Source organism: Patiria miniata, unplaced genomic scaffold (genome assembly GCF_015706575.1).
Source record: "Patiria miniata isolate m_02_andy unplaced genomic scaffold, ASM1570657v1 HiC_scaffold_25, whole genome shotgun sequence".
NCBI lineage: Eukaryota > Metazoa > Echinodermata > Asteroidea > Valvatida > Asterinidae > Patiria > Patiria miniata.
This window is the reverse complement of record NW_024037064.1, coordinates 5,437,293-5,498,240: the sequence shown is the minus strand read 5'-3', so window position 1 is coordinate 5,498,240 and position 60,948 is coordinate 5,437,293. Positions and strand designations below refer to the sequence as shown.

General features: G+C 39.9%; 1 protein-coding gene across 1 annotated transcript; it reads right to left on the bottom strand.

Moving 5' to 3' along the window:
• Window positions 1–541: 541 nt before the first annotated feature.
• Window positions 542–11,023, bottom strand: LOC119733438. The gene is made up of 10 exons (XM_038207006.1): window positions 10,810–11,023; window positions 8,705–8,814; window positions 5,815–6,021; window positions 5,499–5,641; window positions 5,049–5,133; window positions 4,065–4,197; window positions 3,453–3,655; window positions 2,927–3,092; window positions 2,232–2,353; window positions 542–1,335 (listed from the first exon to the last, which is right to left on the bottom strand). The coding sequence occupies exons 1-10, from the start codon at window positions 10,934–10,936 to the stop codon at window positions 1,021–1,023; spliced, it is 1,611 nt and encodes a 536-aa protein (XP_038062934.1). The 5' UTR covers window positions 10,937–11,023; the 3' UTR covers window positions 542–1,020.
• Window positions 11,024–60,948: the final 49,925 nt, after the last annotated feature.

Sequence of the window (60,948 nt, the reverse complement as noted above, 5' to 3'; positions counted from 1 at the left end):
CTTCAAACATGTCAGTGTAACAATATTTTTTCTATTATATTAACCCCTCAAATAGTTTATTTCTGAAGCCGCTTTTGCTGTAATTTTCAGAACTAAACTATTTGTAATAGATCAAATATTGTTACACTTACATGTTTGAAGTTTTATGTTCGAAAATGCTGGAAAGACCAAGAAAAACAAAAATGTTCAAGTAGTCTAGTTCCCGGACTTCACTAAAGATGAAATGGATCAGGTTATAGATGCCGGAAAATTGTAAATTAAGGGAACCAGTCTAGCTGGCCTGCACCCGTTCATGAACATATAACCAATAGCAAACAAAATTTGGACTGAAAAAAAAAGGGTAAATTTGGAGCAGAAGTTGAAAAAATAGTTAGTTTTTTCCAACGGTGGTCGGCCGACCACCGTTGGAAATGTAACGAAAATACCATTTGTTTATTGACTTCACACCAGGTGCCATGATTTTACAGGATGCTTTAGACTGTCATTTACCAACATCCTAGTAAGGTATTTTGTAAAAACTTGGTACTTTTTTTCCCCGATGTTTGCAAATGTTGTATATTCTCTTAAATACAAAATGAGGAAACAATTTCGAGATTACTTCACCTTATATTTGGTTGCTTAACATTCCACACTCCTTTTAGCGTTAATGAAAATACTAAGGTTAATGCAGGCACTTATTTTTTTTACTGGGATTTCTGGCTTGCCAGGTTAGACTACACCATGATAATCAAATGTCAAACCTGTAGCTGATTGATATGTTGTTACCAGAAAAGGGCACAAATGGTTGCTACATAAGTTTATATGTACGTAGCTGATATTAAGAACTTGCACACCACAGGGTGTGAGTGACCACTGATAAAAATAGCTGAAAACAGCTGAAAAAGGTCTAAAAAGGCTGAACTTTGAAAATCTATATTTTTGTACACAGCAAGTGCGAGAAAAAGCTGAAATCAGCTTTAAAGCTGAGATTTCACACCCCTATGACACCAAATGCAGATTACTTGGATTACAATGCTTAAATCACTTGGACACCAAATACGCACGGAAATCCCTCAAGATTGGGGGAACTATCCCTGGTAGTTCGTACACGACATTTTGGAGGAACTCCCAGACTGTCTTGACTTGTGGCTGGTAATTGATGTCAAGCACGTAATGTGCCTTAAATGCTGCATCAACAGTCTTTATCAGACTTGGGTAAGGGATGGCCCGTCTCTCAACCACCAAGAAGACTTGAGATGGACTCAAGCGCTCAGTTGTGTAGAGTGCAAGGATGAACGGTTGTGGCCTCTTTTCGGCATTGATGCTGTCCAGGTAGTTGTCCACGTTGATTATGGCCTGACAAAAATTAAAAGAAACGGTATATGTCACTCACTGGTAATTTTTTATTTTAAAGTGTACAGCAGTTAGTTTTTGCCAAGTAACCTGAAATGGCAAGTACTTTTGCTGGAGTCTGGTGTTCTCTTCAATATGTTCCCAAAAAAGTGTCCATTTGACTATTTTGAAAAAATAACTACAAACCATGAGGTGAATTGTGAAAATTACGCACAATTGAACAATTTCATGGGGGGAGGGGGCGGATTCAACCCCCCCCCCCCCTTTAGGGTTAATCAGTTTCAGTGCTGTGTTACGTAAGCTGCGTAAAATCCTTCATGTTGAGAAAAAGGTTGATGTGGTTTGGGATTGGAATTATTTGCCCTTGAGCATTTAACTGCATGCCTTGCCACGATTGACTGAGAGAGAGGCAAGTTTGACCTAGCCCTTTTCACTACATGAAGGATTTTACACAGCTTTATAACACATACTGTATAAGGCAAGGAATGCCAGTGTCCAAAAAAAAGAAAAAAGAAAAAAGAAAACCCAAAAGTTCATTGACCTCATGGTTTTGTAGTTATTTTAAAGAAAAGTTAGATGAACACTTTTTGGGGACATAGTGTATATAATATACTTCATGCAAAATTCAAAACAAATTGATTTGAGATCGTTAGTAAAGCGAGAAACCATCTTTCCCACTGATAAGCTGAAGATCTGCAAATGGTATTTTTATGCACCTTTGTATGATTTGCCAATAGAAATAGATCAGCTTATCAGCAAAGGAAGAAATTAAACTATGTCCTTCACTGAATTGCCCTATGCTATAATTAATTATGGTGAACAGTTTCAGCTTATTTATACAGGAAAAACCTTGGCACTCAATCCCTTTATATGTGATCTTAGAACAAAATACAACATACCGGTTTTAAGTCAATAAATGCATCAATGCTGTCAAACAGGCTGCATCGGCCTCCTCGCTTGCCTTTACTGCGGCCCCCCAGAATGACTGGTAGAAGGAACAGGGCCAGGTTTTTCTTCTCCGCTGAAAAAGAAATTAACAATACATAAGCAATAACAAAACCCTGCAAATAGAAATTTCCTCAAAACTTGCCAATATGTTTTGCAAAGCTGTAACCAATATATTCGCATGAAGCGAGCCAACATGTACAAATAAATGATTAAAATCATGTGGGGCTACAATCCAGCAGAGAATAGTTTAAACATTGTAAAGCAAGTTTGAAATTTTAGAGGAACCCCCTTTTCTCCCATTTTCGAGGGCTATGAGGTGTGGTGGTGTTTCGAAGCAGCAAATGCTGAAAGATTTGGGGTTGGGGTCCCAAAATTCTTGAGATTTCAAGAGGAGCTTGTCTGGCAAATTTCCAGGTTTGAGTTTGAGCTGGTCAGCTTTAATGTCAGCTCCAGCAGTTTTTTTAATTTGTGTGCAATTGAAACACAACATTGTCAGTGAAACTGCTCCAAAGTGCAAATTTGTTGAGTGGAGCTGACCAACTTCTGTGCCAGCTTCTCTCATTTGAATGATCCTTCATAGGCTAACCATAGAGGAAGGAATGCAAACTGAAAACTTTATCAAAAGGTTAGCATATGACAAGTTTACCTGTAGAGAGTGTACCATCTACTTTGTCCTGCATGTGGAGAACTTGCTTCCAAGTTGGAGTCATGAAGTTGGCATATGCTATCACAGAGTCACACAAGCCTTCCCACTTGAAGAAGAGGTTATCTGCAATACCTGGATGATGCACCAAATCAAAGTCCTGTGCAATCTTTAAACAAATAAAAAATACAAACAAAACACATTTATCTACAAGGCAAAATACAGCTATTCACACTTTAAAAAAATGATGAACTGTTTGAGGACTCCAACTCAAGATCCATCCCATGTTTTGTGGGAATACAATTTTCACACAAAACTATTGATTTCTGATGTTGAAGATAATTAATTTAAGGAGGGGTGTTTAGGAACCTATTCTGGAAAGTCCACACAGTACAACACTGAAATGTTATTGTCAATAAGCTAACTTGATCCAATGCTGTCACGATATTGACTGCAACACCTCTTGCAATGAATGATACGTTCCATCCTCTTGTCGCATATTGCTGTTTGGAACCTATAATTTTCTTACCATGTCTTTGTCGAGAATACGTGGAAATTCCTCCAAGATGCCAGCCAGAGATTGCTTCTTCTGCCCAATGAAATTCTTGCGTTGCCTTGCTGTCAGTGCCATGTATTCTTGAACTTTGCTTGCTGGCTCCATGTTGTCCTTCAGCCAAGCTACCATCCTGGCTTCTTCTTCAGGAGAACTAGTTGTCCCTTCACGAGGTGGCTCTACATATAATAGCAGTATTTAAAAAAAGTTTTGACAACATGTGTCAAATTTAGCCCTGTGCAGCCAAGTACGAAAGTAGGGTCAAGCTGAACCAAGTCAGCTTGGCAGGCCCAACCAAATCCACAAACTAGAAAGTACATGTATAACCAACAAAACAAAGTTAACACTTGACTGAAGGAAACCTTGAAAGTGTAACCTTTGGGAACGATGTTTGTTGAATAAAAAATATTTTTGTTGAAACAAAATGTACAAAATAATGCAGCACAGTGCAAATTATCATTTTAATTGCGAGCATTCAGCTCCAGACAAATAAAAAAAAATTACCTGGAAAGATTTACAAAATTGGGAACAATTGAAGGATACAACATAAAAATCTTGGATGCAACAATATGTTGCTTAAACACATACCTTCAGCAGGAGCATCCAATTTCCCCTTGTTCCTGTCCTCCTTATCGAGCATCGTCTTTCTGATGTACCTTAGTCGTTCCTCCAAGTACCCTGTAGCTGGACGTTTGTTTGCACCTTTCATATACCATGCTTCCTACATAAAAGAAATGGAGAAGCCCTTTCATTTAGTTGTACAAAAATATACTCTTTTCAGTTTGTAATACATCTATTTCATGTTGCCATGCAAGTATCAGTCAGTCTCACAAGAAAAAAAAAGGTAATTGGCAAAAAAAAAGAGTCTCCGGTTTCTGTTATGCACGCGCGTCCCCGTAGCCATGCGCGTCAGCAGAATTATAAATTTTTTTTTTTCATTGTAAGATGATGTCTCAAACCGCCAAACTCATTGGTTTGACTGGAATCCTGCTGCTGCACAATTCTGGCGTGTTTTTAGATGGGGCTACAATCTAGTATAAGCTTGATAAGCTGTATAGGCTTTATAAAAGCTATACATTTTGCACTAAATTTAGTCGGACACCATTTGCAGTCATCAGCTGAAATTTGAAGAAAAAATGTAAAAAAAAAAGCAAGCTCCATACCAGAAACCTTTTTTTGGCCTCAAGTGGGTAGGACAAATGTTGTATATCTGAACTCTTACATTTCACTCTTGTAGCATAAACTGATGGAACTTGTATTTGATGCAAAAGTTTTGATTCTTTAAAAGTTACCGTACTTTGAAATTCTCATTTTTTAACTATTGTTTGTTTTCTACTTTTTGTCTTATTCAAGACAGGCTATATAAGGATTAACTTATATCTCTAAAGTATACAACTGATTTTTCAAAGGTTTTTTCAGATGTAAGTTTAAAGTGATAAACATTTTTCAGTAGGAAGATAAACCAGTCAATTTTTCTTTGTATAAAAATGTGTTTTAGAGTTAAACGATTGAAACAACACAGCAAAGAAAGAAAACAAGCACAATTCCTGTTTAATTTGCAAACATACTTACATAGCCTTTGCCCTCTGGATCTTTGAGGTATGGAAACTCCTCAATGATACTCTCAGCAAGACACTGCTTCTCGTATGAACTTGGCCTTTATAACACACACACAAAAGAGTTACACTGTTGAATTCAGCGGAGTTAGTTTTCAATTCGGTGGAGCAGTGATGGGTGCACACAAGTATTGACATAATGTGCACATACACGCAGTTGCTCTAATTTGTCGGGTCAGTGTGTGACATTGCGTAGCTGCAATCAATAGAATGAGAACATGTCCCGGACGCTCATGGCGTCTGCCTGCAATTCAAAACATGAAACGGCAACTTTGCTTCACATACACACAGTTTTTGTGCTAGTGAGATTATGTCTTTCTAAAATTCTCATTATTTCTTATATTACAAGAACGCTCAATTTTTCAATTTTTTTTTATTTTTGGGGGGTGCTTGTACATGTACTTACTTCAAACCATGGTTTTCAATGAGGAATCCAACCAACAAGGATGTCATTGTGCATCTGGCCTTCTTTGTGAGCACTTTATCAGCTTGAAGTTGTGCAACAATAGCTGTGCCAACCTTGGTTGTCTGAAGAATAGTCCGTGCATTCTGCAATTTGAAGAAAGTAAAGTAGTATACATGAGGATGGGGATAATCAAGACAGGTGCAAACATCTATCCACACAAAAAAAGTAACATGACAGTGGGTGCACTGGATGTGAAAAAGTGCTACTGTATTTTTTTCTTTTACCTTACAAAGTAAACAAAATGTCATATACTTACAAACAGTGACATCTTTCGTTTCTTTTGGTGAGAGGGTGTGCCACTTGAGGATGAGGATGCCCCAGACACTGAAGCTGATGCATTGCTTTGTTGGGAGGAAATATCGGACAACTCATGCTCATCCGTCAGGTCATCAGAGGAGTCATCATCACTGTACTGTAGTGGAGGCTTCTGCGCTCTTATTGCAGCATGCTGTTGCTTTGGAAACTGGAAATTTCATACAAATATGACATAAAAAATAATTCAAAAAAATAAGTAACCCTGCAAATAAGCTGAAGGGAAATGTACCAGTAAAGGGCAGAACAACAGATTGAGCAAATATTTCTATAACTCACCTAAAATGTGTTATATAAGGTTGAATCGGATCACAATGTACAGCGAGTCATCTTTTTCATCATGGCTCCGTGTAACATGATGTGGGCGGTAGTCAAAAAGATCCTGTGGTCGTTTCACCATGATGCCTCCATCCATCCGTTGAACACCAAAAGCATGAAAGTGTCTGTTGAAAGCCTTTACAAGCCATGGCCTTAGAGTGACAAACAGGCCTCTCTCGTTTACAAGGATATGCTGCACTTCAGCAAACTGGGGTCCATCTTCTGTCCATGCTGTGAGGACCATGCTGTTCGGTTTTAGCTGGTAACCATACACTTCTGCCATACTTGCAACTGTGATAACTGTATCCTGTGTAACCTTCAGAGAAGCACAGATGACACTCGCCTCTTCCAACGATTTCACAGATACAAGAACCTGATGCTGTATATCAACATTACATTTGAAGGTGTGGTTGGGATCAGAGAGCATGCAACTTTGTTGCTGCTGGTGCCTAGTAGCTACCGACTTCGCAATGTTTCGGTAGTTGTTACATGCAGCAGCCCACTTCTTAAATGGCTTGTGTTTGGCCTCATATCTCATACTCGAGTATTGCTGTAATGGGCCAAGTAGCCGAATTGCTCTGGGATAGTGCAACAGATGATGCTGCTTGGGTGTCAAATGACGATCTGAATAAACTTGAAGAAAAAGACTGTGGTGGTCACGTATCATATGTTTCAGAGAGTATGTTGCTCCTATGCTGATTGAGTCAGACATAACTGTTTTGTAAATGTCCAGTAGCAACAGATAAACCTCCCATACGTCTGATCCCTCTGGCACAAGATCACCAATTATAAGTGGGAGATAAATCGCAAGGCACATGGTCTGAGCCGCTTTCTGTCCACTTGGCCCCCCCGGATTGTTAAAGGCTGATGGCCCAATTGCACTTGGTTTGTTTTTTTGGTCCACTTTCCCATAGCTAAATGCACTAATCCTGCCATTAAGCTCTTCAAGTGTGAAAACAGTTTCTTCAACCAAAGATTTGAGAGTTAGTTTAATCTCCAAAGGTAGAACACCCTCTAGCATGTCATGCATAACATCAGGAGCAACATTTTGTGTTACATGGTAGCCTAACAAGTTATTCATGGCAGAGCGTCGCTTAATACCCGTTTTACTGACATCTTCCAGTGCTGCATCCTCTTCATAACTGTGCTCAGTCCTAAGAAGATCTGGATCTTCCACAAGCTGATATCTCGCAGTCTCCCTGTGTACTCTGCAAAACCTGCATGGATGGTTAGCTACAAAGCTCAGAACATATCCCAAGGTTTCATGTTGGCCTAAGTTGTCTCCAATAACCTGGAACAGATATGGCTTCACTCTAACTGACAGTTCATCATTTGAAACTTCAATGCCTTCTTTTTGAAGTCTGTTAAGATCTTTCACTACCGTGGATAACACACAGTCAATACCATACTCCGACAAAACAGTGCACTTGGCACACGCGACCAACATAATATTGCTCAGATTTGCTTGGCATATTGGGGGTAAGCTGAGGATGCTGGAATAAAAACAGGTAAGCTTATGTATTCCTTTATGCGATCCTAGAGGGTTGGCTGTCTCAAAAGCATCATTATAAAGGAGAATTGGCAACATTATGCTGCCTGTTTCTTCCCCTTTTAGTTTTTCAGCGACAAATTCTCCATCACGGAATGACTTCAGAACATTTGGATCTTCTGATTTTTCTTCATTTAAAATTGCTTTGAGAACTCCAGGCTGCTGCAAAAAAGTTCTCAAGTTGGAATCTATCGGTACATACTGATAGGTGTCTCGATTCTCAACTTGCATAATTTCTCCTGTGGTAGAGTTTGTTCGAGATTTAAATGTCCTGCCAATAAGCTTTTCCACTGGAGTTATCAGATGACCTTCCTTTTGCAAGTAAGAATTACGCTGATATTGTGTCCGAAGGCCATTGAAAGATGACTTAATAGCTTCAAATGTTTGCTTCATGTTCTCAAAACAAGCATTGCGATCATCAACTGTTATGCTGTTGACTAATGTAGTTGCATCTCTTTCAAAATTGTTTAGAATAGTGTGGACTAATTCTTCAACTTCAGAAATTACATTTTGAGTGAATGAAGATGGGACAGCAGATGACATCATTGTCTTAATAAACAATTCGATATGTTTTCTTGGATCGTCTTGGATCAGTCCCTCATCTAAAGACAAATCGCCATTTTCTGAATCTTCATGCTCACTACTTGTGCCAAATTCTTCATCCTCACTACTTGTGCCAAATTCTCCATCCTCAAAGTCTGCTGCTTCATCATTCGATTGTAATTCAATATTTTCAGAGCAGTGTTGAGAAATCAGATGTCTTTTAAATGAGGAGCAGTAAGAAAATGTCTCTAAACAGCCATTTTGATGGCAAATTATCCTTGTTGCAGATCCCGATGTGATGTGGTGGACATATTTAAGATGATGAAATAACTGTTGCATTTCTCCCCCAACAGAAGTTAGACATCTAAAACAAGTAAATTCCATTTTTACCAGTTTGTTTCATTCAATCAAGTTGTTAACTCACATCTCTCCTCCAACCCTGAAGAAATTTGAGCCTCAAGCCAATCTTGGGTATCAGCTCAACAAGTGAAGTTTCATCTAGCAGCTTCAAAGCAGCGGTGTCGATTTCATGTTCTACATTTGAAGACAAACAAGATAAACTTCCTTAAGAAAAAGCACTTCATTTTTTTAAAAATTATCACTTTAGATTTTTTTTAACAATCTAGTTTGTCAACTTGTAATAGTTTGGGGAGATAATGTTGACAATAAACCCTCAACCCATTTTTTTAAACCTAAACTACTACTACTAATACTACCACTAGACAAGGGTCCAGCTATGGTATATTCCTTGTTGATGAAAATATTTTTTTCTCAGGGACTTCATGTTAAACACACACGGTAAAAATTGCATTCAAACTCTGATGCGTATTGACATAATCACATACATGTAGCATGCAGCAGTGTTCAGTGGCAAAGAGGTGAATCTGTCCCCATCCCAACCCCCCCCCAAAGTTAATTTCTATGTGAAGCTACTGCATTGTTCAGTAATATTATAGCCGTGACGTAGCTGTAAGCTCACATGTCAAGAACAAAATAATAATACTCCTTGATTGAATTGTAGGGCTATAGGAATCATCAGAAGATCTAATCACAGGGGCAATAATACATGTAGGGTGTACAAGTATATGTACAACATGGAATATATCTGCCGTAAAATGGAAGAGGCCCTTTTTATTTAATAATTCTGGGTAGATAACCACAAAACCTTCTTAAGTGATTTAGCATTAGTAGGCCCCAACTAAATTCATAAAAAAAAATTACAATATTGATGCAGCCTCAAAAAGGGATATTTTTCGGGTTGAAAATCCGTGAAATTCAACCACTATTGAACAGACATCATACAGAACTCATTCAAAAGTGCTTATGACTTTTATCTAGGCTACCAACGCATGGTAGGCATATGGTAGTAATATGGACATACATCCCGTAGTCACGTACACATACAAACAGTAACACGTAGACGTACGTGAAGCAGGGGCCGGGACACGACCGCGCGCGATCTACATACGGAGTTTGTATCTGTCAAACACAAACTCCGCATGTAGATCGCACGCGGTCGTGTCCCGGCCGCGCCCCTGCTTCACGTACATGCAGCCTACGTTAATTGTTTGTATGTGGTACGTGTGTACGTCCATACTACCATATACAATGCGTTGGTAGATTAAAAGCCATAAACGTTTTTGAATGATCGCTGTATGATATCTGTTCAATAGTGGTTGAATTTCACGGATTTTCGACCCCAAAAAAACCATGAAAAATTAGCTCAAGCCCTACATGACAACCCAATGATAAAATTCAGGGCTGGGTAACTCCAGCTAGCCTAGGCATATCAAGTATCATTGAAGCCCCATTTAGCTACTTCGTCTTTTATAATTATATGTAGAATTGAGGCGATTTCAAAGGTATTTTTGTGTTAACTTTGCATTGTCACTTTGACAATGTCACTTTGTCACTTTGACAATGCAAAGTGGGACGCTTGTTGTATTGTACGACAGACCAACATCCCAATGTCAAGTTCTAGCGCCCCAGTTACTAGTGGGACTCAAGGGCGGATCCAGAACAAAATTTTAGGAGGGGCCAAAAAAAATTTTGGTCCCCCAAAAATTGGGTTAAAAAAATTACGGCGTGGGGTTCGGGGCCCGCTTAAGGGCCCCGAAAAATTTTGGATTCTAGATGCTCTGTGGTGCGATCTGAGGCAATTTCTGACCACTTTAACCAATGTTTTTTTGAGGAAAAGATGGTGATGTACTCATTGCCTGCCTTTATTGCAATGTCACATAAAAAAAAAAATTGGTTTCGTTTTGGGGGGGGGGGGGCCATGGCCCCCTTTGGCCCCCCCCCCCTGGATCCGCCCTTGGTGGGACTAGCCTAGGCCCTACTTCGTACTCGATCTGGGGTACTACAGTCCGAAAGACAAATGCGAGAAAGGAGTTCTAACGACCCTCTGGGTCTAGCCTAGGCCTAGGCCTACTGCTAGGCCCAGGCCAAGGTCTAGGCTATAGGCCTAGCCTGCAATGCAGATAGGCCTAGGGCTAGGCCCTAAATGCTGGATGTCAATACTCAGCCTACCTTTGAAATTTGCACTTAATTCGGGAACACCCCAACGTTGTAGGTATTCGTCCACACTGTCATCATGGTCTGCAACGACTTCCGGTAAATCTTCGTCGATGTCTCCAGCTCCAGGCCCCCTTGACATTTTGGAAACGGTGCCGGACGGGAAGAGTATTATACTTATAGGAATAAAACTGGCAAACTGCGGCGGGCGGGCAGGACAGGCAATGGGCGATCCGGCCGACCGTGTGTGTACGTACGTACGTGTACGTGTACGTACGTATAGGGCCTACGTGACGCCTCGACGAAGATCAATGCCGATTTTGCGCGCGCGCGGTAAACGGAGTTGGCACGTACCCAACATTTTGGTGCAATACATTTCTGGGAGTGGAGACATCAGGATCGAGTGTGTGAAGCCTGGGTATTAGGAATACTAAATGTGCTCGTTTTAATAACTTCTGAGTACACATTTGTTCCCATTAAATAAATACATTTCCGTTCAAAACTCAACAATTCCCAAACCATAAATAATTATAAAAATTATTAGCAATTTTACTTAGTGCATGGTGAAACACCCCTATCACTGTGTTTGATGGTATGAGCCTAGCCCACTGTACGGTTACCTTATATGGAGATAAAAGCGCAACGGTACACGTGATGATTTCATGATTTTTGTGGTAGGTCCTATTCTTCTTTGAGGTTTTTTTTAAAACCCCACTTAGAGACAAGTCATATATTTATTGAAATACACCTCCAAAATTTCCTATTTCTTTCTCAGAAAATACTGTGTAAAATATTTCGGAATTTTCAAAGTATGGCAATCTTGCTAATAACTTGGAGTTAAGAAGGTTATTTAACCAAAAGGTTTTTTTTTTCACCTCATTTGTTTTATGTTGGTCCTTCTCAGGAGTAGATTATTGGGGAATTAACATTTCCCAATATCTATGCACTGAAAAAAACGTTGGTAAACATTATTGTTTGGTAAAACTATATTCAAACAATAATTGGTCTATAGTTTAATACGATACGTTGGGTATTTTTTTGTTCAAATTTTTCAAACGCCGTAAAACAAAAATAATTGAGCAGCAGGAAATTCCAACTAATTGGTGACTTTATAATTTGTATTGGTTAAAGTGGATTACCTATAAGTGATTGGTAAGTTATACCATGTTGTTGGGTAATTTTGCGGGGTTAATAAATTGCCTACTTTTTATGGGTAATCTGTACTTTGTCGTTGGATGATTTTATAATTTTCATTGGGTAAAATGCATTACCAATGAGTAATGGGCAGTTTATGCCCAGCCGTCGGGTGATTCTAATCGAAAATACAGGGGAAAGTGGTTTGCCCAATAGTATGGGGTAATCTGTACCACGTTGTTGGATGAAAGTGTATTTTACCCAATGGTGATGGTCAATCTGTACCATTTTGGTTGGGCAAAAAATAACGAACAAATGTGTGAAGATGATAAAGAACTAAAATACTGGGAAAAAAGTAACCAATTACTGGTTAACCAAAACTTTGGTTAATCTAGTCACATTTGTTGGTTTTTTAAATATATTTGAACGCAATAAATTAGTGCGACAAATTTGGGATTGCCCATATTTAGGGTGAAAAGTGACCAACACTGTTTGGTAATTAAATACTACCAATAAAAAGACAAAAGTCACACATTTGTTGGATGTTTTGGATGCCCATTTTTAGGTAAATCGTGTTGGTCAATTTCGACCCAAAATGTCCAACATTTTGTACTAAAACAGACCAAATGTTGGTGAAATCACTTTGCCCAACATTTTTTTGCCCAACGTTTTTACAGTGAATGGTACATCGATGTAAGTCTCGAACGATGCCTTATCGATCGAAAGTTGTCATTGGCCACTTTTTTTCTTTGTGAAAAGTACGGTGGTTTTTTTCAACCAATCATAACAAGTTTTACATGTAAAGAAAGAGGAGGAGCTAAGCTATTCGATTCCGTTTACCCCCACACAATTCGATACTCTAGTCAGGAGTTACAGTCAAAAGAGTCGACGCGAGGGCGCTCAATCGGTGCGTTTACACAGGAAAATGATGAAAAGTTCACATTTTCAAAGCCGAAAGTACGGTGATTTTTTTCAAGATAAAAAAAAAATAACATATACCATGAGAAAGCGAAAGAGTTAAATTGTACAGAACCGTTTACCCCCATTGAAAAAGACCGCATGGTTATCAAACTATGACTCGAAACATCGAAAAAAATGCGCCTTTTTACCGGGATTCTCGCCCGGAAACGGGCCAGCACAGAGGTTTGAGCTTAAGTGAACACAACAAATTCATATGTCAATGCATCAGATAATTCAGGAGTTGGCGTGTCCATTAGGTTTGTGTCGATGTCGTTTCTGTACAATATGGGCAAAGTGTGCTATAGACCTGATTGCAGATACGCGCGTTTTCCCGGTGTTGACAAATATTTACGGAGAGAACAACAATTTGTGTCTAAATATTCTGTGTGTTTGTTCTATTTGTCATGACCAATCTGATGGCTGAAATTGAATTCAATGCATCAGATAATTCAGGAGTTAGCGTTACGGTCCATTATGGTCGTTTCTGTACAATGGCAAGGACTAAATCCCGGTGGTTGTGAAGCGCGGACTCCTTTGGAATAAAATTTTAGTCGGCAAAATTATAAGTGTAAATGTCCTTTATATTAATTCGGATTGGTTTTTGGCGCTGACACCACTCTACTGCTCTAAGTGTATTAAATATAGTGTCTGATGTTTCCTGTTGAGATTTAATGCCCTTGTGACACAAGTCTATTAAAATTTGAGGGAAGCTGTCTATGGTTAAAATAAATAGTGTGTTCATGAGAAACCGTCCAATAATACAAATATATGACCGAAACAATAGCGTTGAATATATATGCGAGAAATACAATCCAATTCAGTTTTCATGGAACATAAGCAACACAATCCTCTTAAATTTGAAAACTAAGAAATTACCCGTTTTACTTTATTGAAAGTCGTTTGTTTCACTTCTAAAAAGTAAGGGCATAGGCCTAGCTTACCCCATATATTTGCACATTTTTTTGTCAACTAAAAATTTCTGTTGAAAAAGGGCGCGCCTGACAAAATAGTAGTCCTCTCGCACGAAGACAAATTCATTATAATTATGTGCCAAACAGTTTACTTTAATTTTCTTTCAACCCGCCCCCCCCCCCCCGAGAAGGGCGCCCTCGGAACGTAAGATTTCTACGTCCAACTAGAGAGGGCGCTTGTCAACTTGGTCGATTAGTAAACAAAAGTGCGGAAAGTTGAAACTCCTGAAGTTCAATTCAGAAAGAAAGGGAACGTTTGGGGAAGGAACGTTGCAAAGCCTGATGCCACATTTTCTTCATATATCATCTCAATAAAGGTCAGTCATTGCAAAAATGTTAAAAAGACATGAATCTGGGACTGAGAATCATTTCCAATTTGGTTAGAAAATACTTTGAAAATCTTCTTGACTTTCCATAGACTTAAAATTGTACACAAACGTTGAATAGGCCTACTGCATTCTTGGCGATCGTGTAGTGTAGGTCCCGGTTCCTATAACTGAAAGGGAAAAAAATCCACTTTTAAATTATTGGACGTACCAAACTAGTTTTGGCGACATTTTCAATAAACAAGTATGTCATAGATAGAGGGCAGGGTTTTGATTTTTTGAGGGAAATTCGGGGGTAAAAATGATGATGACAGCGCGGCGCGACAACACGCGACCCAAAAATAAAGATGGCGATCACCGCTCGATGAACCGTGAGCGGGCACGCACGACATACTCCTAGAACTATGAGGCTCCACGTAGTGTAGCCCCACTAGTGTGGCCGTCGGTATGCTGCGCTGAACCTCTGGCCACACACCGTGGTACCGCGCGCTACTGAGGATGAAGTTTTCATAAAATCTGCGGTCTGTTTCTTACATTCTCAGTTTCTTACTTTCTTATGGTTGTATTCTATGATGTCTTACCGTCTTATGCGACGGTTGTTTCCTGTGCCGTAGATCCTGAATAGAGATTGGTGCACGTGGCCCCCTGACGATAAATGCATGATACAGGAAACAGCCGTCGCATTTGCAACTCGCGCCCTCGCTCGCTTGACAAGCAATTTGCATAAACGCAACGTCACAGTTTGAGGTCATCTCTTGTCCCATTCAAAATGGCTGCCATCACCAGATGTTTCATGAGTGCATATGGGCTCCAGAAAGATTGAAGAATATCTCGGAAAATGGAACATCATTAGACCTAAGCATCCCAGAAGTGATATGTTGGACATCATAGAATACAACCATAAGAAAGTAAGAAACTGAGAATGTAAGAAACTGACCGCAGATTTTTTGAAAACTTCGTCCTCAGTAGCGCGCGGTACCACGGTGTGTGGCCAGAGGTTCAGCGCAGCATACCGACGGCCACACTAGTGGGGCTACACGTAGTGGAGCCACTACGTGGAGCCTCATAGTTCTAGGAGTACGCACGACATGCTGAATCGCAAGGAAAACCGCGCAGGAAAATCGTGATTTCTAACCAAAGAATCTGTTCAAAATTGCAAAACGGTTGTCATTGGAATTGAGGAAAGTTAGCTCTACTGAGTGGAGCGTTGAATTACGGGTACCCTAAGCCCTCCATACAAACGCTCCACCGATTTGGCATACTTTTGTGACACTGACAGGTACACGGTCGTCATGACGGTATGCATTTTGTGCATGCCCTCGCGAGGACAAGGCCCAAAAAAACTGATAAAGAAAATACGAATGAGAAAGACAGTAACCCTGGATAGATCCACACATTCATGACATTCCATATGACCCCTTAAATTGTTCCAAACAACTGGTACTTTTGAAAAAAGAACAAAATAGTCTGCACTTACCGCTCACAATTAAATGTGCCTGCCGAGTTGCACCTGGTGTACCTGTCACCAAAGTATGCCAAATCGGTGGAGCATTTGTATGGAGGGGTACCCGTAATTCAACGCTCCACTCAGTAGAGCTAGAGGAAAGTCTGCTTTTGATTGTAAAGGTGATTTTTGAACAATAAAAAAAATTTGACTAGGGGCCCTACACTTCGTGATCGCCGCATTCTTTCTGCTCGATATGCAGATATGCAGTCATTTGAAAAGATGACGACGACAACCAGAAAACAGGCTCGATTTTATGGCGACAGTGAAAACTTGATGCAATGAAGGCTCGATGCTGATCATGCTGATTGGCTTATCAAAAAATTAATATTTTTTGAAAAATTCAGCCAATCATTATCAGCCAATCAGCATCAGGCTTTCATTCTGTCTAGCTTGCGTCTCTGATTGCAAAAAAAAAAAGATAGGAAAGTCACATTTTCTTTGAAAGTGCGTTTCAAAATTACAACAAACATGAGTTAATCTGAAGACAAAAGACTGGCCCGCAAAAGTTGTTTTGGTACTGAACAGTCATGCAAAAGTCAGTTTTGAACGGAACGGAACCGGTAAAAAAATAGAGGTGTTCTGAAGATAACGATTACCCAAGTCTCAGTACACAGTGTAAGCCCCATCGGAGTACATGTACCACTGCGTGTGTGCACATCACATGACAACAATGGTCTGTGGATAAACAAAGCAGAAAGACTTCCATACCCCACCTGGACATCACTTGCCGCCCTGTGCACAAACCCTATTATGAGACTGGTCAGAAAAGTTCCAAGTGTTTTCTCAGTAAATACTACAATATTTTCCCTGCAAAATTTGGCTTTTTAGGACATGTTATCGGAAAAATTAGTGATGTCCATACATGTATATTTATGGAATTCTTTCCTTAAATTGCACAAAAGTTGGAGCATACACATGATCAATACAAAACGTCCCATTAAACATTCAACAATTTGAATTAAATATCTACTTCAAAACAAGAACACTTTCTTTGATTTCGTTGGTACCCTGCTATGATTTCGCATGCATGTGGCAAACTGTTCATCCACAGACCCTTATCGCTGTCATGTGATGTGATGTGCGCACATGCAGTTGTACGAAGGACATTTACTATTAAGTCAGGGAGCCAGACGATGCTGTAACGATAGCAATTGCCACAACAGTAGCCTCTGCATTATTTTTAACATTTGGACATAATCTGGCGATAGTACTTACATGGCGTTTCAAACAATTAACAACCCAACCATTTTCCAACAAAAACATCAGATTTCACCCTCAAAACGGCCGCAGAATTACTACATACGCCACCTGAGATACAATTACAGATTTATGATTTTAAGATCGAGATACTAAGCTTTACTTACAATCTGGATGAAAGTGAAATACCGTTTATGAATATCGGCGAGGGCTCCATTGCGAATATCTTGCGGACATCATTTTCCAATTTTTCCTCCTTTCTTTTCCAATTTCAGTAAACTATGGCGACAGGCGTCCAACATGACCTGATGAAGCAGGCACAGTGCTTTTGGTCAATGCTGGATGAGCTTGCAGAGACCGATGAAGATGCATACAGGAAGTTCATGGCCACAAACCTCCAAAGAGGACAGCAAGAATTGACACCGGCCAAGCCATGGATGTGCGTCAAGACCCGTATCATGGTAGGTTCACTTAGGCCGAAAATATGTGTGTGTTTACGCTAACATCCTAACAATTATCCAGGTGGGTAGGTAGGACAATTATTTTGTTTTTAACTTTCTTTATGTTTGTCTGTCAGTCGAAATGCTATTACTCTGGTTATTAATTAACCTGTTAAATTGTTTAACCCTTACTCTCTGAGGGTAGTTTACTGCATGTCAGTTGGTTATGCCAATGCCCTCCAGCTGCAGTTTAATGGCAGATAAACTATCTTGACAGTGAAGGCTCCAATTGGCAGGAGTTGGAGGCCCTGGAGGGTGCCTGATACTGACCAGCTGGGGGCACTCACTTTGTTATCAGAGGACTCTCATTGTTCTCTGTGGCATGTATTGGAGTGCCTGTCCAGTTACCCTTGAAATGACATGGCAGATATTGGAGGGCCATGCAAAAAATATAGGAGATTTTCTTGAGGCACATATTGGCATGCGTTGGAGGGTCTAGTAGGGTAAGGGTTAATTTAACCATCAACACACCACAATACTCACATAGGGGCAATTCCGTAAAATCCAACGGACCAATCGGACCACATGATGTACATGTACAATGTCGTTAAGGTGGTGGTACGTTTGTTTGGTCTGTAATTGTTTTCTACTCATTAGATGTCACATTATTAGTGATCTATCACATTCACTTTTCCAACAGCAGCTCATTAAAGTGTCTGACATTTATGCCCAAATTTACGGAATCGCCGACAGCGAAGACCTTTTTTCATTTTCAAAATGTACTTTCGTTTCAAAGATTCACATTCAGCAAATGGTCAGTGAGGGATGCCAAACACAAGCAAGTGAAGATGACGTCATTACACAGCGCCCTCTTGTGTCACGTCAAAAAAAGTTAATTTTGGTAAACCCTCCTATGCAAACATACATTTTGTGCCAAGTAGTCCTTTCAGTCCAAATCAATCAAGTGGCTGTTTTCAACAGTTAAGAATTCCCAGCCTACGCAGGCGCGGATCCAGAGGGGGGTTTGGGGGTCAAAAAAAAAACCCCAGCTCTGTCAAACATTTTTTTTTCAATAGAAATTCATGAAAAAAAAATGCGAACCCCCCCCCCCTGCTCCGACACCCACATTTTGTTTGCTAGTGATAATGTCCATGGGCGTCGCCAGGATTTTTTCTAGAGGGGGCAAATTTTTTTTTTTGCCCAAAAATGCTTGTATTTCTCAACACATTCTCGATTTATCAGTTTTAGAGGGGGGCAGGGACATTTTGCCCCCCCCCCCAACTCATTAAATTTACACCACTTTGTCTTCGCGCCTCTTTTTCTTTTTCTTTTTTTTCTTTTCTTTTTCCTTCCTTTTTTTTTTTTTTTTTTTGCTTTTCCAGGGGGGGGGGGGGCAAGTGCCCCCCCTTGCCCCCCCCTCGCGACGCCCATGATAATGTCCGCTTGCAAAAAAAACATAAAGAGCCAGCTTGGTTATTTTTGAAGTTGCAGTCAAAGTTAGGGACCATTCAGAATTTTCAATGTTTTAAAATTTCGATCTTTTTTCCAAATTATTTTGACCCACCCACCCACCCCTAATTTCGATTTATAAAAAACTGAACATGTACATCATGTAGATTGTAGGCCTACATGCACTTGCATGTACAGTGTAGGCATACATATACTTGAACATGTACATGTATACCCATGTACATGTACATGTGTACCCATGTACATGCGTGTCTAGTTCAGTGACGGCGTGAAGTTGTCGGTCTTCCTCTTTTGCAGTGGTGGCCTTCAGTTTTCTTGCGTTTTGCCAGCTGATATGCTGTTGGGAAAGACAGGTTGCAGTCTTGAAAGCCACAAAGATGACCGTACGCGTGGTTTTGTCATTTTCTGGATTAGCCCCATAAATGTGGCCAATTTACTGGACTACCTCCGTAAATAAAGGTTACACTGCCACCACTGTACAAAAACATGTCGAACTTTGTCAAATTTTGATTTTCACATTTAGGCTTAGTTTGTAGTTTATTTTTGCTTTAGAAGCATACTTACCCTCTTTTTAGGCTAATCAGAAAGTGCTGCCTTTTCAGGTGTCTATTTTTCGTGAAATTTCCAGATTCGTTTGCACACGTTTGCGTATCAAAATTTCAACATGAAATTTTACGAAAAAATAGACATCTGAAAAAGGCAGCACTTTCTAATTAGCCTATAAAGGGGGTGAGTATGCTTCTGAAGCAAAAATAAACTACAAACTAAGCCTAAATGTGAAAATCAAAATTTGACAAAGTTCGACATGTTTTTGTATATGGTGGCAGTGTGGCCTTTATTTACGGAGGCAGTCCAGTAAATTGGCCACATTTATGGGGCTATTTCTGGATGAGGTGGATGACATGTGGCATTCGAGGTTGTGCCTGTCACGTGAGGTAGCTGAGAAAAACATTCCCTCGTCCCCCCGCCCAGTTTGCAGGGCGGGGGTACGAGCGAAAGAAAAACATCAGGTTTGGGCAGTCATCACATCACAGGCTGCGGTCCTCGTAGTCTTGGAGTCCAGTGGTTGAATAGTCCAGTTTTTTTTATAGCGATTGGTAATTGACCCCCGCGGCGTGTTATAGAGCCGATCTAGTACACCTGGTACCCTGCTGCCTCTGCACAGCCTAACCGCTAGAAACGCCCGGCATCCAAGTCGGAAAGATTTCCATATAAGAAGTTCACTAATTTTCCTCTGTATTGACTAACAAGCCCCCAGATAGCAATTTCATGTCATCAAAGTCAATTTGAGCAGTGAGAAAACACTTAGAATTTTTCAGTCCAATCTCATGGGGTTTGTACACAGGGTGTTGAGTGAACTTCGTATATATGGAAATCTTTCCTCCAACTCTACTGAAAAACCACCTCCCTCTCATGCCACAGTGGGTCTATACATACATGTACATGACGTACATGTACATGTACAGTACACACAGGGGACCAAGTTGGAAAAGAAACACGCATCGCGATATCGGAATGCTTGCGCGTTGTTCAGGCAAGTCAAAAGATCTATCTTTCTTTGTTTTTTTTAATCTTTTTTCCATGGAAACTGAATTTTGATTTTCAATTATTTAGCTTGACCCACCCACCCACAATTTGGGAAAAAGATCGAAATTTTAAAACATTGAAAATTCTGAATGGCCCCTTAGGGTGTCATTTGTTTTGGGACACCCTGTACAACACAGTTTCCAAAAGTCTATAGTTTGGTAATCCCCACAAAATGTGAACGAATTTACATATTGGGTGTGTGCTGTACGCTGTCAGCCAATCACTCATTAAAGACAAACAGATTGAGTTTGTCTAATAAAGACTTTGTCACTGAGGTGAGTACATGTACTCCAACAGAAATGAAAAGCACCAGTAATAGTCCCATATCGCCATTATTCCTTTCACCTGGTGTGCTAATCCGTAAGCAGCGGGGCAGTACCAAATATGGGATTGTTTGTGGCAGCTTTTTCATTGGGTATTGTTGGCAGAATTTGCATCAAGGTCTGTGAGAGTCAATGGTGGATGACCTGAGAATACAAACCCAATAAATGGGGCAGTGACGTTGCAACGAGGAATGCTGAACTTGAATAGATTCTAAGCTCTCTGGCTCGCTGTAGGTAAACTATTGGGGAATACCCCCGGTACCAATTTATACAATCAACAATATAGTCTGGGTATTCAGTTTATTTCTCATAAACTGAGTGTACAATTTTACGTGCTCTATGGCAAAGCTTAGATTGTCAGAATAACCTAGGGGTCAGCCTAATTTAATGATCTACGTGTGCACCAATAGGGTGGTATGTTCAGTGTGACCGTGAGTGTGTGCAGGAGAAATAGGCCAATCAAGCTACAGGGTGGCACAGCACAAACGCATGGCAATTGCTTAATTCTTCTGAGTAACTACCCAGCATGTTGCATCGGGAAGTAGGGGAGAAGGGCGGATACCAGACTTTGCCATAGGTCTGGGGGTAGTACAGGGCCAATGGGGAGAGGGGCAGGTACCAGACTTTATCCCCCCCCCCTTTCCCCCACCCTCTGGCCACGCCCCCACCCCACCCGCCCCTCCCGATATCTCAGCCCCAAGCCAAAACCGGGGCTCAATATCTCTCGTCTTGAAGATCTCCCTCACCAGCCGGTGAGTCTGATTGCTTATAAATCCAAAAGTCTGACCTCTTAAAAAAAATTAAAAAAAATTATATTGATATATATAAATGATGAGTATGATCAAGCCAATCGTTAAGGGATTTTCTAGATGGAATAAAGCCACGCTGCGCGATTACGTCCAGCGATATAATATACCGTACGATCAAAATGTTGCTCTTACGCGTAAAGTCTACATCAACGGGATAAAAAAATACGAAGCTCAATTTAGAAACTTGAGGAAAAAGAAGCTACATGAGCTCAAACAGATTGTAGACGATTATGATCTAGAATATAACCCGTCGGGTTATAAGGGTCGATTTTTGAAAAAAGATTTACTCTCGGCGATTCAAAACTCTAGGCAACCCGAGTATTTTCAAGAGGCTGAGTTTAGAGCGACGAGGAGATTTAGAAATAACTTTAGAAACTGGGAACTGATTCCTAGACTTTTTAATGACGATTTAGTCAGATTTTTTGATACGCACAAAGATCAAATTGTAAATAAAATCAAGTCAGAATTGAGAGAGCTGAGAGGTTTAAAAATGGAGCTCACAATCAAAATAAAATACGAAAAAACCAAACCCGATGGTACGATCGAAACGATCGAAGCTACACATTTTACCGATCAGAGAGTCGTTTTAAATCAAAGTCAAATAAAACAGGTTTTAAAAGAAGACATCGACCAGATATTTAGAAAGGATGAAAGGTATACGAATCAAGGATCGGGTTGGGTTTTAAAAAAGATAATGGCGTTGTATATCAACATCAACAGGTTTAACCCTGTGAGAGGTAGTTCTTATATTGACCTACCAAAATGTATCAAACAGAAAACGGCGATGATTAACATTAAAAACAAAGACGACGAGTGTTTGAGATGGTGTTTGAGAGCTGCTCTTGGGTTGTATACGGATAAAGTAAAAAATAACATAAAAAACGATCCTAAATATAAAATTCATAAAGAAGAACCTGTTGTATACACCAAAGACGACGGACTCAAATTTAATGGCGTAGACTTTCCAACACCGATCGACCAGATACCAAAGATAGAAAGACAAAATAATTTAACGATAAACGTATACGGTTATGAGGGGGAAATATATCCGTTATACGTGTCTAAAAACTACAAACCAGAGTCACGACCTATCGATCTGTTTTTGTTTTCTGAGGGCGACAAGCATCACTACTGCTGGATAAATAACTTTTCGAGATTGATTCACAACGTTACAAAAGATAAAAGTAAGAAATATTTTTGTCGAAGGTGCCTGAGTCATTATAGAACGCAAGTAAAATTAGATAGACACATGGCCGATTGTAACGGTATAGATACACATCCGTCAAAGATTGTATTTCCTACCGCTAAGCAAAAATATGTAAATAACGAGTGGATAGTCGACGAAAACGATGTGCCAACATTAGAATTTAAAAACTACAGGTTTAAACAAAAAGCACCGTTTGTAGTTTACGCCGACTTTGAATCGATATTAGAAAAAAACTCGGACGATAAAAAGAACAACACGCAAAAGACAAACATTCACAAAGCTAGCGGTTACTCGTTGGTAGTAGTTAGATGCGACGGCACCAATGCGTATCAAGAGACTTATAGAGGTAAAGATGCTGTATCAAAGTTTGTAAATAAAATGTTAAAAATACAAAGCGACATAAATTGCATATTTAAAAAACCCCAACCCATGAAATTTAATGAGCGAGCTAAAGAACATCATGATACAACAAACACGTGTTGGATTTGCGAGAAACCAATTTATCCCAATTACTCGAGCAACTGTCAGTGCCAGAAACCCCAAAAACCAAAAACAGAAAAACAAATAAAAGAACATCAGTACGAAAACAAAAATGGATTTACAGAGTCTAAATGCCTCGAATGCAAAAAGAAAATCAACAAATTTAGAAAGGTGAGAGATCACTGCCACGTCACGGGTAGATATATAGGTACCGCGCACGCCTACTGCAATCTAAAATTACAAGTTAAACCAGGTTTTACCCCCATACCAGTCGTCTTTCACAATCTGCAAAATTACGACGCTCACTTGATCATGCAGAGTATTTCAGAGTACGATGAAAAGGAAATACAAGTTATCGCTAGAAATTCAGAAAAGTATATTTCGTTTTCGATCGGAAATATGCGATTTATAGACTCGTTTAATTTTATGGCGTCTTCGTTGGATAGATTATCTAAAGCTTGTCCGAGAGAGTCGTTTAAACTACTCAGAGAACATTTTAATCGTCAAAATATCGACTCGTTGTTACAAAAAGGAGTTTATCCGTATGAATACATGGACTCGTTTGACAGATTTCAAGAGACCAGCCTACCCCCCATCGAACAATTTTACAGCAGCCTAAAAGACGAAAATATATCGCGAGAGGACTACGACAGAGCTAAACTGACGTGGAACGAGTTTAAAGTTAAAAACATGGGGGAATATCACGATTTGTACGTCACTACCGATACGTTATTACTGGCATGCGTATTTGAAAACTTTAGGAAAACGTGCATTACAAACTACGCGTTAGATCCGGCTAATTACTATACAGCACCAGGATTGTCGTGGGATGCCTAGTTAAAACACTCGGAAATTAAACTCGAACTATTGCAAGACGTAGACAAACATTTATTTTTTGAAAAAGCAAAAAGAGGTGGTATCTCAAGCGTGGGTGGTATGAGATACCACAAAGCCAACAACAAATACCTACCCGACCATAATCCAAACGAGCCGTCGAGTTACATCACCTACCTCGATGCAAACAATCTGTACGGCTGGGCCATGAGTCAATACCTGCCGTACAAAGACTTTAAATGGGCGTCTACAAAAACGTTTACCGAGTCTAAGATATTATCTCTCAGGAAAACGTCAAACACCGGTTACTGCTTTGAAGTAGACCTCGATTACCCGGATAATCTCCACGACCTGCACAACGATTATCCCCTAGCGCCAGAAAATATCGTCATACCAAAAGAATGGATGTCTGATTATCAAAACGAGTTATTGGATACCGAACCTAGTAGCAACGTGCGAAAATTAACGTGTACCCTTAATCCTAAACAAAAATATGTTTTGCACTACGTCACGTTGCAGTTGTATCTCAAACTCGGCTTGAAACTTAAAAAGGTACATCGAGTGTTGCAATTTAAACAAGCTCCTTGGATGGCATCTTACATAGACAAAAACACGCAACTCCGAACAAAAGCGACCTCTGATTTTGAGAAAGACTTTTTTAAACTGATGAATAACAGCGTGTTTGGTAAGACGATGGAAAACGTCAGAAACCGGATTGACGGTTACCTGCTCAGAGACAATAACGATGACGATCGAGATAAATACCAAAAAATTATACAGAAACCGAGCTACAAAACGACGACGTCATTTTCAGAATGCAAATTGTCATTTGTCGAAAAGTACAAGACTAAAACCGTGTTAAACAAACCAATCTATTGCGGAGTGAGTATCTTGGATCTATCTAAGACGCTGATGTACGATTTTTATTACAACCATTTGAAAGACAAGTACAAAGAGAAAATCAGGTTGATGTACACAGATACGGACAGTTTGGTACTCGTAGTGCACACTGACGACGTGTACAAAGATATGCAGCAAAACGGGCAACAATACGACCTTTCGAATTATCCGACGGATCATCCTTTGTACGACCCAACCAATAAGAAAGTGATCGGTAAATTTAAAGACGAGTTTGGAGGTAAAATAGTCAAAGAAGTTGTTTGTATAAGACCTAAAATGTACTCCATTTTAACCGCTGACATCAACCTGAAAAAAGCCAAGGGTGTCACAAAATCGGTTACCTCTAAGAAATTAAAACACCGACACTATTACGACTGCATCTTAAACAAGAAATCTCATTATGAAACCATGACTCACATTAGATCGGAAAATCACATCCTTTACACCGTATCTCTAAATAAACTATCGTTGAGTCCGTTGGACACAAAGAGGTACATTTTACCGGATGGTATAAACACGCTGGCTTTTGGTCACTACGGCGGTAATTGCGTGTCCTCGGGTACGACTTGAAGCTCTTGTCTCACAAAACTCCTTTTTGGGCCGTTTTGAAGGTAATAAAGAGTAGGACCCGTCGTGACTTTTTTACCGTTAATCATTTTAAATTGACTCGTTCTTTTTTCCACGTTAAAAATGTCTACGCTCCAAATGGGGTCCGTGGCTCTTCTCGAGGTTCCACCCTCTTGCTCGCCCGGGTAATATAAATATCTAACCATAGCATCTTGCGGTAATTGTTGCTCTTTTGTTTTAATGGGGTTAGCCGGCGATTGCCGGACCTGTTCTAGTTTAACCGCCTCTGACGGTGCTTTAGCTATTAATCTCGTCGTTTCATCGTTTATAGCTTTGATCACGCTGGGTAATCGCTCGACCCATTGCGTGTTTCTACTCTCGGGATTTAACATTTCTTGAGCGTACTGATGACCAAACAGTCTCTCGGCTAGCGTTCGATTAAATCTTTCTACGATACCCTGCGATCGGTGGTTTCCTGGTTCACCTACGATAATCTCGACGTTTTTTGAGGTCATCCATTTTTTAAATGCGCCTTTAAATTCGGTACCGGCGTCTACTCTCAACGTTTTAGGGTAACTCAAAGGAGATCTCGCGTAAATCTTGACGATAGCATCTTGGGTGGAATCCGCCGTTTTAGAAACCAAAGGTTCTGCTTCGTGGTATCGACTCGCTACGTCGACAACCGTCAAAGCGTATTTATAAGTCTTGCGTTTTACTTTATCCCAGGGTAGGTATAGCACATCCATTTGGTGAAAGTCGTTTGGTGTTTCAAACTCTCGCGAAGTACTCGTAGGCCTGGGTACATACGCAGGACCCGGTAGATAAATTTGCCAGATCGCTTGTTTTTTAAGCCAATCTCTGATTACCTTTTTATCGATTTTTGTTTTATCGTGTAAATGGTCGACGGCGCTTTCACCTCTCCAATAACCACTCGGGCTATAATACAGTTTAGATAATGTTTGCATATTATTTAATATAAAAGACGTTTATAATAATAATATGTCTGGCTTTGCTATGATGGTTGGAGGCGCGATCGTCAACGCTTTAGCTTTTACGGGTTCAAACTTTTTATTTTCAAGTCTGAAACAGAGTGATGCCGACGAGGAGCGTAAGAGACACGATTTAGCGATAGAACAACTCTCGGCCGCCAAAGATAAGTGGCAACGAGAACGAACGAAATATCTAGATTTTCTCAACGAACGTATCAGAAAACAAAATGCCTCTAAAGAAACATTTTCCAACGTAGACCGAGCGTTGCGTTACTACAACGAGGTGAGTGGACAATCTACCAAACTACCCGTAGGACTGCAACGCGAACCCAAACTCGAAGATTTTTACGAGCCTAGCGACCAACAAATAGAAAGAGAACTGGTGTTTATCGCGGGAGGAACGCTTTTGGTGGGTTTCTTGGCTTATAGATATCTTTAAATTTAAAACTCGTATAAATAAAATGAATGCGTATGGAAAAAAGCTCAATCCCAGCAGGCTATTAAAAATACCCAGATCTATCAAGGGTGAGAGAAAAGAGGTGGTCATTACCCACAATCCTAGTAGTATATCGGCGGGGCAAACGCTGAGAGTTAAGTTTCCTCAATTGGGCGTAGACGACGTGATCGTACCCGGCACTTGTAAATTAGCTTTTAGTTTAGAACTCGACGGTGGAAGCGACGACAATAGAACCATTTTTGGTAATTTGGCCAGAAATTTAGTCAGCGAAATCAGCGTCAGGCTTCAAGGTCACGAAATTATAAGTTATCGTCACGCCGACGTGTATCACAACTTTAAAGACAATTGGATCAACAGCTCGACAACTCGAAACATGGCGTACTCGGGCATAGAAAAAGAAAACGTGTCTAAACTAAGAATTGGGGCTGGAGATGCTAACGCGGGCGCCAACAGCGGTAAAGATCAGGCTATCGCGGATGCCTATGGTAACAGATATTGTATTCCCCTAGACATTGACATACTGACTTCGCATCACCCTTTTTACCCCAGCGGTTTAAAACAACCTCTGACGTACGAGATAAAGTTTAACGATCACGAAAAAGTAGTCAACAGTTCAGATACGGCGGCGATGTATTCTATCTCAGACTTGTCTCTCGAATACGAAGTGGTGACCAACAGAGACCTAGCTATCACCATCAGAAATAAACACAAGGGGTTAATGCAATATCTGTTTGATAAAATCCACTCGCTAGAAGTTAGATCCGTCAACAAATCGGACACGCTTTGGAACGTCAGCGTCAATCAACCCATCAGGAGTCTCAAGGGTATTTTGTTTTTGTTTAAAGATCCCGCGGTCAAAAATCCGCAGCGATTTTACAATCCAAAAATAACCAAAACATCAGTGACCGTAGAAGGTAAACCCAATCAACTCTACAGTCAAGGCATGTTTCAGTATCAACACTGGAATGAAATTAGCAAGTTCTTTGGAGACAGCGATACCGAAAGCGGGCGCGGAGTAGCTAAAGACTTAAATTTGACGGGTTTTGACCTCGGAGACTACCTAAAAGACAAGTACGGTCTGTGGCTCGATTTTAGAAGTAACGACGACAATTCCGCTCACGGATCCGGTAGGAAACTCGGAGACGGAGGAGGCATCAACATTCAATTTAACAGAGAAGCCGAAAGTCAAGGTGACCTCACGATGTACGTATTTTTGGTCATGGATGCTCAATTGAACTTGGAAGACGGGAATTTTAAATCTCTGTTAAGTTAAAATGACACAACCGCATTGCGCTTTAATCGTCGGCAAAACAAATTCGGGTAAAACCAAATGGATTTTGGATCTGTTAGAGTCAGACTATAAAAATACATTTGAAGCGATAGTCATCATTTGCCCTACCATATTTAAAAACAAAACGTACATCGAAAGAAAGTGGATTCAAGCAGATCTCGAGGTATACCTCTGCGATCCGGAATTGTACAAGATGACGCTCAACGAAGCGATCATTTTTACAGTAAAATATTCGAAGGTGTTGCCACGCTGTTTATCGTGGACGATTGCTCTTCGGATCAAGAGATTAAATATCGTAAAAAGACGTGCGCTTTAAGCAAGATGGCGTTTAGCGGAAGACACGTAAATCACAGCTGTTGGTTACTGACCCAAAAGTACAACAGCGTTTTAAAAGATTATAGAGAAAACACGGCCTGGTTGGCTTTATTTTACTGCAAAGATAAAACATCGTTTGATCAAGCGTTAGACGAAAATGACGTCGTACCCATTGAAGAACGAGATTATATAAAACGACGTTTGAGAGATGTGAAATATAGTAAATTGGTCGTATACACCGAACCTCCAGTTAGTTACGAGCTACTTGAGTAGCTAGGTGAGTAACAATTAATAGCTAGGTGGGTAACAATGAATAACTAGGTGGGTAACAATTAATAACTAGGTGAGTAACAATTAATAACTAGCTTAGTAGCAACCTATTCAACAAACTACACAAGCGTTACAATTTGTTAATCAACAAACGTCAACAAAATTATATTTTGCTGTTAGTAAATGATAGCAATATTCGAGTATTTGCAGTTTTTGGCTGTTATCGTCATATCGATTAATTTATCGTTTTACACCTACGAGTACCTTTGCCTTTGTAACAAAGTTGCAAAAGCTACAACAAAATTAAATTCGTTTCTAATTAAATGGAGGACCTAAAACTGACTTTAACGAACGAACAAGATCACAACGCAGAACATAAAGATCGTTTGTGCGGTGTCGTAGCAGCTGGAAACTCTAGAAAGTACTTGGGAAAGGAATACACCGTTAAACAAATCGAAGCTCTTGACAGTAAAGAACTCGACAAATTATATCATCTGTACGAAACTAAATTTGGAAATGAAATTGTTAAAACCGTTGGTAAATACACTTTAAGTCTATTTTCGAGAGTGTTAGCTGTGGTTACACCCGTACAAGTTTTAGGATATAACGTCACTATAGATTCTGAAGAAGAACTCACCAACGACTTGAGTTCTGATCCTATTATAAGCGCGAGTATGGCTGGTATGTTGAGCGACGTTTGTTACAAGTACGGAACTTTAATATCACCCCTAGTTGCTACGATTATCACAACAAAACATTTAAAATTTAATAAACCTAATATAATAAATGGAAGATCAGAAAGCAGCGATCACAGCTCAACCAGCAGAGACAGAGACGCCCCAACCGATAAAAACAACGTCGTCACCGACGGTAACGAGAGTGACCAAGACTAAAAATCCTAAACGAATTCAGCAGGGTAAAGCTTTAGCCGAGCACAATAGACAGATGAAATTAAAATTAGCAAAAATGAACGTAACATCGGACGAAGCTACGAGCTCACCAGACTACAACTCTTGGGCGATGTGGGGAGCTATAGCGTCTATAATAGGAGTGGGGCTGCTGGTACTAAAAAGTAAGGTGACTGCGCCGGTAGTACAGCCAGTGCCGGTAGTCACGCAACCCAACACCCATCGCCCCCAAAACGCTAGACATGGAATAAACAGCAATTTAAAAATTGTTATATTAAAAACGATGAGTAACTTTGACACAAACGGAATAGCTAATACAATTTATCACGGAGCCGTCATATCGGGTCTGGTGATGGGATACGCCATGGTAGGAGCTAAACTACTCAAAATAAAAGCGCCGGATTTAAGCAAACTAAGCGTAGAAGATGCGGCTAAATTGACGGGCATTATAAGTGGAGCTCTGGCCACGCAAAATTGGTTGGTGACCCAGGGTATACTACCGGGCAGTATAATGAAAACGGCATAATTTAAATAGGTTTATTAAATAAATGGATGGAGGATTTGAGATAGATCCAGACTACGAAAGAACAGATGATTACGACGATGATGATGATGTAGCAGAGACCAATCTGGATTGGGACGATTTTGATACTCCTGATACACCGGTAGACACAGAAAGCGTCCTCGGCACGGGAACAATAAGCAGATTATCTATAGAACTAATAAAAGAAGATGTTGATTCATTTTACAAACAAAATAATATAGACCCCGCGTTTATCGACCCCAACGATTTTGAAATTGGTAAAGACAGAAATCTATACGTTAAAACATATAAAGGTCGAGAACCATTATCTTATAGACGAGGTGGTCAAAGAATATATTACAAATTAAGTACCTTACAAAATAAATATGGTACCGCATTTATTCGCGACACCCTCAAAATCGCTGACTATAAACCAACACTACTTGCCAAACTAAAAGATAAACTCGAAAAAGTACAACCCGAGAGTATCCCCTTGACAGAACTACCCAGAGCCACCGATGAGGTAACCGAGATTATAGACGATTTACAACGCGACACCAGCGCTCAAACGGAAGGATTAAATTACAGAGAACTCCAGGGTTTAGACAAAAGTCTTCAGACGTTGAGAGGTAACCTAGAACTTAATTTAGCGCGTCTCACAGAACTAGACCAAGAGATATTTGATGCCGAACATGAATTAGGTGATCATAGGATCAGCGAAGAAGAACGACGAGAGTTAAACGATAAATTGAGCGACTTAGACGCTGAAAGATCCGCCAGATTAGAAGCCGCAAAAGCCAACGAACGAGGACTCAAAAGTCAGATCGCTAGAATCAAAGAAACGATTAATAAAATTTTAGGCGACGACACGACTCTGGCGGAAAAGATTAGAACTCTGTTTAGAGAACAAGGTGTGACCGTAGTGAGTATTTTAGCCGCTTTGAGTTTAGCCATCAGCACGATAGTGAGTAGCATCGTCGCTAGCGTGAGAGGTGTGGGTGCCCCAACCGCGCCATCGCCAACACCAACACCAACACCAAAAGGCGGTATCAAAGAGTGGATTTCAAAACAACTCGCTAATTTTGCATCTGCTCTTCAAAAACTCGGAGTGAGTGCGTTGGGTGCTCTGCCTGGTATCATAGGCAGCGTACTAAGTTGGATATTTAACGCGTTGAGTAAGTCCGTATCGTGGTTGGCCGAACACGTGTGGGCTTTGTTTTTGGGTGTGGGAGCCTTGGTGTTTGCGTACCTGCAAAAACGATGGTAGTAATAGTTGTAATCAAGTTTAAACAAAAAAAATAAGCCTTACCAGCACAAAGTTGGTAAGGCTTATTTTTTTTGGTGAGATTAGAGTGTGACTTATCGCGTTGCCTCGTAAGCTAAAATACCCATGCCAACGATAGCCAATATTCCTACCGTCAACGATAATTTTTCGTCTTGGTGAGTTTGTAGTTTCGTGGGCTCCTGGGTTAAAACTGTAGGTGTAGGTGTTGGTGTGGGTGTGGGTGTTGGTGTTGGTGCTGGTGTTGGTGCTGGTGATACAATATCGTTCGTCATAGGCTCTGGGGGTGTTGGTGGCGCGACGTCATCGGTGTCATCAAAAGAGTCGTCCGGTTGAGGTTGTGAGTTTAAATCTGGCACCAAACCAGTTTTCATAATCTGGGTAGCGATTTGAAGATTGTTGTTATAGCCGTCGTGCGTTCCAACCCTCAAGTTCATATCCGATGGAATTAAATACAACCCCGGTTTCACGACAAAATTTAGAGGCGTTCTGGCATACTGCAAAGAGTCTTGAAATTGATTGATACTCGTTTCCATGTCGTCTACTGCATTGATGATATCTTCAACGATGACGTTAAATTGTCTCTGAGCGTCTAATCCGGTGCCTGGTGATAATACGCTCGTTTTTGTTTGAGCCTGCGCACCGAGTAAAGCGTACACGTAAGATCTGATCGATTCGTTGATCTTTATGATTCCCGCGGGGGTAAACGAACTCTTGGCGGGTATAAAATCTAACCAAGCCTTTTGTACCGATTCATTTTGTTCGATAAAGGCTACGGTATAATCGCTGTAACGCCCCGAACCCTTGGGTGGATCGTCCAGACCAAACCCCATTTTAGTTCCACTCATCATATCTTTACGATACTCACTATACTCGAGATTAAGGTCGGTTGTATCATAATCGTTTCCGGGTACGGGTACGTAAGACGTGTCCCAGTAATAAGCTATACCTAAACCGTTAGAGTTTGTGTCTCTCGTCTGTTTAAAAGATTTATTTTGATCGATGCCAAACAACAAAGAGGTATCGGTAAATGCTCTGAGATTATAACTGTTGTCTAGAGCTTTAAATGCGTCATCTCCCGGTAAAGGAGCGGCAAAGTCGTACAGGATCTTTCTAACCGTAAAATATAAATGAAAGTTAAAGATGGCCCAAACGTAACGGTTGCTCGCGTTTAAAAGATCGAATCCAACACCGCAGCCCGTAGTAGCGCAGTAGATCGCAAAATTTAACTGATTTTGATAAAACGACATGGGGTGTGATTTCCAACGATCTACATCCTCATCCGTTGTGATGCGAGGCAATTTATAGTCTGAGGTTAAGTCGGGGAACAAGGTTAAAAACCCGTTGGTATTATTAACTATAACTTCCAGTTCACTGGGTTTAGTGCTGTTTAAAAACTTTGCTTGGGGCGCAGCTTGATGCTTTAGCTCGGTTGCCTTGGCTACATTTTGATTTACTTGTTTCGTTACCTGATCGGCTATCGATTGTATCTGCTTTTTAACGACTTAAAATCACTCATTATTTTAGTTTCAGTTTTAATATAAAAAGACTTTAAAATAAATGCATTCGTTTCACTTGTTTCAAAATGAGCAGACGTTTAAATTAGAAGACGTCGTAGATAATTTAAACGGTCAAAAATCTGTACGCGTAAAAAGGCTAATGTTTAACCCCGGATATTTTAATATTTCCAGCGCCACGGAGATTGATTGGTTTACGCAAATAGATGGGAGACCCGCGTTTACCACAGATAAACCTCCCCCCATACCCGCGGAGTTTCTTTCAGATGTACACATAAGAACGCCAGATAGAGATTTTATAGAGCGATTGTTACCCGATATACCATACCACTTTTTAATTAACGATGAAAATGTTTTACAAAAAACTATAAACGATCTTATAAAAGCGTACGAAGACGATAGACTAGAATCCGTTTTAGAATCAAACAAAAGAAAAAGAGCTATTATAGCTGAACGGCGAGGGTTGATTTTAGCCGCCATGTCTTCAGAAATACCAAAAACTGAATTAGAACTTAATACGCTTCAATCTTTAGTAAGAATATTATATGTTAGAGAAAGGAAAATCTTTGAAGGTGAGGAATTGGCTTCAAAGTTTATTGAAGGAGAAATGGGTGCGAGCGAGTTGAGCGAGTTGAGAGATAGTAGAGAAGCAGGGGTAATTATAAGGGGAAGTCTTATCGTGACGGGTGATGATTTAGATTTTATTCCTCCGAGTCATTTAGCGCCGTTACCACTCGGAGTCACCGGTTCGGTCATCATAGCACCGGGGTGGTACGACGTCGATTGGTTCGATTTCATTTTAAATTCTATACCCGGGGTAAGTTTTCGAATATTTAGAGAATCTAAAAAGGTGACATTGGTGATAACCGACGTAAATCTCAAATTGCGCTTGAACAGAGAAGTATCTCGATTACTCAATTTACCCAAAGGAAGACTGGTACCCAAAGTGGTGTATACGGGGTCTTACGACGTTAATCCGTTTAAATTTTTGTTTATTCGCTGCCCGCAAATAAGTACGAGTGAAAACTTTTTTAATGGTCGTCCTTCTGACATCTTAAAAATCGTACCCGTGGCTACGCGCAAACCCGATATTGATAGAGCCGAGGGATTCAAAAATCTTAAAAACGGTATAATCGACAAACTGACATTTTCTATCAGCGGTGAAAAAGGACAGGTATTCAACAATAAGGGTGAGGGTATCATTATCGAGTTGGAGATCTTTTAATTTTAAAATCTTTTTATATTAAAAACATGAGTGTAGATGGTAAGGCGTTATACCCTGATATTTCTGGAGATGTACTCCGATTAAATAGTAACGAAGAAACAAAAGTGTACAGACTTAAAAAGATTGAAGAGATTCGATCTTTAATCTTGAAAGAGAGAGACCACCGAGAGCGCACTTATAAAAAAATAAAGAGAGTGATCGACACTATTAATTACGTAGAGATAGGATTAGAAGGATTGGGGGCTATAGCGGGGGCTGTCAGTATTCCCGCTCTCTTGGGTGTTATATCAGCCCCCGTTGGATTGGTGCTAGAAGGAACGTTTATAGGCGCTTTTGGTGTAGATATTCTGCTTAGAATCGCGTCTAAGCGATTATCCGCCAAGCTGAAAAAGCACGACCAGGTTAAAATATTAGCAGACTCCAAACTTAACACGATTGAAGAATACGTGTCTCAAGCCATCAACGACGGAGATATATCGCACGAAGAGTTTATATTGATTACGAGAGAGCTCGCAAAATTTAACGAGCTTAAACAAAAAATTAGAACAAAGACCAGCACAAAGCTTCAAAAAATTAAAAACGATACAGACTTTGAAAAAGAAGTTAAAAACGGGTAGACGAACGGCTGGCAAAAGAAAAAAAATCTCTTATCGAAAAACTTACAAGTTCAAATTCTCGGTAAATAAACATTATGAAAGCGATCCACCGAGTTATACCTCTATTTCACCTCTTAGGGCTACACCCTCGGCCCCGCCTTTATTGTAGTGGTCATCGTATCTTTTTAGTGCTTTATTAAATTGATTTTGAGTCACTTTAAATAAATCTCTAACTCGTTCTTTGTCTATTCCAGCTACATAATAAAAACACGCCGCTATTAACGACCGTTTGACACATCCGTTTCCCCTCAATGTTTTGTAATTAACGAGCTCGTTATATTTATTGATTGTTTCTTGGACATCTTCTAAGTCTTGCTCTGGACAAACAGACAAAATAAGTTTCTCCACAGTTTTTCTTTTGTTTCTTTTTAAAATTAACCAATTGATACGATCTTCTTGCGCATTTTCTGCCGAAAAATCAAAGTAACGTGAGACTATTTCACCGCACGTTTCACAAACTAAAAAACCATTCTCGATGATTATATGATGATCGCACTTATCCCCAAGTTGTGACGTCCCAAAGTATTCCATCTATTTAATAAACTTTAAATAAAAATGATTGCATTTTTAAATAAAGAATTAAATATCGCCCTCTGTTTCTTTATATAATTGAAATCAGATCTCTTAGTGCCCGTTAATAGCGCCCTCTGTTTTTTATCGGTACATGAACTCCTTATCATAAAATTAAATACCGCCCTCTGTTTATAATACCTCACCACCAGTGAATGGCGCCCTCTGTTGATTTCTTTTATTATAATTGAACTTGGACTCGATAAAACTATCATTCATACGTTCTCTTTATTTGATATTCATATATTATAATTTATACAGTAAAAAGCCACTCGGAGTGGCTTTTTCGTTGTCATTCAAATTAGCTCATTTAAATAACTTTTATTACATCTTAATATATACAGTAAAAAGCCACTCCGAGTGGCTTTTTTGTTGTCATTCAAATTAGCTCATTTAAATAACTTTTATTACATCTTAATATATACAGTAAAAAGCCACTCCGAGTGGCTTTTTCGTTGTCATTCAAATTAGCTCATTTAAATAGCTTTTCTAACATCTTAATATATACAGTAAAAAGCCACTCCGAGTGGCTTTTTCGTTGTCATTCAAATTAGCTCATTTAAATAACTTTTATTACATCTTAATATATACAGTAAAAAGCCACTCCGAGTGGCTTTTTTGTTGTCATTCAAATTAGCTCATTTAAATAACTTTTATTACATCTTAATATATACAGTAAAAAGCCACTCCGAGTGGCTTTTTCGTTGTCATTCAAATTAGCTCATTTAAATAGCTTTTCTAACATCTTAATATATACAGTAAAAAGCCACTCCGAGTGGCTTTTTCGTTGTTATTCAAAGTAGCTCATTTAAATAGCTTTTCATACATCTTAATATATACAGTAAAAAGCCACTCTGAGTGGCTTTTTCGTTGTCATTCAAATTAGCTCATTTAAATAGCTGTTTGGTTTGTCATATATCAACAGGTTTTTACTCAAGGTCCACACTGGCCACAGTTGCAAAACACAGCATGTGTCCATTTTAATCCTACTTCTAAATTACTTGTAAAATAGTTTACAATATGCTTTTTATTTTTTCTGAAGAACGTTAAGGGTAGGCAACAGTGCAGTAATTGCGGGTACTTCTTGACGAGGTCGTAGAAGTCTCTGTGTGTTTTTGCCCAAGTTTTTTTTATCTTACAATTGTTTTTCAACCAAGTGTTAAAAGTTGCTGAATTTACCTTCCCCCTTTTCTTATCCCTTTTGAATGTTTTAAAAGAAACTTCCAGCCAATTACCGAAGTTTGCCGCGTTGTATAAAGCACAGTTTTCCCCTCGTTTACAAACTGCATTACAGTGTTTTACGCGATTTTCTAAATCGCGTAAACTATACCGTTCATGGTCTACCACGCAGGGGATAACACTATCATTCACTCTATCGTGTTTATCATTATATTTAGCTACAATTTCGTTATAAATATCTAGGGGGTCAACGGTTTTCTTTACTCTTTCAGGCTGTTGATCTTCTTCTTCCGGTTCCATTTCATTGCTTGTTAGAATTGGTAGAGGTGGTGGCTGATTGAAGTCTGGCGTTACAGACAAAACTTCTAATGCCATGTCGTGGCGGTGTTCCTCCAAGTGGCGTTTCGCAATCCCCCACTGTTCCATCATGCTGCCGATCTTTTCTGCAATCCACTTTCTAGTATCGTTGACCATACTATTTGCCAAGATTAATGCTTCTTGGCTGTACGTCATGTCAACTGTGTGCGTTGGGTAAGCCATCGTCTAAAAAACCAAACAAACAAAACAAAAACAAATTAAGCATTTATACTCAACTCTAAAGCGTCCCCTTTAAGTTTTAGACTACACCTTTAACGCACCGTATAAAAGTGTTAGTTCAAAGGAAGGTCAACCATTGTGCTAGCACTCCAATTGTGTATAAATTTTGTCACACGCAATAGTGTATTGATGATCGTGATCACCTGCATTCACGGTGTGATCAGTTGCCCAATATATTCATCATCTCAGCCCAGTTTTGGCTGTTTTGTATATAGACGTTCTGGTGAGTTTTTTAAACCTTACTACAACATTAATATAGATGAATTACTAAAGCCTTACCTTTGAAAGCAAAAGATGGATCTTCCTGTTCGAACTGCAGGTTGTAAGGCTACAGATGTACTTTGCAGAAACCAATCTTTTTAAAGTGTTTAATAGACTTCCGTCAAAACTAACCAACAAAATGCAGTATCAGAGACAGCTTTGATGCGATGTGCATGCGATGGCTCAAGCTCTATCTATGGTGCAACTATCACAAAACACTACTTTTATGCTAAATTCTTCCTTTAGAAATATATTTCTATTTTTGGCAGTGATTGACTGATCACGTGTTATTTTGTAATACCCAGTTGTAGATTATGACAAGTAATACCCAGTTTTAGAACTGAGTCATCCTGATTATAAGTGGAATTTCATTTTCGTTTTTTAATACCCAGTTGTAGATTATGACAAGTAATACCCAGTTTTAGAACTGAGTCATCCTGATTATAAGTGGAATTTCATTTTCGTTTTTTGTACAATATGCTAATTGGCTCGTTGCAGGGCTTATGTCAGGTTGTGCAATCAAGAATGTTTACCCAATCTCCTGACGTAGGTCTATAAACAGCCCGACCTTGAATGTGTTGACTGAGGCTCTATAGAATTTGTCATAACAGCGCGACCTGCATTGTTATGACAGCCTGACTTTAAAACACGAGGGAAAACTGAGGTCACTTAAGAGTCAAGGCAAATATAGACTCGCGCACCAGCCGCTGTGAGTCTGTGTTGTGATCTCCAAGGGGGCGACTGTAAATATGAAGGGCCTGGCCTTATTCCGAGACTGAGACATTGGGGCTGAGATATCGGGAGGGGCGGGTGGGGTGGGGGCGTGGCCAGAGGGTGGGGGAAAGGGGGGGGGATAAAGTCTGGTACCTGCCCCTCTCCCCATTGGCCCTGTACTACCCCCAGACCTATGGCAAAGTCTGGTATCCGCCCTTCTCCCCTACTCGGGACTATAAATAGGGGCTGGGCAGAAGTGGTTTTATCATTTGCGCGCCTTCGCCTTTGAGAGTAACTTGGATTCTGTTCTTGTCGATTCTGCACTGCACCTTTTTAGTATTGCAATCTTAGATTTGGTTTCTGGAAGAGTTTAGCATTGATTGTTTGTGAGGCCAGCCACAGTTGTGTGTGTAGTGCTGTATACAGGGGAGGAGTTTCTGTTGGTGAGTAGTCATTCTTTCTTTTTGTGTGTGGAATCATTTAGTGACAATTCATGTTGCTAGTAGGACTGCTGTTTGCAGAGTCAGAAATGGGGTAAAACTTTTGAGTGCAGTTTCCAATTTACCGATAATCTATTTGACAAGGATTTGGTTCGCCAGTCGATTTGATACCAGTTACCATTCACTTCAGATGACATCATAGCAAGTCGTATGCTGGTGTCCTACGTGTAGTCACCGTGACAAATTGGCAAAGTCTTTCAGGTTTAAAGTGTGATCGTGTTTGGTACGGGAACTTGTAGAAGATAACGTGAAGTTTCGATTCAAATGCTAAAACTGTTGTTGTCACATGGGGTTGAACTCCTGTCAGCAGTATTATAGTGTAGTCCACCGAGTTGAGTCCAAGCAGATGGAGTCCAATCGAGTCTAGTCTTTTTTCCAGAAGTCGAGCTATTAAAGTCAAAGTTTCATGATTGAGTCCAAGCTAAATCCAAGCCTAGGCATGAAAATGCATTCAGACCACATCACATACTATGAGCAGTGTTCAAGGGACAACATGTATACAGCATAGGCATAGCCAGCAGGGGGGTAAGGTTTTTTTTTTACCCCCCCCCCAATATTTTCTAAAGACTGCCCTTTTCCATTCAAATGCCTTTTTTAAACAGCGCTTACCCCCCCCCCCAAATATTTTGTAAAGAGTGCCCGTTTTTAAACAAGTGCCCTTTTTTTCTGAACAATTGCCCTTTTTAAAAAGAAGTCGTGCCCTTTTTGTCCCATCGGCCGTTCTGGGTGCCTTTTTTTGTGAATTTGCGTTCATGTATCGCCCTAATAGGCACCATTTAGTGTTTATAAGTGTGCACAATCGTCGGTTTTGAAGAGCACCCCCATTGACAGATGGTACCAGCCCCCCCCCCCCCCCCTCTTTGATTTTACGGATGCCAAGTGTTCGGGGAAAAAAGCATGTCTACATTTTCAGCACGGATGTGCAAGTGCCCTTTTAAAGAAATGTTTAACCCCCCCCAATAAAAACGACCGTGCTACACATGTACGCCACTGTACAGACATGACAGAGAACATTTCATGTAATTATAACGTCCTGCTGCATAGTTTCTTCATAATCTGCAGTGAATATCATGTGATGATGGTTCTATATAGTTTCTTGATAATGTGCAGAATACTGGTGATGATGGTTCTATATAAATTTGTTTAAGTTTATTTGAGATGCCTACCGAGCTTGTCTACAATTATGTGAAAATGTGAAGTTAAATAGGTCATTTATCAATTGTTGAATCTGTGATGTGGGATTTTTTTATTGTAATGGATTTTGTACTTGTAAATTATAATTTAACAAAAAAAGTATACAGGGTGTCTCTAAAAAAAGTAAACCCAACTTCAACGGCAAATTTTCAGAAAACTATAAAATATTTACACATTATTTTTTCATGGTTAGATAGTCCAATAAGTCCTCTGTCCAATTATATCACTTAGGTTATCTAACTCTCATGCATGACTGAGCATGATTCAACTTAGTGAATGGGTGTGAAATCATCACTGTGGCAAGTTATTTCTCGCTATTGTCATGCATTCAGGGCCTATTTGCAGTTAAATGTTTGTCACATGTTAGGCCTATGATTACATAACAACTTCAGCAAAGGTTGTTCCTAACACAGGCACACTTCACATGCTTTCCAAACATGGTACAGTTGACAATTGAGCAGACATTTCCTATGTCATTTGATTGATGAACTTCCAATCAAAGTGCAATTCTAACTTGCCACAGTGATGATTTCACACCCATTCACTAAGTTGAATCATGCTCAGTCATGCATGAGAGTTACATAACCTACGTGGTATCATTGGACAGAGGACTTATTGGACTATCTAACCATAAAAAATAATGTGTAAATATTTTATAGTTTTCTGAAAATTTGCCGTTGAAGTTGGGTTTACTTTTTTTAGAGACACACTGTACATTGTACATGCTCTATTTTAAAGCCAGAGTCCATCATTTGCAGCAGCTATCCAAAAAGTAACTGGCGTAATAATTGTTGAAAAACATACTTGGTTAAAAGATAGTAAGGGGACTAAACTCCCTGTGAAATTATTCTTTCTGGCAAGCTGTCATTTTAAAGAAATCAATGAAAGAAGGCCTTTCCAACCGTGCGTCTTAAGAAGCACCGTTGGAAATTTCCGTTAGTAGTTCATATTTTTTATTCGGCGAAGCGCGTGCAAGCATTGACACGATGCAGATGCGCGCACGGTTGCTATAATTCGTCGGATCGGTGCGCAACATTGCGTAGCTGCAATCAGCTCAGTGAGAACTGTTTCGGACGCTGAATTCAGGCCCAATTCAAAACATGATTTAGCAACTTTTGATTGGAAATCGAGATCCTAGAATGTTGTTTTTCTTGAAATATACGGTACAGCTGAAGCTGAGCTGAAACTTCATCAGGTTAGTTGTTCAGCACCCTTCTTTAGATTTTGAACACTTTTGTTGCTTCAAATGAACAGAATGCGCAAATTACAAATGATGGACTATATCTTTAACCATGTGCAAATTAATTCATGCGATGTACATACATGTATACATGTAGGCTGCTGATACTGTGAGTCAATCACTCATTACCAAAGAAAAACATGTTGAGTTTGCCCACGGACCATTGTGGTCCATGGTTTGCCTAATACAGTATTTTTCACAATAGTTGAGTGCTCCAAACAAAATGAAAAACACCTGCAATATATGTACAATGTAGTTCCATATCGCCATTATACACTCAACCAAAAAAGAAAGCCCCCCCCTGGGCAATACTTTTTTGTCTAACTCTAAAACTACTGAGCATCTTTTGCTCAAATAACGGACTAATCAGTACAGAAATTCCTTAGCAATCCAGCCATACTCTTTATTTGGTACAAAATATAGTGTTAATGTGTACAAAATTATGCAGTTTTGTGTACGAGCAAGTTGAGTGTGAACATTTCACCTCGAACGCAATCTTCCAACAAAAATTTCATAAAAATAATTTCCAGTTTTGTTGGTTATCTTTTTACCCTTTCCTTTACTGAACCTGGAAGAACATGCAAAGAATGAAGTGAATTTTTTTTTAAGAAATCAATTTTTACAAGAGTACAGTTTTTTGTTGGAAGAGATGAAAGAGCGTTCGAGACAAAATGTTCACACTCAACTTGCAGCTGTACAAAAGTGCAAATTTGTGTCGGTATCATTTGTCATAAGTTGTATAAATGTGTACACATTATCACTGTTTTGGGGCCAAATTAAGAGTATGGCTGGATTGCTAAGGACTTTCTGTACTGATTAGTCATTATTTGAGCGAGAGGTGCCTAGTAGTTCTTGAGTTAGACAAACAAGTATGGGGGGGGACTTTCTGTTTTGGTTGAGTGTATACAAGATTTACCTGCAGGGTGTGGCACATGTACGTGTATATTATCCATAAGGCATACATAGCGAGGCAGCGCGCCAAATATGGGATTGTTTGTGGCAGCTTTTTCATTGGGTATTGTTGGCAGAATTTGCATCAAGGTCTGTGAGAGACAATGGTGGATGACCTGAGAATACAAACCAATAAATGGGGCAGTGACGTTGGATCGAGGAATGTTGAACTTGAATAGATTCTAAGCTCTCTGGCTCGCTGTCGGTAAACTATTGATGAATGTACCATTGTACAATCAGCAATATAGTCTGGGTACAATTTATTTCTCATAAACCAATTTTACGCACTCTATGGCTATTATTATTAAATACAAGTGAGTGTTTTTTTGGCTGTTGTTGAGTAACATGTACAGGCTAGGCCACCATGAGTCGAGCCAAGCAGAATGAGTCCAATTTGAGTCTGGTCTTTTTCCAGAAATCCAGCTACATTGTATTCTAGTCAGACATGTCAAAGTTAAATGATTGATTCTAAATAAGCTATGTACTTGTAGGAATGAAATCTTATTCAGACCACATCATGAACTATGAGCAGTGTTCAAGGGACAACATACAGAGAACAGTTCATGTAATTATGACATCCTGCTGCATAGTTTCTTGATAATCTGCAGTGAAATCGTATGATGATGGTTCTATATAAATTTACTTTAAGTTTATTTGAGATGCCTACTGAGCTCGTCACAATTATGTTAAAAAGTGAAGTTAAATTAGAACAATTGTTGAGTATACTGCGATGTGGGAATATTTTATCCTAATGGATTTTCTACTTGTAAGTTATAGTTTAATAAAAAGAAGTACATGTGTTTTCTAATTTAACTGTGTGCAAATAATAAAAGGCGATGTACATGTAGGCTGCTAATGCTGTGAGCCAATTTACCAAAGAAAAACATGTTGAGTTTGCCCACGGACCATTGTGGTCCATTGTTTGCCTTAGTATTTTTCACTGAGGTGAGTTCTCCAAATGAAATGAAAAGCACCTGCAATGCATGTAGTTCCATATCGCCATTGTATCTTTTACCTGCAGGGTGTGGTATTTATTATCCGTAAGGCATAAGTAGCGGGGCAGCACCAAATATGGGATTGTTTGTGGCAGCTTTTTCATTTGGTATTGTTGATAGAATTTGCATCAAGGTCTGTGAGAGTCCATGGTGGATGACCTGAGAATACAAACCCAATAAACAGGGTAGTGACGTTGGATCGAGGAATGCTGAAGTTGAATAGATTCTAAGCTCTCTGGCTCGCTGTAGGTAAACTATTGGTGAATATAACATTGTACTATCAACAATATAGTCTGGGTATTCAGTTTATTTCTCATGAACCAATTTTACGCGATCTATGGCTAATACAGACCTGTGTGGTTTTTTGTACTGTTATGAGTAACATGTACAGACCAATTAAGGTACCGGTACTATATTTTGGAGGAGTGGTAATTTCTCTTGGACACAATAAAATACTTTTGTCTCATCAGATACTGGTAAGGGATATGAACGTGCATGTACCGTAGGCCTGCATGTCAGGGCCCTAAAAAATAGCAGTTCAAACAGCTGAAAAGGCTACCCTGCTGAAATATATTTCAAAAGATGTTGCTTTATTCCGTAATTAGGACTTGTTTGATAACAAAAAGGTTTCGGACAAAACAGATCTTTTACAACTTCCAAATTGTAGTTTGTACTCCATGTTGCTCCTCTGTAATGAAATTTAAGAGGAAATTTAGACTTTTCATAGAACGTTTTGGAACTGGACGCAAAAAGCTTAAAAGTAAAACTTTATTGTTGGAGGGGGTGCAAGAGTCCCATTCATTTCAACATAGAGCTCTGCAAAGGAATCTTCAAATATCAAAGAAGCTGTAAATATTTTATCTGTAACATTTTTACTGAATAATTACAAGAATAAGAAGAAGCAAATTTGGACTGATTAAGTTGGTTGAAATTGTTCCTATCGGTAGTTCCAGAGGGTCAGCCCAGTATCATTTTGATAGCTGACTGACAGGCTGGTTCAACAGTACACCTGGTGCTTCTCAGCAAATTCTATCTTGGTTTACTGTTTATCTTTGTAATAAAATTCGTACCTGGCATTAGGAAATATTGGTAGTCTCCCATTTTATTTGAATGGGTACCTTTGTATGGAAATGCAATAATTAAATGGAGTATAACAATAGGTCATGGATGTGCAGCAGTTCCAGCACTGACCCTCATGGATACAAAATGGCGGAGACATAATGGCTTCATGTTGAAACCAGAGTTGTAATGACTCGAGTCAATGACTCGACTCTAGTCCGACTCGAGTCACATTATTGGGCGACTCGACTCGACTCGAGTCCCGACGGACCGGTAAATGACTCGACTCGACTCGAGTCACTGCGAGCAAATGACTCGACTCGACTCGAGTCCCTCATCAGAATGACTCGACTCGACTGGAGGAAGGCTAATAAGACTCGAGTCCCAAAATAAAAGCAAAACTTACTTGCGAAAAATATTTGCAATGACTTACGCTGCGCCGTTCGCGTTGCCAGTTTTTGTTCACGTCACGTTAATGTTCGCGAATAATGTACGTTTATATACAGCGGCAGTCTGTTTCCTTCCTCCATAATGAAACAACAAACATACACCGTGTCGCGGATTCCCACCTTGTGGTTCTATAGCATGTAATGCTAAACCCGGAACCAGACTTAAAACGCATTTCTCAATCCGTGGTTTCATCATTGGTTTCGGGCAATTTTTAAGTTCTTGAAGGAACGCTGGCTAAATTCATGTCCCGATTTCACACACAAAAATGGATATCGGACGGGCCCACCTTTAAATAATCAGAAACAGTTTTGTATAATGCAATTAGGTTTTAACGTTGTCAGCGATCAGCAAACAACAAAATCTAGACCCGAAGCCAAACCAGTTATAAGACCGAAGTTTCACATCTTCTTATCTGTGACGTGAGCTAGCAATGGAAACTGTTGGTTGGGTACCATACAGCATACTTTATGTCTTTGGATTTCCGTAATAGACTGGTGCCTTGTATTCTTTCTCTCTTGTGTTTGTTGCTTTTTATTGTAATTAAGTGTTCAAATATTTGTGACTCGAATTGACTCGAGCTAAATACTTGACTCGACTCGACTCGACTCGACCACACTCTGTGACTCGACTCGACTCGACTCGACTCGACCTTGTTGACCTAATGACTCGACTCGACTCGAGTCACTTCTTTAAAATGACTCGACTCGACTCGAGTCACAAAAATCAGTGACTCATTACAACTCTGGTTGAAACATACCAGTGCTAATTAGTGAAGAATAAACGGATTACTCACAAACAAATGCTGCATGTATCATGGGCACACAGCATCCATGCAAGGGCAGATCCAGAACACAATTTTTTTAGGGGGGGGGCGTAGGGTTCGGGGCCCTGAAATGTTTTTGGATTCTAAATGCTCTGTGGTGCGATCTGATGCGATTTCTGACCACTTTGACCAATTTTTTGGGGAGGAAAAGATGGTGGTGTACGCAGTGCCTGCTTTTATGGCGACGTCACTAAACAAACAAAAATTGGGTTTGTTTAGAGGGGGGATGGTCCCATTGCCCGTCCCCCCCCCCCCCCCCCCCCGATCCGCCCTTGCATCGATGTTGCTATATTGTCGTCACCTCAGCATTGATTGTTATTGCTCATTGTCTGTTTTTTGTTTTGTTTTCATCCACTGCAGGAAACTGTTTGCTTGTGCTGTGAGCCCAGTCTGACCAACAATGGGAAATCTTTGGAGTAGATTTGCTCAAAGAGGTTAGTTGAAGATGGACAACCATCAGCATTATACATGTCCATGTAGTGCAATTTGAAATCTGCTTTACACCTGGCGTATGTATATAAATGCTCAGACAAAATCTTGAAACCTCAACTCCCTCATAGCATCCAGCTATTGTATGTCATCACACAAACCAATTTACTCCCAGGTAGAGCATAAACGCAAAGTATTTACTTATAGTTAACCATATATTCAGGGGTGTGATTTGTCCGGATTTTTCCGGACAAATCCGGAATTTTGGTCAAACTTTAGCGGGATTTTGTGTGGTTCTGGATTTCCAACGTTTTCTGTAATATCGCCCGAAAACTTCCGGCGAAATATAGGCCCTAATTTATGATAATGGATGGCCTGGTGACAAGTCTAATAAGCAATGCGGTCAAGAACCTGATAAACATCAATGCAATGTGCGCAATGGAGTACTTGAGGACCAGACTAAAAATTATTTTCAATGGGTTTGCACCTCATGTTTGTATCGTGTGTGGATGGGTGAGTATTGTGAAGTCTGAGGAACTACATGTAGGACTCTACTCTACGAATCGCCTTTTTTAACATTTGGAGATGGTTTGGCGAGTAGGGTCCTTAGGGTCTTAGAGTACATGGCGATACCAATAACCTATTTTGACCATTTTCACTCGTACCCCCTATCAAAATCTTCAGATTTCATCCCCAAAACAGTCCTCAAACTGCCTGATGTGCCCCTGTGGGAATTGAAAATACACATGGTGGTGGTTAGGTTCACATACCTTTGGGAAGAATAGAGAAATTTCACCTTCAATTCAGGAAACATCCTTGTCACACACGCCTTGTTAATTTGTCACCTGACCTATCACAGGGCACTTTGATTGGTCACCAATCCAAGTGACCAATCAAAGTGCCCTGTGATTGGTCTGTCTATAATGCCAGTCAATTTTTCCTGAATTCAAAATAGTAGTGACCTATTAGCTGACCTTTTTAGCCATTACATGTATGTTTGTGCTCTCTTAATTTGTAAATGCCTCTTTTCAGTGCTATTTACAGTGTATAAACAAATGTAATTACATTTGATACAAATTTCTTTTCAGAAACAAATTCGGATGAGCACCCCAAAAATCAAGGTACCGGTAAGTTATAAAGCCTTTACTATACCGTACCTCATACATATTCACGCCCAAGTTCTGGGTAAGTTATAAAGCCTATACTATACCTCATACATATTCACGCCCAAGTTCTGGGTAAGTTGTAGATCCTTATATTCATTTACACTGTGTAGTTTTTTTTGGACAAATATCATCAATGAATAATTGATGATCAGCGAGTATCTCACTCACTTTGAACCGAAGCAACCCTCACATTGTTCCGAGGTATCTCACTGGAATCGGAGCAAACACCGCATCGTATACATGTACATGTATCATTTCTAGCACAATGCTGCTTAGGTAGCCCCCATTGATAGCAAGAGTTTTTTACCTGCTATTTCACAAAGCAAAACCCTTGCCCTGCATGCCTGCAGCAACCGTTACTTTTTCTGCAACCAGGTTTAGTCAGTGACCATAATGCGCATGCGTCAGTTGGTAACGGAATGATTCTTGGACTTCCATTTAAAAAACAATGATAATCAAAGTCTGCCTGTGTAACAAACGTTATGTCAGAGAAGATTTCAGTATTTCCTCATGTCAAGTTCTTCGGACGATTGAACAGTTGAGCAAAAGATGAACTGGAGTTTAGGGCCTTTAATTACTATTCTCATTTGTTAGAAAGGATCTTCATGGATTAAACAAAATTGAAACTGTTTTCTTCTGTCCCAGTGACAGACATTATGTTTATGGCATCCTCCACCCTATAATTGCTTAACGATGTGGAAAGTTTGCTTGAATGATCACTCAATAATAACATTGATGCCAGTGTCCTGTCTGTCTCACGTATTGTTTCGTTTGTCCTTTGGTCGTATGTTTGTCCATAGGTAAGGGCACAAAAGCGTTCTGCTTAACCTTATGCCTAAATGTTGTCATTTAATTTCACACTTTATAATTAATCACTGTGTACATATCTATCAAATATTATACTAGTGACTTTTTTCTAATGTATACATGTTTGTACATAATTGTAATGAATGACATCATTGAAATAAATGTTACTACACTCTAAATGTTACTACACTCCATTAAATAATAATTTGAATAGAATTTACTTAATTTGTTCATCTTGCCTTGAATTATGGATAGGAAAACAAGTGTCTGTCCACTTGACAAGCGTTACATCTTTACGATGTACCTTTCATAGCTTCTTTAATATTGATTGTGATCTTTTTGGAATAACAAGCATACAGAGCAAAGGTATGTGCAAGCAAAAAATTTAAAACTTTTGGCTGTTGAAAAATCGTACTCAATGTCCCAGTGTACTATTTAGTGTGGACAGACTGTAATGCAGGTACATTTATTATTTCATTTTCAGAATCAAATGTGGACGATTGGAGGCCCCAAGTTGCAGGTAAGGTATAAAAGCCTAATAGACCCTTTGCATGGTGTGCCATGACAGTGGGCAAGTCTGGGTAGGCATACACCGCGTTATGGGGAAGTTTTTATTGTTAGGCAAATTATTAGGACCAAGTTATGGGGACTTTCTGCTGTCCCCATAGCATTTTCGGTCCCCACAGATACCTTGTGGCGACGAGTGTAAGTCCCCACAACTACGGAACAAGTAAATGTGTGTTTTTGTGCATTGGTCTCCATTAGGAAGACAGGATAGGACACAGGGCCCTCCATCTTGTGCAGGCACACGTAGTCATTGGTGAGGGTTTTGAAAGTTTGAAATGCGTTTCTCACACAGACTATGCAGCACGCCCACGTCACGCATGCGCAGTCGCAAACATTATACCTGCACTGTACTACCCAGCTGTTTGTATCCATGTTTTTTCCGAATCTTCACTGCGTGCAAGTGTACACGTGTTCTATCCAGTCTCAGTAGTGGAGATCAATACACTTGATTAGGTACTTTGTGCTTGTATTGTAACTAAATTTAAATAAAACCTGCCCGCTGTCATGGCGCACCTTGCAAATGGTCTATACACCAGCCCACTCTCATTATAAAGAGCACTTTTATAAAGAGGTTCTGCTTATAAAGAGCAAATTCTGAGGTCCCAAATCTCAGGTTCTCTTTATGTTTCTTTGTTTTGCTGTTCTTTTATAACAGCATTCCTGTTATAAAGAGCTAATTTGGCTAGTCCCATCGACCTTGTTATAACTGTATATATATATATTTTTTTTTTTTTTAAATACAAGTAGTAATATTTATTTTGATGATCAGCCATGCTGTTATATTTCAATTCCATCAGTTCTTTCAATCAACTACTTTTTCTACAACCAGGTTTAGTCAATGGTCACAGTGCCCATGTGTCAATGATTCTTAGACTCTTCTTTGCAAAATAAAGACTGTAAAGTTGACAGTGGCTGGATTGGAGACTAATTATCTGTTTTACTTTTTCCTCTTCATAATTTTGGAGAGGCATCTTCACCAGCAGTAGTTGAAGACATTCCTGCTACACATCCCAGTGAGTCAGCATATTTCTAAGTTTGATTTGAGACAGAGGAATCAATCAAAATCAGAATTTCTTTTTTGACAGCTTGTTGCCAATCAACAGTGACGAGAAAAGTAGCATCTCTTTGTCTTTGCATTTTTAAGCAGATTAGTAAAGAAATTTACTAGAGTGAGATTTGAACAGACAACCTCTGAATCACCGTTCCAGTGCTCTGTTAACTGACCTAGTTAGCCATATTTTACGTTCTTCTGATTTGTACGTATGCCTGTTCACAGAGCATAATTCACTATTCTTACTTATTAGTACTCATCCAATATTATTTAATACATTAGGAACGAAAGTAATAAAACCCCGAGTGTATTTTCATGTCAAAATATCCGGTAAACTTCCCGACATTTTTATTGGATTTTTTACAAGTATTTTCCAGTATGATTACGATTGATCAAGCTGTTGGTTGTTGAATGGTACGGTTGGATTTGCTTTGGTCCAAAAGCCACCCAAAAACACACATTGTTTGCAATTAACCGTATTTTCAGATGAACTATTGCAATAACATCAGACTTTACAGTCTTTTTAACCCTCTGGTGCTCGCCCTGGGGCGAATTCACCCCTACTCGCTTCTCACTGCAGTTTTCGTACTGGGGAAAGTGTCTTGCCCTGGGGATAAGATTTTTCAACCCTGTCCCGAGCAGGGGTGAGCTCGCCCCGGGGATGAGCGATCTCGGGGGTGGCACAGGGATGAAAATTTCAAGTGAGGAACGTGGCTTATTTTAACCCCCATTTCGCCCGGCGCCACCCCCGAGATTTGGTCTAGTGAGAAAAAGTCTATTGTTCCAATGCCAAACCCCTGTGTGTATGGTCTTGGCCCAAGATGTCAGTGATCAAGAGAGATAGTTGCATTGTTGTGTAGCGCCCTTGCATAGTTGATTTTGTACTTTCTCTCACTAATATCTTGGTCATTTCGTAGCAACAAATTTCGCCTGTATAAATTTGAACAATCACAGTCATTTTTATAGCTCCATGCTTGATCACCGCACATATCTATAGCGCGAATGTCCACAACCGTCATGTGAGCCATGAAACCTTTTTTCGATCGCTGATTGGTTCCCTATAAAGTGATGGTGCTTGATCACCGCACATATGCCAGGGCATACGTTTACAACCATTGGGCGAGCCATTGAACCTTTTTTCCAGTCGCTGATTGTTTCCCTAGGAAAGCCTGGGGAAAAAAAACTAAAAAAAAGTTAAAACCACTGAAACAAAATGGCTAAGACATTAGTGCAACTTTAGGCCTGCCGGTCTAATTGTTGTGCCATTAGAGTGTATGCATCATCCACTGTGATCAATAGTGTCTTGGGCCAAGACTACTGTGTGTGCTGTTGTACAGTGTACTGATTGTTAATACAAACTCAGCCGAACTTGGCCAAAATGTTCGTTATGACAGAATTTTGTATTACATGTAAGTGTAATTATTTAAGTGGAGTATTCACTGTATTCACTGTACACAGACTTGCAAATGCACAGTCGGGACGAAGGTTTTTGGTTTGCTTTAAGGGCAATTTCACCATTATGAAAGGTACATATCAGTGACAAAGCCAATTGACCATTATACCTAAATAACAATTTAGAGAAATGATCCAAAACTCCTAGTATAGTCTGTAAAGTCTCCTTGACCCATGACCAGATAATGGCTGTACATGTAGAAGATTTGAAAAACACATTGTCAGGTTTATTCACTGAGCTCTTAAAAGCTCTGTTTGAATACTGACATTACATTCCATTGCCCATAACCAGCATTTGTATCAGCAGTATTTGTATTAATCCTAACTTCCAGGCGTTTTTGCGAGGATGCACCCTCAGTCCGGGAAAATCCTTTAACTGCCTTGTAAAAATTGCATACAGCCTCAATCCTGCAAAATGCTCTGTTATTTGTGTGGTCCTTGGAGGGGTGACAATGCCTCAACCCTGCAAAATCTTCCAGCAATCACTGTCAATTGGTTGAGGCTGAGCCAGTGACATCCTGGAGCAGTGCAGATGATTTCAAGTACATGTATAATGTAGGCCTAAAAATGTATGGCTAGCATAAAGAACACAAGGTCCAGTCGAAGACCTTGACACAGTGCATCCTGCAAAATCAGCCACACATTTTTGCCATAAAGCCTCAATTTTCTGCAAAATGTTTCATTTTGCCAATAGGATTTGGGGAGGTTAGGCCAAACAAAAGTCTCCCGTTTCTGGTTTGCGTGTGCGTTGCCGTAGCCATGCGCGTCTGCAAAATTAAAAATAAAATTTAAATGTATTGATGATGTCTCAAAACTGCCAAAGTCACTGGTTTTACTGGAATCCTTCTGCTGCACAATTTTAACATGTTTTTAGATGGGGTTACGATCGAATGTTGTGGCCTCTCTGGGCACCCATATATTTTGCACTAAATTGAGTCGGGCACTATTTGCACACGTTGTTGTAATTTTGTTATTGTGCGTCTGGAAGCCAGACTGAGGGAGCGATGGTCATGTATCTCGGGGAATCTGAAAATGCATTTTAATTAGCGCAATATGTAAGGGAGGAGACTAATGACCAGCCTGGCAGCTTATGCACGATGTCGATATCGCTGTATGGTCTGACATTACCGTTTTCCCTGATGTTTGTCTTGACTATCAAAATTTCCTGAAGAATGTTCGTTTCGGTTGAGATTGTAAGTGGGTGCAGACTTCTCAAGCCTTATGGCCTTACTGAGGTCACCTCAAGCTCCACATAAACGATATTTTTGAGATTTTTAAGGGGAGGTTGTGGGTTCCAGTCCCACCCGAGTAATTTTTTTTCCAACTTTCACTCCGGAGGTAACACACTGAGTATACAGTGTTTAAAAATCGGTGAAGGGCAAAACCTAATTTGATTTATATCACCCTGACGCAAAAATTCCATCTTATAATAGATATTAATTCTTGCTTTGATTGTAGATTACCCACAAATAAGTGGAGCCGGCATAAGAAACATCGGCACAATCAGCGGTAGCCTGCAGTACCCTTTAACTGCTTGTTCAAATGCAGTTCATTTAACTTCCTACAAGCCGTGGGAGAAATGCGGTAAATATAATCTTGTTTGATGCAATGAAGTAGTTTGATATCTTAAATCAAGTGTTAATGTATTTGGGTGGGGGGGGGGGGCAGGGGAAGGGTGGTTTAGTGTTTTAGAATATGTGTTGAACATAGTTCCATGACTTAGCTGTTGTAGTTCCCCAGATATATAGGACTTAAAAAAAGTCAGATGACAATCGGGGCCCATGACGTCGCTTTGGTACAGTATCTACCTACCCACCAAGTTTCAGTGATTTTGCCCTATCAAATACGCCTTGCTTCTGACCTGCAGGAGTCAAGCATGGGAAGTGTCTCAGGAAACTGTCTCCGAAAACGTGCAGACTTTGCAAGTGCATTGTATACAAATGTATACAATGTAAGCGACTTCCGACTGACGAGTGTGGTCGAGAAAATGCTTTGTAATTCAGCACATGTGGGTCAAAATGAAATATGCAAAAAAAGATCAAAGGAAATCCCCAGATCCCCACATTAACATGAATAACTTTCTGTTCAATGTTCTCTATTCCTTTGTTATAAACCAGCAAAGTTTGAAAGGAGATTGGGAAAAAATAATGGTTTTAAAAATAATTTCCACTAATATATTCAAAGACAAATGCGTGTTAACTCATTTCATACGCAACTTACTTAGCCTACGTTTTACTGTAGAATCAAGTCTTTAATAAACAAATTTAGCTGTGGTTGTGTTTGGTATTGTTCAGCTTGCATTGCCCTCTTTTGGGGGATGGGGGTGTTAAAAGGTAGGTCCTATGCATCCTTAAATATGCCCAGGAATTTACAGACACTGAGTCAGGCGCGTACGCAGGGGGGTGTTTTGGCTGTTAAACACCCCGCTTTGCCATGTAAAAATATGGAGGGAAAAGAGAGTTATGTTACCGAGCGCGGAACAATTACAAATTATGTGCATGTTCTCAACTTTAAGCTTTGAATACAGAAGACACTTTATAAGAGCAAGAGTATATAGGCCTATCATATGTATTTGAAACAAATGAAACAAAATATCCCCTCATAATTTAAAAAACTTCTGCTAAAAAAAACAGGGGAAAGTGGCCAGGAAACGCCTCATATTGCACCACAGAGCATCTACGATCCAAAATTTCCCGGGCCCCTTAAGCGGGCTCTGGACCCCACGCCGTAAGTGCTTCGCGCTCCGCACTCGCATTGGTCCTCGGGCCAAATTAATCCCGGGACATACCGTTTTTTCGTTTTAGTGTTTTGGATTTCCTCAAAAACAAAAACAGTAAACGAACCATTGACCAACAATGGGAAATCTTTGGAGTAGATTTGCTCAAAGAGGTTAGTTGAAGATGGACAACCATCAGCATTATACATGTCCATGTAGTGCAATTTGAAATCTGCTTTACACCTGGCGTATGTATATAAATGCTCAGACAAAATCTTGAAACCTCAACTCCCTCATAGCATCCAGCTATTGTATGTCATCACACAAACCAATTTACTCCCAGGTAGAGCATAAACGCAAAGTATTTACTTATAGTTAACCATATATTCAGGGGTGTGATTTGTCCGGATTTTTCCGGACAAATCCGGAATTTTGGTCAAACTTTAGCGGGATTTTGTGTGGTTCTGGATTTCCAACGTTTTCTGTAATATCGCCCGAAAACTTCCGGCGAAATATAGGCCCTAATTTATGATAATGGATGGCCTGGTGACAAGTCTAATAAGCAATGCGGTCAAGAACCTGATAAACATCAATGCAATGTGCGCAATGGAGTACTTGAGGACCAGACTAAAAATTATTTTCAATGGGTTTGCACCTCATGTTTGTATCGTGTGTGGATGGGTGAGTATTGTGAAGTCTGAGGAACTACATGTAGGACTCTACTCTACGAATCGCCTTTTTTAACATTTGGAGATGGTTTGGCGAGTAGGGTCCTTAGGGTCTTAGAGTACATGGCGATACCAATAACCTATTTTGACCATTTTCACTCGTACCCCCTATCAAAATCTTCAGATTTCATCCCCAAAACAGTCCTCAAACTGCCTGATGTGCCCCTGTGGGAATTGAAAATACACATGGTGGTGGTTAGGTTCACATACCTTTGGGAAGAATAGAGAAATTTCACCTTCAATTCAGGAAACATCCTTGTCACACACGCCTTGTTAATTTGTCACCTGACCTATCACAGGGCACTTTGATTGGTCACCAATCCAAGTGACCAATCAAAGTGCCCTGTGATTGGTCTGTCTATAATGCCAGTCATTTTTTCCTGAATTCAAAATAGTAGTGACCTATTAGCTGACCTTTTTAGCCATTACATGTATGTTTGTGCTCTCTTAATTTGTAAATGCCTCTTTTCAGTGCTATTTACAGTGTATAAACAAATGTAATTACATTTGATACAAATTTCTTTTCAGAAACAAATTCGGATGAGCACCCCAAAAATCAAGGTACCGGTAAGTTATAAAGCCTTTACTATACCGTACCTCATACATATTCACGCCCAAGTTCTGGGTAAGTTATAAAGCCTACACTATACCTCATACATATTCACGCCCAAGTTCTGGGTAAGTTGTAGATCCTTATATTCATTTACACTGTGTAGTTTTTTTTGGACAAATATCATCAATGAATAATTGATGATCAGCGAGTATCTCACTCACTTTGAACCGAAGCAACCCTCACATTGTTCCGAGGTATCTCACTGGAATCGGAGCAAACACCGCATCGTATACATGTACATGTATCATTTCTAGCACAATGCTGCTTAGGTAGCCCCCATTGATAGCAAGAGTTTTTTACCTGCTATTTCACAAAGCAAAACCCTTGCCCTGCATGCCTGCAGCAACCGTTACTTTTTCTGCAACCAGGTTTAGTCAGTGACCATAATGCGCATGCGTCAGTTGGTAACGGAATGATTCTTGGACTTCCATTTAAAAAACAATGATAATCAAAGTCTGCCTGTGTAACAAACGTTATGTCAGAGAAGATTTCAGTATTTCCTCATGTCAAGTTCTTCAGACGATTGAACAGTTGAGCAAAAGATGAACTGGAGTTTAGGGCCTTTAATTACTATTCTCATTTGTTAGAAAGGATCTTCATGGATTAAACAAAATTGAAACTGTTTTCTTCTGTCCCAGTGACAGACATTATGTTTATGGCATCCTCCACCCTATAATTGCTTAACGATGTGGAAAGTTTGCTTGAATGATCACTCAATAATAACATTGATGCCAGTGTCCTGTCTGTCTCACGTATTGTTTCGTTTTTCCTTTGGTCGTATGTTTGTCCATAGGTAAGGGCACAAAAGCGTTCTGCTTAACCTTATGCCTAAATGTTGTCATTTAATTTCACACTTTATAATTAATCACTGTGTACATATCTATCAAATATTATACTAGTGACTTTTTTCTAATGTATACATGTTTGTACATAATTGTAATGAATGACATCATTGAAATAAATGTTACTACACTCTAAATGTTACTACACTCCATTAAATAATAATTTGAATAGAATTTACTTAATTTGTTCATCTTGCCTTGAATTATGGATAGGAAAACAAGTGTCTGTCCACTTGACAAGCGTTACATCTTTACGATGTACCTTTCATAGCTTCTTTAATATTGATTGTGATCTTTTTGGAATAACAAGCATACAGAGCAAAGGTATGTGCAAGCAAAAAATTTAAAACTTTTGGCTGTTGAAAAATCGTACTCAATGTCCCAGTGTACTATTTAGTGTGGACAGACTGTAATGCAGGTACATTTATTATTTCATTTTCAGAATCAAATGTGGACGATTGGAGGCCCCAAGTTGCAGGTAAGGTATAAAAGCCTAATAGACCCTTTGCATGGTGTGCCATGACAGTGGGCAAGTCTGGGTAGGCATACACCGCGTTATGGGGAAGTTTTTATTGTTAGGCAAATTATTAGGACCAAGTTATGGGGACTTTCTGCTGTCCCCATAGCATTTTCGGTCCCCACAGATACCTTGTGGCGACGAGTGTAAGTCCCCACAACTACGGAACAAGTAAATGTGTGTTTTTGTGCATTGGTCTCCATTAGGAAGACAGGATAGGACACAGGGCCCTCCATCTTGTGCAGGCACACGTAGTCATTGGTGAGGGTTTTGAAAGTTTGAAATGCGTTTCTCACACAGACTATGCAGCACGCCCACGTCACGCATGCGCAGTCGCAAACATTATACCTGCACTGTACTACCCAGCTGTTTGTATCCATGTTTTTTCCGAATCTTCACTGCGTGCAAGTGTACACGTGTTCTATCCAGTCTCAGTAGTGGAGATCAATACACTTGATTAGGTACTTTGTGCTTGTATTGTAACTAAATTTAAATAAAACCTGCCCGCTGTCATGGCGCACCTTGCAAATGGTCTATACACCAGCCCACTCTCATTATAAAGAGCACTTTTATAAAGAGGTTCTGCTTATAAAGAGCAAATTCTGAGGTCCCAAATCTCAGGTTCTCTTTATGTTTCTTTGTTTTGCTGTTCTTTTATAACAGCATTCCTGTTATAAAGAGCTAATTTGGCTAGTCCCATCGACCTTGTTATAACTGTATATATATATATATTTTTTTTTTTTTTAAATACAAGTAGTAATATTTATTTTGATGATCAGCCATGCTGTTATATTTCAATTCCATCAGTTCTTTCAATCAACTACTTTTTCTACAACCAGGTTTAGTCAATGGTCACAGTGCCCATGTGTCAATGATTCTTAGACTCTTCTTTGCAAAATAAAGACTGTAAAGTTGACAGTGGCTGGATTGGAGACTAATTATCTGTTTTACTTTTTCCTCTTCATAATTTTGGAGAGGCATCTTCACCAGCAGTAGTTGAAGACATTCCTGCTACACATCCCAGTGAGTCAGCATATTTCTAAGTTTGATTTGAGACAGAGGAATCAATCAAAATCAGAATTTCTTTTTTGACAGCTTGTTGCCAATCAACAGTGACGAGAAAAGTAGCATCTCTTTGTCTTTGCATTTTTAAGCAGATTAGTAAAGAAATTTACTAGAGTGAGATTTGAACAGACAACCTCTGAATCACCGTTCCAGTGCTCTGTTAACTGACCTAGTTAGCCATATTTTACGTTCTTCTGATTTGTACGTATGCCTGTTCACAGAGCATAATTCACTATTCTTACTTATTAGTACTCATCCAATATTATTTAATACATTAGGAACGAAAGTAATAAAACCCCGAGTGTATTTTCATGTCAAAATATCCGGTAAACTTCCCGACATTTTTATTGGATTTTTTACAAGTATTTTCCAGTATGATTACGATTGATCAAGCTGTTGGTTGTTGAATGGTACGGTTGGATTTGCTTTGGTCCAAAAGCCACCCAAAAACACACATTGTTTGCAATTAACCGTATTTTCAGATGAACTATTGCAATAACATCAGACTTTACAGTCTTTTTAACCCTCTGGTGCTCGCCCTGGGGCGAATTCACCCCTACTCGCTTCTCACTGCAGTTTTCGTACTGGGGAAAGTGTCTTGCCCTGGGGATAAGATTTTTCAACCCTGTCCCGAGCAGGGGTGAGCTCGCCCCGGGGATGAGCGATCTCGGGGGTGGCACAGGGATGAAAATTTCAAGTGAGGAACGTGGCTTATTTTAACCCCCATTTCGCCCGGCGCCACCCCCGAGATTTGGTCTAGTGAGAAAAAGTCTATTGTTCCAATGCCAAACCCCTGTGTGTATGGTCTTGGCCCAAGATGTCAGTGATCAAGAGAGATAGTTGCATTGTTGTGTAGCGCCCTTGCATAGTTGATTTTGTACTTTCTCTCACTAATATCTTGGTCATTTCGTAGCAACAAATTTCGCCTGTATAAATTTGAACAATCACAGTCATTTTTATAGCTCCATGCTTGATCACCGCACATATCTATAGCGCGAATGTCCACAACCGTCATGTGAGCCATGAAACCTTTTTTCGATCGCTGATTGGTTCCCTATAAAGTGATGGTGCTTGATCACCGCACATATGCCAGGGCATACGTTTACAACCATTGGGCGAGCCATTGAACCTTTTTTCCAGTCGCTGATTGTTTCCCTAGGAAAGCCTGGGGAAAAAAAACTAAAAAAAAGTTAAAACCACTGAAACAAAATGGCTAAGACATTAGTGCAACTTTAGGCCTGCCGGTCTAATTGTTGTGCCATTAGAGTGTATGCATCATCCACTGTGATCAATAGTGTCTTGGGCCAAGACTACTGTGTGTGCTGTTGTACAGTGTACTGATTGTTAATACAAACTCAGCCGAACTTGGCCAAAATGTTCGTTATGACAGAATTTTGTATTACATGTAAGTGTAATTATTTAAGTGGAGTATTCACTGTATTCACTGTACACAGACTTGCAAATGCACAGTCGGGACGAAGGTTTTTGGTTTGCTTTAAGGGCAATTTCACCATTATGAAAGGTACATATCAGTGACAAAGCCAATTGACCATTATACCTAAATAACAATTTAGAGAAATGATCCAAAACTCCTAGTATAGTCTGTAAAGTCTCCTTGACCCATGACCAGATAATGGCTGTACATGTAGAAGATTTGAAAAACACATTGTCAGGTTTATTCACTGAGCTCTTAAAAGCTCTGTTTGAATACTGACATTACATTCCATTGCCCATAACCAGCATTTGTATCAGCAGTATTTGTATTAATCCTAACTTCCAGGCGTTTTTGCGAGGATGCACCCTCAGTCCGGGAAAATCCTTTAACTGCCTTGTAAAAATTGCATACAGCCTCAATCCTGCAAAATGCTCTGTTATTTGTGTGGTCCTTGGAGGGGTGACAATGCCTCAACCCTGCAAAATCTTCCAGCAATCACTGTCAATTGGTTGAGGCTGAGCCAGTGACATCCTGGAGCAGTGCAGATGATTTCAAGTACATGTATAATGTAGGCCTAAAAATGTATGGCTAGCATAAAGAACACAAGGTCCAGTCGAAGACCTTGACACAGTGCATCCTGCAAAATCAGCCACACATTTTTGCCATAAAGCCTCAATTTTCTGCAAAATGTTTCATTTTGCCAATAGGATTTGGGGAGGTTAGGCCAAACAAAAGTCTCCCGTTTCTGGTTTGCGTGTGCGTTGCCGTAGCCATGCGCGTCTGCAAAATTAAAAATAAAATTTAAATGTATTGATGATGTCTCAAAACTGCCAAAGTCACTGGTTTTACTGGAATCCTTCTGCTGCACAATTTTAACATGTTTTTAGATGGGGTTACGATCGAATGTTGTGGCCTCTCTGGGCACCCATATATTTTGCACTAAATTGAGTCGGGCACTATTTGCACACGTTGTTGTAATTTTGTTATTGTGCGTCTGGAAGCCAGACTGAGGGAGCGATGGTCATGTATCTCGGGGAATCTGAAAATGCATTTTAATTAGCGCAATATGTAAGGGAGGAGACTAATGACCAGCCTGGCAGCTTATGCACGATGTCGATATCGCTGTATGGTCTGACATTACCGTTTTCCCTGATGTTTGTCTTGACTATCAAAATTTCCTGAAGAATGTTCGTTTCGGTTGAGATTGTAAGTGGGTGCAGACTTCTCAAGCCTTATGGCCTTACTGAGGTCACCTCAAGCTCCACATAAACGATATTTTTGAGATTTTTAAGGGGAGGTTGTGGGTTCCAGTCCCACCCGAGTAATTTTTTTTCCAACTTTCACTCCGGAGGTAACACACTGAGTATACAGTGTTTAAAAATCGGTGAAGGGCAAAACCTAATTTGATTTATATCACCCTGACGCAAAAATTCCATCTTATAATAGATATTAATTCTTGCTTTGATTGTAGATTACCCACAAATAAGTGGAGCCGGCATAAGAAACATCGGCACAATCAGCGGTAGCCTGCAGTACCCTTTAACTGCTTGTTCAAATGCAGTTCATTTAACTTCCTACAAGCCGTGGGAGAAATGCGGTAAATATAATCTTGTTTGATGCAATGAAGTAGTTTGATATCTTAAATCAAGTGTTAATGTATTTGGGTGGGGGGGGGGGGGCAGGGGAAGGGTGGTTTAGTGTTTTAGAATATGTGTTGAACATAGTTCCATGACTTAGCTGTTGTAGTTCCCCAGATATATAGGACTTAAAAAAAGTCAGATGACAATCGGGGCCCATGACGTCGCTTTGGTACAGTATCTACCTACCCACCAAGTTTCAGGGATTTTGCCCTATCAAATAGACCTTGCTTCTGACCTGCTTTCTAGTGCAGATGTCTTACCACTCGACCACCGAGCTAACGGCATAGTTTATGCGGTACCCGCTGCTATGTACATCAGATTCGAACCAGCCAACCGATCCCGTAAGCTCGGTGGTCGAGTAGTAAGACATCTGCACTAGAAAGCAGGAGGTTGTGGGTTCCAGTCCCACCCGAGTGATTTTTTCCAACTTTCACTCGGGAGGCAACAC

What these genes read in the sequence shown, in the direction of transcription:
- LOC119733438 (XM_038207006.1), bottom strand. Translation starts at nt 10,936, where the DNA reads ATGTCAAGGGGGCCTGGAGCTGGAGACATCGACGAAGATTTACCGGAA. An exon ending in AACGAAAGATGTCACTGTTT is followed by an intron (nt 5,642 to 5,814) that starts GTAAGTATATGA and finishes TTCAAATTGCAG; the next exon opens with AATGCACGGACTATTCTTCA. An exon ending in AGATGGTACACTCTCTACAG is followed by an intron (nt 2,354 to 2,926) that starts GTAAACTTGTCA and finishes TTTCTTTTTCAG; the next exon opens with CGGAGAAGAAAAACCTGGCC.